Below are 72,089 nucleotides of genomic sequence, written 5' to 3'. Positions count from 1 at the left end.
AGATTAAAGGGGATCGGGAATAAATCCCATCCACAAACGTCTTTTGTCGGGAGACTATAAATACCCACAATATGTTATGTAAAATTTAGATTCGTGGATGAATGTAATTCAGATCTCAAATTGAGACGTTTCCCTTAGAAATCCAAGTATCATATTTTCCATTTCTATGTTTCAAGCAATTCTTGTGGTATAATTGCACCCGAGCCATTCAATCAAGCTTTGATCAAGTTCAATTGTAGAGTGACTCAATTTAGAACAAGGTTTCCAAATCTTGCTTCTAGATCTTCGATCATAAGAGGTAATCTAATTCTAACCTTATCTCTTGGTTGATCCAAATTTTGTATAAGGAGGTGTTAATTACTTTGATTCAAGGGTTCTTGCTTCAACAAAAGCTTGGATCGTTGGGCTGAGGATTAGAGTTGTCTTATCAGTTTGGTATCAGAGCCAGGTTGCATCTTTGTGGCCGACTCTAGAATTGATTTTATCTTTAATCTCCGCTATTGTTTATCGTCTCTTTAAATCTGTCATTTGTTTTCTTACTGCCATTTCCATCGTTCTTCATTATCTTTCTACTTTGTTTTTAGTGTTCTGTTAAAGATCATATTTAGATCTTGAAAGAAAAAAACAAAAAAAAAATCCTTATCATATTGTTCTTAATAAATCCTTATCATTAGACCATTTACACGTTTATTTGAGGATCAAATAAATTTCAATTCTCATTTTTCCCTAAAGCATATAAATGTGGAATATTTGAAGATCAAATAAATTTCAATTCTCATTTTTTCCTAAAGCATATAAATCTGGAATTGTTGTGTTCAATCTTCACGACCATTCTCTTTGGAATTCATTTTTTTTAAGTGTGCAATTATATCCAAAAATATCTTTGTCCCTTGTTTATTTGTTCATTTCTTGTTTTATTTTGTTGTTACTGCATAATTACTTATCTTGATTGTCTTGAATAGCTCGCTACTATCAGAATTGCTTTATCCATATTACCTACATTGATAAGAAATTAGTCACTTTCCCAAATAGCCTACCTTTGTGTGTTATTACTTATCTTGATTGTCTTGAATAGCTCGCTACTATCAGAATTGCTTTATCCATATTACCTACCTTGATAAGAAATTAGTCACTTTCCCAAATAGCCTACCTTTGTGTGTTATTACTTATCTTGATGGTCTTGAATAGCTCGCTACTATCAGAATTGCTTTATCCATATTACCTACCTTGATCAGAAATTAATCACTTTCCCAAATAGCCTACCTTTGTGTGTTAAACACGAGTGTTCCTAAGTGTAAAATCAGTGAGTTGAGTGTGTGAGGTCCTAAGCATATAAAACTACTGTTTTTACAATCATGAACCAAGACGAGAAAAATGGAGGGGAGATCAATGATCTAGTTGAAGAAGTTCATAAGAATGAGGAGAAACTGGAAGATGGTATTCATTTGGCACTTATTACAAGAAGACTTCTTAAAACTCAAGTTACGGAGAATGATGTTGATGATCAAAGAGACAACCTATTTCACACACGGTGTTTAGTCAAGGGGACTGCTTGTAGTCTTTGTTGTTTGCCGAAAGAGAAACAAATGTACTCACAACACCAATGAACGGAATTACACAAAGAGACACCAAGATATTTACGTGGTTCGAAGAGAAGAAGTTCCCCTAAATCCACGGGTAGCAACCAATCACTAATAAACAAAGTGTTGAATACCTCACTATCACACTACAAAGACTCACCAATATGTCACTCAACAAATACGATGTGACACCCAAAACTCTCCCAAATCCCGATATCAAATTTTGATATCAAATCCCGATATATAACTAAACCCTGATATGACTAAATCTAATTCAAATAACCAATCAAATCTAATCCAAATAACCAAATCAAATCTAATCCAAATAACCAAATCAAATCAAAACTTATGACAATTTACAACAGTCTTATCATTGATAGTGGAAGTTGCACCAATGTAGTAAGTACTATGTTGATCAAAAAGTTACAAATTTCAACTCAAGATCATCCTAAACCTTCAAGCTTCAATGGCTCAATGATAGTGGAACAATGAAGGTAATTTCCTAAGCTTTAATATCTTTTACTTTGGGAAAATATAAAGATAAGTTCTTTGTGATGTGTTACCAATGCATGCTGGAGACATATTGCTTGGCCGACCATGGCAATTTGACAGGAGGGTTATGTATGATGGCTATTTGAATAGGTATTCTTTTGTAAAATATGGTAGAAAAACCACTCTTGGAGGTAAGAAAGAAAGAGTTTGAGGGAAAATAGTTAAAAGAAAAACGGAGTTGAGTGAAAAAAATAGGAAAAGATCAAAGAGAAAAAAAGAAAATGAAAAAAGGATGAAATTGAAGAAAAAATGAAGAGAGATAGTTATTTGGCTACAATTGTAGAGGTGAGAAGGTTTTCACAAAAATTGATCTTTGTACTCATGTACAATTGAGGATTTTTGGTCTCTAACTATAACAACTTGACTTTGCCTGTTTTTCAATCTCTTTTACAGGAATTTGAAGACATGTTTCAACATAAATAAATACCTCCCATTAGAGGTACTGAACATAAAATAGACTTCATTCCAAGGACTGTCATTCCTTATAAGCCAGCTTATCTAGTCAATCCAACCGAGACAAAAGAAATTCAAAGGCAAGTGGAGGAGCTCATGGAGAAGGGCTATGTACCAGAAAGTTTGAGTCCATGTTCTATACGAGACTTATTGGTGCCAAAGAAACATGAAACTTGGCGCATATGCATGGATAATAAGTCCTCAACAAAATCACGATAAAGTATCGACATCCTATTCCTAGGCTAGACGATATGCTTGATTTATTGCATGATTCGTGTCTATTTATAAAGATTATTTTAAAATCTGGATATCATCAAATTAGAATGCATGTAGGAGATGAATGGAAAACAACTCTCGAAATTAAGTTTGGAGTGTATGAATGGCTTGTTATGCCTTTTGAGTTAACTAATGCTCCTAGTAAACCTATGCGCTTAATATACAATGTTTTGGAAAAATATCTGAAAAAGCATGTTGTTTATATGGATGATATTATAATTTATTTGAAGATTTTGCTTGAACATGTGAAGCATGTTAAGTTAGTTTTGATTACACATAGAAAAGAGAAATTTAATTTTAATAAGTGTAGCTTTTGCATGGAAAAAGTTGTTGGCTTTATAATCCGTAAAAACAGGGTAGAAGGAGATAAAAAGAAAGTTAAAGTCACTAGAGATTTGCTAACACCCAAAAGTGTAAGTAAAATCAGAAGTTTTAATGGGTTAGCTAGCTTCTATAAAAGATTTATAAACGATTTTAGTACCATAGCTGCACCATTGAATAACTTAATGAAAAATAATGGTGTTTTTAAATGGGGAGAAATGCAAGAGAATGCATCTAATTTTTTTTAGGAAGAAATTAAGCAAACCATTATTTGTTTTGGCTGGCTTTGATAAAACTATTGAAATTGAATGTGATGTATGTGGTTTGGGCATAAGTATTGTTTGAATTCAAGATGGAAAGCACTTAATATATTTTAGTGAAAAACTAAATGAGCCAACATTTTAAAATATTACCTATGATAAAGAATTATTTGCTTTAGTTCATATAATGCATGTGTGGCAACACTACTTATGGCCTAGAGAATTTGTGATCCATTTTGATCATGCAAGCTTGAAGTATGTGAAGGGTCAAAGCAAACTGAATCGTAGACATGCAAAGTGGGTGAAATTTATTGAAATATTTTCGTATGTCATCAAATATAAGCAAGGTAATGATAATATGGTAGCTGATGTGTTATCTAAAAGGTACGATCTCTTTACTTCTCTTAGTGCAAAAATTCTTGGACTTGAGCATATTACCGAATTATATAGAGATGTCCAAGATTTCAGAACTAGTTATCTTGTCTTGCAAAAAAAAGTTATGGATGATTATTATTCGTTTCATAAATTTTTTATGCTTTGTATTCCTAAATGCTCTATCAAAGATTTGCTTTTGAGAGAAGCACATGGTGGTGCCTTAATGGGACATCTCAGGATTAATACAGTTTATAAGATGTTGCATAAACACTTCTTTTGGCCGAAGATAAAGCACGATGTCCATAAGTTTTGTAGCAAATGTTTTAAAGGCAAAGAAACTAAATGTACACTCATTTGAATGTACCTAACAAACCTTGGACTAATATATCTATGAAATTTGTTTTTGGTTGCATGCTGCTGATTCATTTTTTTTAAGTAGTTTATGGATTTAATACACTTTATGAAACAAAATTTTTCTAATATTTTTGTGAGTAAAGTAGACAGATTTAATCAAAACATTGCAAAAGGAGTTTTTTTCGAGTAGTTTATGGATTTAATACACTTTATGAAACAAATTTTTTCTAATATTTTTGTGAGTGAAGCAGACAGATTTGATCAAAACATTGCAAAAGGAGGTGAAGTAAAAAAAAATTGTATAATCCTTCGAATCAGGCAGATTTGATCAGAGAAGTGATGATTTTTTCTGATTCAAGGACGAATTCTTTTGAGGAAGGGAAAGATGATAAGAATCACGTAGATTTGATCAGAGAGGTGATGATTTTTTCTGATTCGAGTACGAATCCTTTTGAAGAGGGGAAAGATGATAAGAATCACGTAGATTTGATCAGAGAGGTGATGATTTTTTCTGATTCGAGGACGAATCCTTTTGAAGAGGGGAAAGATGATAAGAATCACGTATATTTGATCAGAGAGGTGATGATTTTTTCTGATTCGAGGACGAATCCTTTTGAGGGGGGAAAGATGATAAGAATCACGTAGATTTGATTAGAGAGGTGATGATTTTTTCTGATTCGAGGACGAATCCTTTTGAAGAGGGGAAAGATGATAAGAATCACGTAGATTTGATTAGAGAGGTGATGATTTTTTCTGATTCGAGAACGAATCCTTTTGAAGAGGGGAAAGATGATAAGAATCACGTAGATTTGATTAGAGAGGTGATGATTTTTTCTATTCGAGGACGAAGAATCACGTAGATTTGATCAGAGAGGTGATGATTTTTTCTGATTCAAGGACGAATCCTTTTGAAGAGGGGAAAGATGACAAGAATCACGTAGATTTGATCAGAGAGGTGATGATTTTTTCTGATTCGAGGACGAATCCTTTTGAAGAGGGGAAATAAAAAAAATGTCGATTCAAAAATGTCAACAACAGAATTCAAACCTATGCGCAGAGAGCTCAATTAATTTTGAACATATCGCATTAACAACTCAAGCACATCAACATTTGTTAGAAAGAACTAATTAATTTTGAACTCAAACCTACGTGCAGAGAGCTCAATTAATTTTGAACCTGTCGCATTAACAACTCAAGCACATCAACATTTGTTAGAAAGAACTAATTAATTTTGAACCTATCGCATTAACAATGCAAGCACATCAACATTTGTTAGAAAGAACTAATTAATTTTGAACCTATCGCATTAACAATGCAAGTACATCAACATTTGTTAGAAAGAACTATTTGTAAAGAACTATTTGTCAATTTCACTATTAAGGGGATCGAGAATAAATCCCGTCCACAAACGTCTTTTGTCAGGAGACTATAAATACCCACAATATGTTAGGTAAAATTCAGATTCATGGATGAATGTAATTCAGTTCTCAAATTGAGACGTTTCCCTTTGTAACGACCCAGATCCATACCCACAATATTTGAGACGTTTCCCTTTATAACGACCCAGATCCATACCCACAATATGTTAGGTAAAATTGGTATATGAACTATTTGTAAAGAACTATTTGACTATTAAGGGGATCGAGAATAAATCCCGTCCACAAACGTCTTTTGTCGGGAGACTATAAATACCCGCAATATGTTAGGTAAAATTCAGATTCATGGATGAATGTAATTCAGTTCTCAAATTGAGACGTTTCCCTTTGTAACGACCCAGATCCATACCCACAATATGTTAGGTAAAATTCAGATTCGTGGATGAATGTAATTCAGTTCTCAAATTGAGACGTTTCCCTTTGTAAGGACCCAGATCCACCGCTAGCAGATATTGTCCTCTTTGAGCTTTCCCTTTCGGGCTTCCCCTCAAGGCTTTAAAACGCGTCTACTAGTGGAAGGTTTCCACACCCTTATAAAGGGTGGTTTGTTCTCCTCCCCAACCAATGTGGGACATCACAATCCACCCCCCTTCGGGGCCAGCGTTCTCGCTGGCACTCTTTCCTTCCTTCAATCGATGTAGGACCCCCCCTAAATCCACCCCCTTTGGGGCCCAGCGTCCTTACTGGCACACCGCCTCGTGTCTACCCCCCTTCGGGGAACAGTGAGAAGGCTGGCACATCGTCCGATGTCTGACTCTGATACCATTTGTAACAACCTAGATCCACCGCTAGCAGATATTGTCGTCCCACATTGGTTGGGGAGGAGAACAAACCACCCTTTATAATGGTGTGGAAACCTTCCCCTAGCAGACGCGTTTTAAAGCCTTGAGGGGAAGCCCGAAAGGAAAAGCCGAAAAAGGACAATATCTGCTAGCAGTGGATCTCGGTCGTTACACCCTTAGAAATTTGAGCATCATATTTGCCATTTCTATGTTTCAAGCAATTCTTGTGGTAGAATTGCATCCGAGTCATTCAATCAAGCCTTGATCAAGTTCAATTGACTCAACTTAGAACAAGGTTTCTCTTGGTTGATCCACCGAGCCATTCAATCAAGCCTTTACAACAAGGTTTCTCTTGGTTGATCCACCGAGCCATTCAATCAAGCCTTGATCAAGTTCAATTCACTCAATTTAGAACAAGGTTTCTCTTGGTTGATCCAAATTTCATATAAGGAGGAGCCATTCAATCAAAGCCTTGATCAAGTTCGATTGTGGAGTGACTCAATTTAGAACAAGGTTTCCAAATCTTGCTTCTAGATCTTCGATCATAAGAGGTAATCTAATTCTAGCCTTATCTCTTGGTTGATCCAAATTCCAAATTTCATATAAGGAGGAGTCATTCAATCAAGCCTTGATCAAGTTCGATAGTGGAGTGATTCAATTTAGAACAAGGTTTCCAAATCTTGCTTCTAGATCTTCGATCATAAGAGGTAATCTAATTCTAGCCTTATCTTGATCCAAATTTCATATAAGGAGGTGTTAATTACTTTGATTCAAGATTCTAGCCTTATCTCTTGGTTGATCCAAATTTCATATAAGGAGGTGTTAATTACTTTGATTCAAGGGTTCTTGCTTCAACAAAAGCTTGGATCGTTGGGCTGAGGATTAGGGTTGCCTTATCAGATAGTAGAGAGGTTGTTCCCTTGACTATTGATTCTAGGTCTTGGAAAACGGACCCTACCCTCTCATTGGCCTGAGAGGGATTCGGTTTATTGGTTTTTCCACAAACCAGTTGTTCATTAGAGGATCAGTGGAACATAAGGAACAAGAAGTAACTTCAGTGGTAAAACAGTAAATTGACCCAACTCTAATTACGAACAACCTATGAAGGATCAACTTACTAATCATGGTTATATCAAATGGACAAAAATATATCTATAGTGAGGGGAGTGCAACTACTAGGCTACAGTGGAGTGTCCTAGTAGTTAATGAATGTTGGTTAACAAGGTTAATGAGTTTAGCCGGTTAATCTCGGATCGTTGGAGCCCATGATCTATAGGTCCATTAGGTCCCCTTGCTAGCTCATATCAGACTAAACCATATGAGTGAGTTTGAAGTGTTCGAATTCAAATTAGGGAATATGAGCTAAATATATACGATATATTTAACCCCATTTTTGTTTTATTTACGAATTAAACAAAAAGAGAGAATCAGAAATATTTAAATAAGATTAAAATATTTTAATGAATATGTGTCGGAATTGATTGGGATCGACATTTGAATTAATGTTAAATATTAATTAAATGGTTTAATTAATCATATAATATTACTTTAATTTGAAATTAATTATTTAAATTAATGGTTAAATTAAAATGGAGAAAGTCCAAATGTTTGAGTTATTGGAATTTTGAGGGTCAAAATTTTGTTTAACCAAACTTGCATGCTATGCTTGTCAAATAAACTCCACAAATTTGAGTGGAATTTTGAGTTTCAAAATTTGGTTAACAAGCATGCTTGCCACATAATCCCACCACACATTTGAGTGAATTTTGAGTGTAAAAAATTTGGTAATCTCAAAATTGTTGAACATGCAAATATGACTCTATAAATAGAGTGATCAAGGTGCATGGAAAGTCTTCTTTGAAAAACCTTGAGAAAAACCCTCACAAACTCTCTCTTCACGTATACTAAATCCCTTCCAAGTTTAGTCACTCACCAGATTCCACAATTCCGTTCTAAGGCTGGAGAATAGTAGGGAAGACACTAGTGGTGGTTCGAAACCGGTTTGTGAGGAAAAAAGAATTTGAACTACAAAACGTTAGTACTCAAACTCCTTGAGTTTTAATGCTTATGAACATGCTAGCTAGTTTACTATAATTGATGTATTTAGAGTGCTAAGATCCAAATTGCATCCGCATGTGTTATAACAACACCATCAAGCCCCAACTCGATGGTTGGGGGCGAAATTTAACGCATCGGCGCTTTTTTGCTTGCGTTCTAGAGCGGTTCCAAAAAGCCGCCCCCATGGGTGCGTTTTTTTTGCACTCACACAAAAAAAATATTTCTCGGCATTTTGGAGGAGAAGGCCCCAACTTGACGGTTGGGGGTTGAATTTTGCGCATCGGCGCGTTTTCACTTGCGTTCTAGGGCGATTCCAAAAATCCACCCCATGGGTGCATTTTTTTGCACTCACACAAAAAAAATATTTCTTGGCATTTTGGTGGGGAAGGCCCCAACTTGATGGTTGGGGGCTGAATTTCACACATCGGTACGTTTTCGCTTGCATTCTAGGGCGGTTCCAAAAAGCCGCCCCATAGGTGCGTTTTTTCGCACGCACACAAAAAAAATATTTCTTGGCATTTTGGTGGAGAAGGCCTCAACTCGATGGTTGGGGGCTGAATTTCGCGCACCGGTGCGTTTTTGCTAGCGTTCAAGGGCAGTTCCGAAAATCCGCCCCATGGGTGCAATTTTTTCGCGCACACGCAAAAGAATATTTCTCGGCATTTTGGTGGGGAAGGCCCCAACTCAATGGTTCGGGGCTGAATTTTCCTTGCATTCTAGGGCGGTTCCGTAAAGCCACCCCACGGGTGCGTTTTTTTCACACGCACGCAAAAAAATATTTCTCGGCACTTTGGTGGGAAATGCCCCAACTCGATGGTTGGGGGCTGAATTTCGTGCACCGGCGCATTTTCGCTTGCATTCTAGCGAACGGGCCCCACAGGTGTGTTTTTTCTACACGCATGCAAAAAAATATTTCTCGGCATTTTGGTGAGGAAGGCCCTAACTCGATGGTTGGGGGCTGAATTTCGCGCACCGGCGCATTTTCGCTTTCGTTCTAGGGGGCGGGCCCCACGGGTGCATTTTTTTTCGCACGCATGGAAAAAAAATATTTGTAACGACCCGAAATTTTCTACTTAATTTAAGGTCGCCACTGTATACATATCCTAAACATTGGATGCAAAAGACTTCATTTAAATTTCATAAAATATATCATTTATCTTAAAATACAGTCGACCCGAAATAAAATAAATAAGCGTTTAAGTTAAAAACATCCTATTCTATCCTAAGTCTAAGAAAATAAATACCACTATCCTATGCATGTGTCATGGTCTCGAGTTGCGATGTCGTCGTCAATTGTAAAGGAATGTCTTGCCTTAACCTGAAAAAATGTAGTAGCACATGGCTTGAGTATTTAAAGAAATACTCAGTAAGTGGTCTTACTATCGGCATGGTTATATTTGATGTTGACACGTGCCTGTGGTTCTGCACGTGTCATATATACTAATATGTGTGAATTATCTGTGCATCGGTATGCTTATATTATGTTTATGTTGTGTTGTAATATGTGGACTGAATGATAATAATTATGGTACGATGTGTTCAAAGATACGTTTGAGATAGGATATGAGAAGGATGCACAAAACGAAATGTAACGATAAGAGTAAGATATGTTTATGAAACGTTAAGGTTAGGTTACATACCGGAGTGCTATGGATAGGGGAGATTGACGAAAGAATATGGTTAGGATATGGGTAGAAAGGGATAGGTTTGTGATAGATTGATAGAACGATAGCGTTAGGATACGTTGACGTAACGCCTAAAGAGGCCAATATCTGCTAGCAGTGATCTGGACCGTTACAAATGGTATCAGAGCCAGACACCGAACGATGTGTCAGCCTTATCGTTGTTCCCCGAAGGGGGGTAGACACGAGGCGGTGTGCTAGTAAGGACGCTGGGCCCCAAAGGAGGGTGAATTTGGAGGCGGTCCCACATCGATTGGAGGAAGGAAAGAGTGCCAGCGAGGACCCTAGACCCCGAAGGGGGTGGATTCTGATGTCCCACATTGGTTGGGGAGGAGAACAAACCACCATTTATAAAGGTGTGGAAACCTTTCCCTAGCAGACGCGTTTTAAAGCCTTGAGGAGAAGCCCAAAAGGAAAAGCCCAAAGAGGACAATATCTGCTAGCAAGTGGATCTGGGCCGTTACAATATTTCTCGACATTTTGGTGGGGTGGACTTATTTAAAAATTGCCCTAGAACGCAAGCAAGAATGCGCCGGTTTCGCAAAATTCGGCTCCCAACCATCGAGTTGTGGCATTCCCCACCCCAATGCCAAGAAATACTTTTTTGCTACCGAGCGAAAAAACATCCTCATTTCAAAACTCAAAACCACCCTAGAAAACAAGCGAGAACGCGCCGGTTTCGCAAAATTCGGCTCCCAACCATCAAGTTGGGGCATTCCCCACCCCAATGCCAAGAAATAATTTTTTCGTTACCGAGCGAAAAAACAGCCCCATTTCAAAACTCAAAACCGCCCTAGAACGCAAGCGAGAACACGCCTATTTCGCAAAATTCGGCTCCCAACCAATGAGTTGGGGCATTCCCCACCTCAATGCCAAGAAATAATTTTTTCGCTAACAAGCGATAAAACCGCCCCATTTCAAAACTGTCCTAGAATGCAAGCGTGAGCACGCCGGTTTCGCAAAATTCGGCTCCCAACCAACGAGTTGGGGCATTCCCCACCCCAATGCCAAGAAATAATTTTTTCGCTACCGAGCGAAAAAACCACACCATTTCAAAATCGCCCTAGAACGTAAGAGAGAATGCGCCGATTTCGCAAAATTCGGCTCCCAACCATCGAGTTGGGGCATTCCCTACCCCAACGCCATGAAATAATTTTTTTTGCTACCGATCGAAAAAACCAGCCCATTTCAAAACCGCCCTAGAACGCATGCGAGAACGCGCTGGTTTAGCAAAATTCGTCTCCCAACCATCAGGTTGGATCATTCCCCATCCCAATGCAAAGAAATAATTTTTTCGCTACTAAGCGAAAAAATCGCCCCATTTCAAAACCGCCCTAGAACGCGCCGGTTTCGCAAAAGTGGGCTACCAACCATCGAGTTGGGGCATTCCCCACCCCAATGCCAAGAAATAATTTTTTCGCTACCAAGCAAAAAAACCGCCCCATTTCAAAACCACCCTAGAAGGCAAGCGAGAACGCGCCGGTTTCATAAAATTCGACTCCAAACCAACAAGTTGGGGCATTCTCCACCCAATGCCAAGAAATGTTTTTTTTCCTACCGAGTGAAAAAATCGCCGCATTTCAAAACCGCCATAGAACACAAACGGGAACGCACCAGTTTCGCAAAATACGGCTCCCAACCATCGAGTTGAGGCATTGCCCACCCCAATGCCAAGAAATAATTTTTTTGGTACCAAGCGAAAAATCTCCCTCTTTCAAAACTCAAAACCGCCCTAGAACGCAAGCGAGAACGCGCCGGTTTCGCAATATTCGGCTCCCAACCATCAAGTTGGGGCATTCCCCACCTCAATGCCAAGAAATAATTTTTTGCTACTGATCAAAAAAACTGCCTCATTTCAAAACCGCCCTAGAACGCAAGCGAGAACTCGCCGGTTTTGCAAAATTCGTCTCCTAACGATCGAGTTGGGGGATTCCCCACCCCAACGCCAAGAAATAATTTTTTCGTTACCGAGTGAAAAAACCGCCCCATTGCAAAACCGCCCCATTGCAAAACCGCCCCATTGCAAAACCGCCCTAGAATGCAAGCGAGAACACGCCGGTTTCGCAAAATACGGCTCCCAACCATCGAGTTGGGGCATTGCCCACCCTAATGCCAAGAAATAATTTTTTCGCTACCGACTGAAAAATCCGCCCCATTTCAAAACCGCCTTAGAACACAAGTGAGAACGCGCCGGTTTCACAAAATTTGGCTACCAACCATCAAGTGTGGCCATTCCCCACCCCAATGCAAAGAAATGATTTTTTCGCTACCGAGTGAAAAAACTGCTCCATTTCAAAACTTAAAACACTCCTAGAAAGCAAGCGAGAACGCACCGGTTTTGCAAAATTCGGCTCCCAACCATCGACTTGGGGCATTCCCCACCCCAATGCCAAGAAATAATTTTTTCGCTACCGAGCCAAAAAACCGCCCAATTTCAAAATCGCCCAAGAACGGAAGCGAGAATGCGCCGGTTTTGCAAAATTCAGCTCCCAACCATCGAGTTGGGGCATTCCCCACTCCAACGCCAAGAAATAATTTTTTTGCTACCGAGTGAAACAACTGCCCCATTTAAAAACAGCCTTAGAACGCAAGCGAGAACGAGCCGGTTTCGTGAATAAAGTGAATTTGTATACAAAACTCATAGTTTTATGTCCTAAAACTCATAGTTTGTATACAAAAACATATTCTATTTTCAATAAAGTTATTATTGATGTTTATTGAGTAATAATTGTTATTGAATAAAGTGAATTTTACGATCATTAATCTAAATCCAGTCAACTAAGAACACTCTGGCTATAGTAAGATTACTTGAACTATATGTAGAGACATAAGAGTGGATCAAGTTCAAGTATATAGTCAAAATGATCTATACTATAAGGATAAGGTTGAGTACCTTATCCTGAGGACACTATGGATGCAGCCCACTTTGTATATGATATAAACAATGTGATCACTAAATTGTACATGGAGACATTGGGGGCGTCCTATGAATGAGTATTACATAAGATCGGACCATGCAGAAAATCACTCTCACTTTATAATGTCGTTTACTGTTGAGACTGATTTTTTCATTCATGACCTAGGTAACTCGACCTTAATCCTGAGCTAACTATGAACCCCTGTTTATTCGAAATTATTCTTAGGTTTGCATGGGTGAGAGTGACCCGAGTTCGCCGACTCAATAAGCCTCCAATTTCAGGGGTAAGATTCGGTGAATAGCTGGGAACATAGGGTGTAAGATAGAATTCACTCCTACCCGCTTTTAGGGATAGTAGAGAGGTTGTTCCCTTAAGTACTGACTCCAGGTCTTGAACAATGAGCCCCACCCTCTCATTGGCCTGAGAGGGATTCAGTTTGGTGGTTGGACCACAAACCAATTGTTCATTAGAGGATTAGTGGGACTTAAGGAACAAGAAGTAACTTAAAACGGTAAATTGACCCAGCTCTAGTTACGAACAACCTGTGAAGGATCGACTTACTAATCATGGTTATATCAAATGGACAAAAATATATCTATAGTGAGGGGAGTGCAACTACTAGGCTATAGTGGAGTGTCCTAGTAGTTAACGAATGGTGGTTAACAAGGTTAATGAGTTTAGTCGGTTAATCTCGAATTGTTGGAGCTCATGATCTATAGGTCCATTAGGTTCCCCTACTAGCTCATATCAGACTAAACCTTAGAACAGTGTGACGAGTGAGTTCGAAGTGTTCGAATTCAAATTAGGGAATATACACTACATATATACGATATATTTAACCGCATTTTGTTTTAATTACGAATTAAATAAAAAGAGAGAATTTGAGATATTTAAATTTTAATTATGAATAGGGATTCATAATCCATATGTGCCTGTAATTGATTGGGATTGGCATTTGAATTAATGTTAAATATTAATTAAATGGTTTCATTAATCATTTAATATTGTTTTAATTTGAAATTAATTATTTAAATTAATTGTTGAATTAAAATGGAGTGGACTCCACCTAATGAAAAAATTCATGTTTAAGTTAGTGAAATATTGAGTCTCAATATATGGATTAACCAAACTTGCATGTTTACCGCATAATCCCACAAATTTGAGTGGAATTTTGAGGGTCAAAATTGATAATCTCGAATTTGCATGAACATGCAAATATGACTCTATAAATAGATTGATCAACGTACATTTAAATTCTTCTTAAAAAATTTTGAGAAAATCTCCCAAAACTCTCTTTACATATACTAAATTCCTATTAAGTTTAGTCACTCACCGGATTTCACAATCACGTTCTAAGGCCGAAGAATAGTAGGAAAGACACTACTGGTGGTTCGAAATCGATTCGTGAGGAAAAAGAAATTTGAACTATAAAATGTTAGTATTCAAATTCGTTGAGTTTTAATGCTTTTGAACATGCTAGCTAATTTACTATAACTAATGTACTTAGAGTGCCTAAGATCCAAATTGCTTCCGCACGTGTTATAGTAACACCATCATCTCAAACTTAACATAATCCTTAGAATTAATGAAATAAGGCATTTCATACCGTTCCATGACATTTGGAGGTTATTTGGGTCATGAACCGAAGATAAGTTACCTTAGGGGCATTATGATCATTACTTGGTTTAGCTACTTAACCTTGTCTAATGACGACCAAATTTCATATATAATCTTAACATTCTATAATATTCTTAGTATTAAAATTTCATGGGCAGCGGAGTTCATTTAGTAAGTCATTTTAACGTTACTTAAATCTAGAGAAAATTGATCGGTTCAAGATCTTAACTCACGGTTCTTGGTGTTTTTCTTTCATATGTCCTTAATTCATACTTAGTTTAAGGTTCATATTGAAATCTAGGCGATTCTTACAAATATTTCTTAAGAAAAGTCTAAGATGGTACTTACCTCGTCGTCGACGCTCGAGACCTCCATTCTCGAACTTTCGATATCCAAATTACTTCGAATTTTCTTTGAAAGATTCCTTAGAATGTTTGGTTTATGGAACCGTAAGGTTTTTTTTATGAGAACCGATTTGGAAGAGGGTAAAAATTGAAAAAGAACTACAGATGGGTTGAATTTTTGGTTTAACATAGCTGATTCAATTGAAACAAATAGCTATAAATTTATACATCCTTATGATGCGAGTGCATTTATCATGTTAGTGGAGGATAAAACATAAAATCTTCAATCTTCCCGTCTCTACTTCCATATTTCTCTCCTTTACTCTTTTAAAAGCAAAAGTAACTAGCCAGAAGAATGTAGTTTGTTGTAGAGCTTTACGTTCAACACTACGTGTAGTAGTTTGCGCTACAAACAGTTCAGTTGAGTTATATTCAAGAAGACACATATAGAGAAGACCTATTACATGGCGATTAATTGATAAAGAAATATATAGTGTAGAGATCTTAAACCACATTAGAGAAAACTACTCACGCTTCAACATAATTGTTTACGTGTTGTGGCACCCAAAAGAGCACACGGACCGAACGATGAATCAATGAGATTCCATTGTTAGTTGTTACTCATTTACTGGCTAATTGTTGAAAATGACGCCAAAAAGTTGAGCAAACTTTGTTTTCCGAACCTCTTTTCATTATTCTTCAGCTAACTGTGGAAGAAATCTAAAAAGTTCCAAAACTGAACTTAAAATGCGAATTCAAATGACAAAATCAACTTCTCACAAGTACAACAGGCCCTATTTATCATACATTCTTCCTATTTAGGATGAACTTAGTATTCTTGCGTTGCATATAGCTGGGGAAGATGCTCCTTCAAATCAGCTTCATCTCTCTCTCACTTCTGGGTTCCTGAAATTATCAGTTGGCCAAAAAGATGAGATAGAATACAAGCGATGGAAGCAACAACTATTATGTTCATAGAGCTTAGCTGAATCGAGACCTCTGAATGTGATCGAGAATGAGTAGCCTTGGTCCGGGCGGGATTTTGACATCTCTAAGCGCACTGTGGATATACCGAGTCAATAAATACATCATATCTACTAATTATAACACCTTAAGCACAACAACTTTATATCAATTTACATGCCTATCAGTGAGCAGAGGCAAAGTCGAATCGGACAATAAGCCCTTCTTGAAATTCTTCTCATAACCCTGTAGGCCAAGGTTATTCAACATGCTTCTTGTTTTAGCATAGTGCACATCTTCCACTGGTGGTTGAGAGAACCTTTCCCCTACCTGCAAAATAGCGTTAACTCTAACACACAAGTGTCCCGGGATAAAAATCGCGTAAAATCAGTGATTTTCTTTTCTGGTTGCCAAGACGCATGACTTGGGACTAACAGCCAAAGACATTCAAGATGGAAGAGTGGTAGAAATGCTTCAAAAGTATCAGAAGAAAATAAAAGAGTTGGTATTGATGCACACCTTGAAAATTCCACCTTGAACGAGGGCGAAAAAGAAACCAGAGGTAAGAGCGTTGGCAGCCTGATTTGGACCTCCCATTCCACTCACCAATGAAAACAAAGCCCCAGATCCAAAAGCAGCCACCATGCTGTAAAAACAACCAAATATCAGAAAGCCCTTATGATATTTCTAATGGGCCCCTATAAAATGGGGAATATGAGAATGAGTTGATCTACTAGGAGAATTTCCATAGCAACTTTGCTAAGATAGCTTCGTTCTGACGCCTCAAGTTACCCACCGATCCGAAGACCATTGATCGCACCCTTATCCACCCCCTCAAAATCAATTTACTAAAGACATCCACCCCCAAAAGGACTGAAAGGGGAAACGAGATCGCCTTATATAACCGGCCTAATGCAATTTCAAATTGAAGTACGCTGCTTAAAACCAAAACCTTTCTTCCCAAGCGCCTTATCGAAAAATCCCAATCCACATGGTCAAAAGACATGTCAAAATCAGTTTCAGAGTATGATCTCTTTCTTTTTACACCTCATATCTCAAGGATCTCATTAGCAACTAAGACTTCGACTCGAAATTCGACTTCCAATAATAAAGGTCCCTTGAGATTCAGAGATAGTGATTGGAAGAACCTTTCCTTAACCTATTGGCTATGACCTTGGCAACAATTTTGTAAACCATCTTAAGTAACTGATCCAAGGGTTCCAGAATCACGAACAACTTAGGAGGTGTTTGGCCGATCAACTTGGGTTGGGTGGAGTGGATAAATAACTTGACTTCACCAATTTCAACAGTATTCGCTATTTAATTCAACAAATTTATCGAGAAGCACCACTAGCGTTCACGATTGAAGTCTGCACATTATCAAAGAATCCCATCTTCCTCTTTTTCCCTCCCCTCCCATGTTAATAATAAGTATTATTAACATACTTGAAAAGTATAAAATGCTTATTTTTCAATTTTTGTTTTATAATTTTCCATAATTATACATCAATATCAATATTTTATAGATATTTCCATAAAATCGAGACTTTATGCTCAAATCGAGACTTTAGTCTCCTGTGTATAATTTTTCAAACAAGAAACAAAAGTTTTTGTGAAGAAATAGAAAGAGACTAATGCTCAAATATTGAACATCTCCTAAGTGGCCTGTTTCTTGCATCAAAAACCAAAGATTCTTTGGATTAATGAATCCAAGGCAATTTATGGTTTGAAAGAAACCAAGGAATCTTTGAAAGATAAGATCCTCGATAGGAAATATCATTTCAAATTCATCAAGATCAAGCTTCTCGTCGGTGTTCTTTTGTCTTAAGTTACTGAAGGTTATTCATTGATAAGATCTTCGATAAGATCCTCGAGGAGAAGAGGGCATATCATTCAGGACTATTATACTAATACCGAAGTCCCACAAGAAAGTCCCTTTTCTAAATTCATATGTACCCTTATTTTAAGTTTTAGTGATAACAAGAACTTGCACCACATTCAATACATAAATGATGAAATATAAAATTTTAAAGGATTAACGGGGAGATCACACATTGGTTAGGGAGGAGAATGAAATATTCTGGAAAAGTTTCCATAGTAGACGTGTTTTAAAAATCTTGAGAGAGACCGAAAGGAAAAGCCCAAAGAGGACAATATCTGCTAGCGGTGGGATTGGACTGTGAGATCCCACATTGGTTGGGGAGGAGAACGAAACATTCTTTATAAGGGTGTGGAAACCTCTTCCTAGCAGACGCGCTTTAAAAACTTTGAGAGGGAGCCCGAAAGGGAAAGCCCAAAGAGAACAATATCTAGTAGCGGTGGGCTTGGGCCGTTATATATGGTATCAGAGCCAGACATCAGACGATGTGCCAATGAGGAGGCTAAGCCCGAAGGGGGGTGGACACGAGGCGGTGTGCTAGCAAGGACGCTGAGCCGCAAAAGGGGTGGGTTCAGAGGGTCCCACATCGATTGGAGAAGGGAACGAGTGCCAGCGAGAATGCTGGACCCTGAAGGGGGTGGATCGTGAGATCTCACATTAGTTGGGGAGGAGAACAAAACATTCTTTATAAGAGTGTGGAAACCTCTCCCTAACAGACGCGTTTTAAAAACCTTGAGAGGAAACCCGAAAGGGAAAACACAAAGAAGACAATATCGGCTAGCGATGGGCTTGAGCCATTACAAAGGTTGAAACTGAAAAAGTAACACAAACAATAAAAACTAAGTGAAACAAAGGCCTAAGAAATATACAAGGCATCTACATAGCACGCCTCATTAAATCCATAACATTTGAGAAGCATAGTTAACACAATATTGTCAGCATGTTTTTTTTTTTTTACCTATTTTAAAAAAACAGCTCAAATGTCTTTGATATTGGTGCTCTGTTCTCAAACTAAAAGATTTGATCTCCAAAAGGAACATCCTTTGGATGACCTTACTTGAACAGGACCTGTTCAATAGATTGTATAAATGTGTCTTTGAGTTCTAAAAACAAAAGGAACATCCTTTGGTTACAGCTTGTAAGAGACTTCTTTTGGCACTTAATCCTTGAACAAACAATGGAATCTTTCAGATTTTCTCATCTTTGTGGCCTTGAAGCAAGTTTTATGACCATTTTTTAGCTACAACCTCAGTATTCTTTGTGCCAATTGGAAGAGTTTCTTATCCCTCTTCCATAATTTCATTTTCTTCAACCAAACTAGTTTTTCATTAAAAAAGTAAAATGAAATTAACAAAGCCAGGGAATGCGAAGCTTGATGATAGGTCTAATTATGAAGCAGGAAAAGGAACCGTACCTTGACTGGACATCCTCCTTGCCTCTCAATCTCTTCATAACAGAAGATATGCCGGCATTGACACCGGTCATCACGGCAAAGTTGCGAGCCTGTACTAAGGGACCTCCAGCAAGAGCCTACAATTTAGAAAGAAAACCATAAAAATTAGGTACCCAAGATTCCATAGCATCATATTTGTTCATTGAAGAACTGAAATGTGGAAATAAGGTGATTTTCAATTACTCTCCTTAATATTGTAAGAAAACAAAAAATAGGAAGGGACAGAGTAGGACCTGGGCCTGCTTGAAAGAAGCCATGGCTTGAGGGTTGAGGCCGACCTGAGGAGTGGGCAGAGACGAAGAAACGTCGTTGGTGAGAGTGCCCATAAAACCACCAATAGCAGCGCCCTGCACAGCGCTGGTGGCGGTGACAACGGCGGCCTCAACTGGGAGAGACTGCTTGGCTAACCAGGCTTTGAACCCATTTTCCAACTCCTTGAAACGAGCTTGAATCTGCTCCACTGGGTTGTGTGGAGGAGTGAATTCAACCGCCACGCCCTGTTTCCCCTGCTCCATCTACAATACAAATACGACTGGAGCGTTTGATGTTCTTGGCTCCTCCCCAATTCCGGCCGGCGACAGTTAATTTTGCAGAAAAGTTGAGGGTTGAAGCCGGATGAAGAGAGAATGGATAGATAACAATTATATATTTCGTTTACTTATTTAATCCTACCATCCCAACCAAACCCTAATATAAAAAAATGCTAAATTAATACAAAATAATTTTAATTTAAAATTTATTTATATATATATATATCCTTTACTCTAAAAATATATATAATATATATATATTTCAAAAATATATATATTTCAAAAATATATATATTTCAAAAATATATATATTTCAAAAATACTCATAAATTTTCAAAAATCATGTTTATTTATTTTTTTGTTTATAAAATTAATCAGTATTAATGTTACATTTAAAATTTGATGAGTATTTTAAATATAGTACTAATCTTAAAAGTATTTTTGAATTATTTTTAAAAAGTTGAGATGTATTAATGAAATATTTTAAAGTTGTAGAGTATTTTCGAAATATTATTAAAAATTTAAGGGTATTTTTGAAATATTATTAAAAGTTCAAAAATATTTGAAGGGGTATTATTGAAACTTTTAAGAATTTAGGAGTATTTACGGGACAAATCCAAAATTGGAAGGTATTTTTATTAATTTAGCAACAAAAAAAATAAATAAATTAAATTAAATATACTAAAAATAGTGTTAATTTAATCTTAAACGGTTGGATTTTTCACAATTTCCTACAATTTGATGATTGTGTTTTCATTCTCCAAATTAAATTGGCATCAAATTCCAATACAATTTGATTTGTGAAATTAGATTATTATTGTAGTTTTAATTTTTAAATGTTAAATAAAATTATTTTGAAAATAATATTTTTTTTTTTTAAGAAAAAGTTTTTTTTTTTTTTTTTTTCCTTCCCTTGTTAGGAATGTGTCTCTTAGCATTTGCATTTAGTTTTTTTAAATGAAAATATTAAAAAACAAATTAGCTTTTTTAACTTTTTGACTACATGCATTCCACCTTTTTTTTTTTTTTCCTTTCTTTAATTTTATGTTATTTTAATTTGGTAAAAAATTGAGAGATTATCTGTAAATAGAACAAGTTACCTTATTAATAAAATAGTTCCACATTTTAATATTTCGAATTAAAAGGATTTAACTTTTTAAAACTTTAGACGGATTCAAACTTGTTATAACATTTATGCTCAAGTCTAACACCCCAAAGTGAAGAAAATTAACTCAAATAAGAATAAGTCGTCCACGTAGTACTCAAAAGATTCAAGCAAAAGAATTAAATGATTCAAGTAAAAGTGAACAAAGTTCGTCCTTTTCAGGATCTAAAATTTTTTTCAGAAGAATTGGAGAAGAAAAAATTAGAGAAAGGAACAAAAAGGTTTTTTCTTTTTTCAAAATTTTAACGAACTTTCGAAATTTTAATTCCTTATCTACAAGGAATTTCAGGATGGTCCATAAGAAAAAAATGACTAGCAAAAAAGTTTTAGAAAACTTTTGGATTTTTTCTGATAAAAATAAAAATAATATATTCAAAATGGTAAATGATCAAAATACCCTGAACTTCGAGATAATTACAAAAAAAATGCCACGGATCGAAAAATCAGATATGCAACCGTGGACAATCATAGAAAATCCCTTGAACCTCCAAATCCAATAGTTAGAACTTCACCAAATTTGATTATGTTCTAGAGAGCACATAGCTCACCACATCCAATGACTAGAATATAAATTGGAAGTCGGTAGCTTGTTGATTGGAGATTGAGTGAGATGATATTTTTTATGGATAATCCAGGAAACTCAATCTCCAAATCACGATCATTTTAGTGGTTTCAACATCGGTTTAAGGTTCCGTCTGAAGTTGGGTCAGTAGTATGGAACAATAATCAAGTTGAGTCGAACTTCCAATGGCAAGTAATAGTCGTTTAGATTTTGGGTCTCCTACTCTCGGATTTCTTCCAAATTCGAGAGCAATTGTCCATCATTTTCCTTCAAACTCATTTCTACAACTTCTAAAAAAGATTACTCACAAGTTCTATGAAGGAATCGAGCACTGAAAGAGCTTAGAACTTATTCCCCCAAAAGAGGCCACCATTAAAGAACTTCAAGGAAAGCTTGAAAATTCACTCCGAGCATACAAGCTAATTCGTCTAGTGAAATCAATCCCAATGAGTTTATACACCTCTAAAGAGTATTTCCATGGAAGACCACCAAGAGAAATAACTCCAAGAACGTGCCCAATTAAAGAAAATCAATTTTTGGTATAATTTGGGATAAGTATCGAATTCCCTCCTCCGATCCATTTCTCCTCAAATTAAGCATTCCTTAGCTTCAGAGGAACAAGTTTGATGAAGAAACGAGAGCTAAAATGTTGTGGAACGAGCCGTCCAAGAAAAGGAAGTTTTGCATTTTTTGGGAGAGTTGCAGACTGAGGACAATTTCTTAAAATTAAGGTCCCACACTCAAAAGACGTTCCTCCAAATCAATCCTTTAGCTTGAGGAAAGAATAAGGAAGAGGTTCCATGAAGAAATCGGGTCCTTAAAATATTTAAAAACAACTTCCCAATAAGGAATCCTCTATTTTAAACTCCGACGAGAAATCATATTTTTGACAAACTTTGGAGGCAAATATCTTAGGCTACGATCCACGAGAAAGTATGAAATCAATCTCTACCTCTTCCTTGTAACACCATCTTTAAGTTTCATGAAGAAATCAAGGGGAGAAACACTGTGCATATATGTGAAGAAGTATAGTTTTAGAAGACGGCGCACATAAACACCCGCGTCTTTTTCCTGTCCAGAGGAAGAAGACGATGATGTGGTCGGTTCAACTGAACTGGCCATGTTAAACCAAACTGTGATCTTTCCTTGGTTTTTCTTAGTTTTAACCCTCTTCTAGACCGGCTCACATGAAAAATTTTATGGTTCCAAAAACTAGACACAATAAGGAATCTTTGGAAGAAAATTGAGGTAATTCGGATAGCAAAAGCTTGAAAATGGAGGTCTCGAACGTTGATGACTAGGTAAGTAGTGATCTTAGACTTTTCTTAAGAAATACTGGTAGGAATCGCTTGAATTCCAATATGAACCTTAAACCAAGTATGAATTAATGATAAATGAAAGAAAAACACGAAGAACCGAGAGTTAAGGTCTTGAACCGATCAAATTGTTCGAGATTTAAGTAACGTTAAAATAACCCACTAAATAAACTTTGGTGCCTATGAATTTTTAATGCTCGTGTATTTTGGAATATTAATATTATATATGAAATTTGGTGGTTATTGGATAAGGTTAAGTAGTTAAAGTAAGTAATAGTGTAAACTGACCATAATACCCTTAAGGTAATTTACCTTCGGGTTCATGATCTAGTTGGCTTACTAATGCTATGAAATTTTGTATTAGGTCTTATTTTATGGTGATTAATGATGTTGTGATGTTTGAAAGTCATTAGATAAGGTTAAATAGCTAAACCAAGATTTAAGGGTAAAATAACCAAAATGCCCCTAAAACTCTTTATGATATTTTAAGGTTTAGACGTGCTCCAACTTGCTACTTCTTATAAGGCATATTCCTAAGGACATGAAGGTATGTTTAAAATTTCAAGTTGATTAGAGAAAGTTTGGAACCTAAACCAAATTAGGAAGATGTGAAGAAAATGTTGTTCAAACGATCAAAAAATATTTTAATTCATGCCACATTGAAGAAAAATAAAGTTTCATTATTATATATTTCGGGTGGATTACAATTTAGAGTAATTTAGAGTTATTGTATTTCATTAATATATTTTAAGACTTTTTATTTACTTCGTTACATTTACATAATTATGGCCATAAAATATGAATGTTACAACTTTAATAGTTTTATTTTGAGGCTATATAAATTCATGTATGTTGTATGTGTAAATAGACTTGGAAAATGTAGTAAAACAAGCATTTGTGCTTTCCTTTAGCCAATGACTAAGTTTCTTTACAATTCTATGTAGTTTAGTTTGCATAAGAATCATTCAAGCTTATCGTCAATCTTGCTTTGGAGTGATTTGAATTTCAAACAGTGTTCTTGCCTTGAGATATTTGATAACAATAATCAAGCTAGACATGATTGATCTTACTTGTGGAGTGATTCAAATCTAAAACAAGTGTTCTTGACTTAAGATATTCGATCAACAAGGGAATCCGAATCTTATTCCCCTTGTAGTGATTTCATATCATTTGGTATCACAGCTTTCCTTTTGGTTGATTCCTTATCGTTTAGTATTAGAGTTTTCCTTGAGTTGATTCCTTATTAATAACTTTCTATAATAACTCATGCTTATTACTATAATGGGTTCATAAACTAAAAAATGCATGATGCAATTATGCCCGAAGAATAATACGAAATACATAAAATGTTTAGGATTGAGAACCCAAAGAAGGTACTACACAAACTCTACAACTATTAAGATAAGATAATACACTCCATGCCTTAAAAGATTTCATGATACGAAAGAATGCAAGGTAATACTTTAATTATGTCTAAGGTGACCCATGATCTCCTACCACGCAGTGCTTTTAGAGGCCCATATTTTCTTTTTCTAGGTGGGATGCGCTGCACTATGTAGTGCATGTTTTTCTTAACAGGATGTCATGATTGGCCTCATGTTTTCCTCACCTAGAAAAGGAAATCATGGGCCTCCTCAAATAGCACAATAATTGGAATTTCTTATTAAGATAGTCTAAATCAATCTCTTATATTACAATTACGTTCTAAAATAGAAAGAACCGAAAAAAAAAAAAAACTGACCAAAAAATCGAATTCATTCAGAATTTGACGACGATTGAGCGATAGCTACGAATTGGTGATTGAGAGAGTGATCCACGCGAGCTAGTGGCACGCTCACTGTTCATGCATTCTAAACCCTAAACCCTAAACCCTAAACCTACCTTGCGAAAAGGACCGCCAACGTTCATACAACTACGAGAGGTAAGCCTCACATGCTTTAACGCGTTTTACTTCGTTAGATTTCAAATAAGAGTAAAGGGAGGAAAAGGGCCGGAAAACGACATTGGAAATCGACGTACGGAAGAGAGGGAAAACTGTCAGAAATTGTTGCTCGAGTTGGGTGAAGCCAACGAAGTCCATGGACTTCAGGTCGTGTCAGGTCGGAATCCAATTGCCGCCTGCACCAACATAACCCAAACCGTTGCCCTTGGCCCATTAGCGCCTCAGCCCAAACCGCACGCGCATCTGCAGCTCGTGATCACCGAACACCTGCAATCCAATCAGGCTGCAGCAGGCTGTGAACCGCGATCCGAATGCCAATTATCTTAAACCTGCACCGAACACCCTTCGGCTCAGTTGGCTTAGACGGCTCGGCTCGGCGACTTATTTTTCTGACTATTCAGCTAGCTATTCGGATTTTAGCCCAATTTCCACCCTTTCGACCCTCCCGAACATGTTTTCGACCCTAATTAAGGTAATTGAGGTCATTTTAATACCATATTTAACAACTTTTAATTGAAATTATGTTAAAATTGTGAAATACTAACGAAAGACGATAAACGATCTACTGGCGATAGCTTGGAACACTTTCGAGGAGCGGGAGCTAACGTAATTAGGAGAACACAAGCTAAGACTAATCAAGTAAGTGGCCATATCGTCGTTAGGTTATAAATTATATGTTGTATGATGACATGTGCTTGTCGTTTCCCACGTGTCATAGGTCATATATATAGACCGTTATGAAATAATATGTAAATGTTATACGATAGGATTGTTATGCTGTATTTGATGAATGGATATGCTTTAGGATGTGATATGTTATGATATGAGTTGTTGAAGACGTGCTTGAGATATATTATGTGACTGTTATGATATATGATATGATATGTGCACGATATGGATTGTTATGTTTGAAAGCAGGAAAACATTATGATATGACTTATATGTTACATAACGATATGATATGATTGACATGCAAAATGATAACTAACATGAAATACAACCTCGACATATGCATGGAAGTTATGATAAATGATATGATAAACATTATGAGAATGATATGAAGAATACGTTCGGGGTTGTATTAAAGATAATTAAAATAAAAAAATATTGGGACCTTATGTATTATTGTGTGCTCATGCATCGGAGAATATCCTTGTTCCTTCACGATAATATGGATGCATACGTTAATAGGTAGGGGAACGATCATTATGTTTGACATAGTACAGTCATGATGGTCGCTATTCCTAACGGGTGTCCGACATCAACAACTCCTAGTGGGTCCACACTCGCACGTGTAGGCCTTGTGTAGGAAAATTAATTACACATCCAAGTTGTCCCATTAGGATAGCTGCAGTAGGAAAATAGACTGATATGATAGGTCCCATGCATGCAATTGCGTCTTTGCATTTAACCCCAATATGGGGTCGCTTACTGAATATTTAACTACTCAAGCCACGTGCTACTATAATTTTCATGTAAAAGTAAGACGCTCCTGTAAGGTTGACGGTGGCATCACAATCCCAAAATTATGACACATGCTTAAGATAGATTCGTATTTAATTTTAGTAGATTATAGGTTAATATAGGTTAATTGCATTTCCATTTAGTAGTAGACATGTTAGTACCCAACATTTCATTTTGTATTGTTTTTCATTTTATTTCTATTTATATTAGTTTTATTCAAAATTAATAATATGTAATAGTCGAACCTGGTTGCTTCTGATTAAGAATTTCAAGTATCTTTCTTAACCAAATTGCTTGGCACGAGCATGCTGCTGTCAACACAAACTCTGCTTCTATAGTTGAGAGTGTCATAATAGGCTGCTTCTTTGAAGACCAGCATATAGCTCGTGAACTCATCGTGAAAATACTTCTTGAAGTACTTTTGCGATCATCTATATCACCTGCATAGTCGTTTAGCCAACAATCTTCGAATCACTTCCTTTTCTGTAGAATATCCCTTAATCAAAAGTTCCTCTCTCGAAGTATCCTTCTTGTTTCATTGGGATGCTTTTCCATTGGATCCTCCATATAGCGACTTATCATGCTAACAACATGCATGATGTCTGTTCTTCTTGAGATTAAGTACGTCAAGCTTCCCACAATTTGCTTGAAGTACTTTTTATCAACCTCTCGCCTTTCAATATTCTTGTGCAACTTCAAACCCAATTTTGATGGAGTACCAAATGTACGTTCATCCATTTTAAATCTTTAAGCAGCTCTTGAGCATATTTCTTCTAATAGATAAAGTTACGGTAGTTTGAGTAACTTCTACTTCAAGAAAATATCTCATCAAACTAATATCTCCCTTGTAAGTTTTCACTTACAACGTATGTTCATATGGGCATTTAATGAATCCCATCTTTTCAAAATGAGAATTAATGCGACTATATCATGCCCTCGAAGCTTGCTTTAAACCATATAAAGCTTTCTTCAATCTATACACTTTTTTTTCTTTACCTTTTTGTCCATCTGATTGCTCCATATATACATCTTCTTGAAGCTCTCCATGTAAGAAAGTCAACTTCACATTAAGGTGAAAAATAGACTATGATTTATATGCTGCAATTGAAATAATAAGTCCATAGTATGTTGGTGTGCTACTTGAGAAAGGAAGATGGACATGAGGATGTCCTATTTTTTCTTTTTAAAATCGAACTTTTTAGAATTTTATTGAGAGCTTAAAAAAAAAAAAAAAAAAAATAGTCAAAGTCAACTTAGAGGGTATTTTAGTCCTTTCAACTCCTCACTAATCCTACACGCTTGAAATAATCTTATGTATTTAGGAAAAATAATCTTATGTATTTAGGAAAAAGAAAAAATAAAAAAGAAAGAGAGAGAGAAAGAACCCTAGAGAGAGAAGGAGGGGAGTAGCCACCAGAAGCCTTATGGTTGAATATGTTCAACTTAATATTTTGTTATCGCACTTGGCAGTGGACTTGTGACTGTGCGGTACTCACTTTCCAGTAACAAGTGGGTTAAGCTAATTCGTTCTTGCATCGCTTACGGCCAAGCGACGTATGTTCGAGCCTGTAGTCCCAGCTCAAGAAGAAAGTTTTAGAAAACGGGGCAGAGAGATTTCGAAAGAGAGTTTTGAAAGTAAAATTTGAAAGATTGAAATTGATATTATATGTGATACAAGCAAAAAGACGACAACAACTTACAGCATATAACTATCGGGTAGGGAGAAGCGAATAGAAATTATATTTAAAAACTAAAAATTAACTATTAAAAAATTATTTGAAACATTTTTTTTTTAAGAAAATATATTTAAAATGAGAAAAGATTCTCCTAGTCCCAAACCCCGAAAAAAAAAAAAGTAAACTAAAATTTGGGTGGAAATAAGAAATAAAATAAAAGGTGGGGGACAAGATATGTCGAGTTTAATGAGTTAGATCATGCGAGGTTTCTTAACCACTACCAAAATTCTCTCCTACTTTTTCTTATAAAATAATATAAATCGAACATTATAAAATAGTATAAATTTCGAACCAATAAAAACATTTTCAACTTTAAAAGCACAACCATGGTCTTATGTGTTTTAACACAACATTGAAAACAATTGAAAACAAATACAAAATAAATGAAATGAAATAGAAGTAACTGAAATGCAAGACAATTTATACTAACCTAGACTAGGAATTTAAACATGCAACTACCCTATGTATGTTATAGTCTCTGTCTGCGATGCCGCTGTCACATGTACATGGCCGCCTTGCCTTTACTTGAAAAATGATGTGGCACATGGCCTGAGCATTTCGAAGAATACTCAATAAGTGACCCCACTACAGGGGCCATGCTAAATGCAATCACATGCAAACATGCTATACGGATGTATCTCTATCTCATCTCATACTAGGGGTGGCCTCCAGTCCGGACTACTATAGATGTGTAGTACTTCCCTACACATGACCCACATGTGTGAGTGTGGATCTCCAGACGGCTCGCACACCCCTTGGACTCTCTCTGGTCAAGCTAACTGTCTGTAGCGACGTCTAGAAGCTAGCGGAACCCCTGATGTCATGCTACCCACGAATACCTACATCATCATACTGTGCGTGCCTGCACTCATCATTTCTGGGGGAAGTATCCCAACGCTTATCAACACACAACATGCATGAGGTCTCTCTAGTTCTCATCTTATTATCTGTTCTGACACAACCTTAGTCTCATCTCTTTCTTACATTAAGTAACATAGGCTCGCTAGATATTATTTTAATATCATTTTCATGCTCTTAGGGTTATTTCCTAGGTCGATCTATCGACATGATGCAATATGACACTCATCATCATATAACATACTTAATATGGAAATCATCAACATATTAAAATAAACGTCATGCAATCATCATACTCATCATAACGCCACTAAGAGCTTAAGAGAAAAAGGATGCCGAAGAAAATTTAGGCAGAAGCCATGCAATGCACCTTCTACGTACAGAATCGATATCCACATGCGAAGTTAGATGATCAAATGTTGACTTTTGGCAATTGAGAGAAAAACGTCGACGGAGTAAAAAACTGGTCGAAGAAAACTTCTCGAAAAAAAAAATAATGGAAAAGAAAAGGCGAGAGAAATATTTGCTGAAGACTCGATGGTTGTTATTTGATTCAGCTTCACATATTTAAATAACTACCTATCCTAAATTTAGCTAGTGGCACAAAAGTTGGCCAAAATGGCCAGCAAAAAATACGCTCTTCCATTAGACGGAGAGCGTTATTCTGATGTTCAAAAGTCAAAAAATAACTAACTAAATTTGAGGAAACGTGTGAATAAAACCCTTAGCTTTTATCTAATAATCTCCTCCTAAAAGTTGTGGTATATCTACCTTATTATTTGAAATTTGATCTTTTAGCGTAGTTCTTCAAATTTTACCTGCGCCAGGGACTTGGTAAAAATGTCAACAAGCTAATCCTCTGTTCGAATGAAATCAATCTTGATGAGCCCTCGATTTGCACATTCTTGGATGTAGTGGAATCTGATTTCTATGTGCTTGCTCCGGTCGTGCAAAACTGGATTTTTTATCAGGGAGATCGTAGCTTCGTTGTCCACATATAACATTGGTGGATCGCTTTCTCTTCCGATGAGTTCTTCCAACAGTCGCTCACGCCAGACCCCCTGTGTTGCCGCCGTCGAAGCGGCAATGTATTCTGCTTCGCAAGAAGACAAAGCAACTACCTTTTGTTTTGTTGATTGCCAGCAGATCGAGCTGCCTGAGAGGAAGTAAATCATCCCGCTGGTGCTCTTACGATCATCAACGTCACCAGCCATGTCACTAACACTGTAGCCGACCAAATCAAGCTTCTTCTTTCCTCTCCCTGCGCAATATCTCACACCCCAGCCTCTGGTTCCAGCCACATAGCGCAGGATGCGCTTGACAGCCACAAGATGCTCCTCCCTAGGTGCTTCCATGAATCTACTCACGTATCCAACAGAGTAAGCAAGGTAGGGTTTGTGCTTACCAGATAGCGCAAGCTCCCGACAATGCTGTGGTAATTGGTGGCATTGACTGTCTGCCTGATGGTGTTAATATAACACATGCGGAAGCAATTTGGAACTTAGGCACTTTTAGAACATCAATTATAGTAATTAACTAGCATGTTAATAAGTATTAAAACTTAATGAGTTTGAATACTAACCTTTTGTAGTTCAAATTCCTTTTAACTCACGAACCGGTTTTGAATCACCACTAGTGTCTTCTCCACTATCCTCCAGCCTTAGAACGGGATTGTGGAATCCGGTGAGTGACTTAACTTGGGAGGTATTTTGTATATATGAAGAGAGTGTTTGTGAGAGGTTTTTCTCAAGATTTTTCACCAAGAAGACCTTTCATGTACTATGATCACTCTATTTATAGAGTCATGTTTGCATGTTCATGCAAAATTGAGATCACCAAATTTTGACACTCAAAATTCCACTCAAATGTTTGGGATTATGTGGCAAGTATGCATGTTTGAGTTAACCAAATTTTGACACTCAAAATTCCACTCAAACTTGTAGGGTTTATTTGGCAAGCATGTAAGTTTGGTTAAACCAAATTTTGACGCCTCAAAATTCCACTAACATGGATTTTTCTATTAAATGAAGTCAACATTTTGACTTTCTTCATTTTAATTCAACAATTAATTTGAATAATTAATTTCAAATTAAAGTAATATTAAATGATTAATTAAACTATTTAATTAATATTTAATATTAACTCAAAAGCCAATCCCAATCAATTCCGACACATATTTGATTAAAATATTTAAAACTTATTTAAATATCTAAAATTCTCTCTTTTTGTTTAATTCGTAAATAAAACAAAAATGCGATTAAATATATCGTATATATGTAGCGCATATTCCCTAATTTGAATTCGAACACTTCGAACTCACTCGTCACACTGTTCTATTGTTTAGTCCGATATGAGCTAGCAGAGGGGCCTAATGGACCTATAGATCATGGACACCAACGATCCAAGATTAACCGGTTAAACACATTAACCTTGTTAATCAACAATACTCGTTAACTACTAGGACACTCCACTATAGCCTAGTAGTTGCACTCCCCTCACTATAGATATATTTCTGTCCATTTGATATAACCATGATTAGTAAGTCGAACGCTCACAGGTTGTTCGTAGCTAAAGCTGGGTCAATTAGCCGTTTTACCCCTGAAGTTGCTTCTTGTTTCTTATGTCCCACTTATCCTCTTATGAACAATTGGTTTGTGGTCCAACCAGTAAACCGAATCCCTCTCAGGCCAATGAGTGGGTGGGGTCCCTTGTTCAAGACCTGGAGTTAGTACTTAAGGGAACTACCTCTCTTCTATCTCTAAAAGTGGTTAGGAGCGAATTCCATCTTGCACCCCACGTCCCCAACTATTCACCCTGTCTTACCCCTGAAATGGGAGGCTTATTGAGTCGGCAAACTCGAGCCACCTCACCCATGCAAATCTAAGGATAATTCCGAATAAACAGGAGTTCATGGTTAGCTCAGGATTAAGATCGAGTTACCTAGGTCATCGAATGAAAAGAAAATCAGTCTCAACAGTAAACGACATTATAAAGTGAGAGTGGTTTTCTTCATGGTCCGATCTTATGCAATACTCATTGCATAGGACGCCCCCACTCACATGTCTCCACACGTACAATTTAGTGATCACATTGTTTATATCATATACAAAAATGGGCCGCATCCATAGTGCCCCTAGAATAAGGTACTCAGCCTTATCCTTATACTATAGATCATTTTGACTATATACTTGAACTTGATTCACTCTTATGTCTCTACATATAGTTCAAGTAATCATACTATAGCCAGAGTGTTCTTAGTTTATTGGATTTAGATTAATGATCGTAAAGTTTACTTTATTCAATAACAATCTTTACTAAATAAACAACAATAATAACTTTATTGAAAATAGAATATGTTTTGTTTATAAACTATGAGTTTTAGGACATAAAACCCAACACTGCCAGCAGATCGCGCCGCCTGAGAGAAAGTAAATCATTTCGCTGGTTAGGACATAAAACCCAACACTGCCAGTAGATCGCGCCGCCTGAGAGGAAGTAAATCATTCCGCTGGTGCTCTTACGATCATCAACGTCACCGACCATGTCACTATCACTGTAGCCGACCAACTCAAGCTTCTTCTTTCCTCTCTCGCTGGTGCTCTTACGATCATCAACGTCACCGGCCATGTCACTATCACTGTAGTCGACCAACTCAAGCTTCTTGTTTCCTCTCCCTGCGCTGTATCGCAGTATCTCACACCCCAGCTTCTGGTTCCATTCGCAAGTGCATCCTGCTTGGGTGCTTCCATGAATCTACTCACGTATCCAATAGAGTAAGCAAGGTCAGGGTGTGTGTTTACCAGATAGTGCAGGCTCTCGACCATGATGCGGTAATTGGTGGGTTGACTTTCATCGTAGTGCCGGCCTTCCTTAGCTGGACTGGGCCTCCATTGGCGTTCTTGTAGGGTTACTGTCCGCAAGCCCAATTGTGTCCAGTAGCTTCTTCACGTACGCACTTTGGCAGATGGTGATGCTGGTAGTACTCTGTTGCACTTCAATGCCGAGGTAGTAGCTGAGTGTCACGGTCATGCTTGTCCAGGGCGTGTTGCACATGGTCGCATGCCCATGACAAGCCAAACCCTTGTCATGTCTTTTCATTCTAGTGTTTTTACTTTTGTAGTTCTAGGGCGTATGACGCCTCAAAAATATCATGTCTAGGCTTGCCAGACATGAAATGCCTCAGAATGTACTATAGGGGGATATGACTAGTTGTTAACTTCTCCCTACCCAAGATTATATATGCTAAGCCGTTGTTATCTCTTTCTTGCTTGCTTATATAACGTCTCTTTCAAAAATCTCTCTCTACCCTCGTTTTCTAAAACCTTCTTTTAAAACCGAGGCTAGAGGCTCGATCATACGTTGCTTGGCCGTAGGCGACGCAAGAACAAATTGGCTTAGCTCACTTGTCGTTGGAAAGTGAGTGCCGCACAATCGCTAGTCCGCTGCCTTCAAAAGTGCGATTGTGTCAAGTGGTATTAGAGCTTTGTTAGCTCTGTGACATAGTAAAGACCGAAACCATGTCGGCGACAAAGTCGACACCCAAAGCACAAGCTGACCGGCTTACGCTAATAGAGGAGGAAATGTTGTTCCTCAAAGAAGTCCCTGACACCCTCCGCTTCTTAGAAGCACGGGTGACCGAATTGACTGGGAAAGTCGTAGAAATCGACGCAATGGGCAACCGCCTGGATGGGTTGCCAATCGCAGAACTGATGTTTTGAGTGACCTCGCTCGAAGAAAGAGTTGCTCCTACTAGCAGTCCAAAACCGTCTGGTAGTCCGGATAGCTCTGTCGCACACAAAGAGGGACGTGGCGAAGAGTTCAACATGCTACAAAATACAATGATGAGCTTGTTCAATGGATTAGCTGATGAATTCAGAACAACAATCGATAACATCCAAGAAAGGATGGCCTCCATGAGCACTCGAATTGAAGTGACCATGAAAGCCATGGAGAACGTCACAGCTGGGCAAACTAATGCAGAATCCAACAAACTGAGATTCCTAGACCTTAGAGCCTTCAAAGGGAATCAGGACGCCAAGGAGTTGGAAAACTTCATCTTTGATGTCGAACAGTACTTCAAAGCCACAACAGCTTGTACCGACGACAAGAAGGTGACCGTAGCCTCGATGTATCTCATAGACGACGCCAAACTGTGGTGGAGTATGAAGGTGCAAGACATCGAGGATGGATTGTGCACCATCGACTCGTGGGAGGACCTCAAGAAAGAGTTGAGGGATCAATTCCTCCCCGAAAACGCAGGACATATAGCAATGGAGAAACTAGTAGCCCTGAAACATACTGGAGGCATACGAGACTATGTCAGACAGTTCTCAACCCTGATGCTAGATATCAGGGGCACATCAGAGAAGGACAAGGTGTTCTTCTTTATAAATGGGTTACAGCCGTGGGCCAAAACAAAGCTACATGAGAACAAGGTCCAAACCCTAACTGCCGCAATGGCCTGCACCGAGAGACTCCTACACTATGGGAACGAAGCAGGATCCCAAAGAAGAACGACACCGGCCCCAAACACTGGGTGCAAAACATACAAGCCACCAGGTCATCGAAATGGAAGCCCCAACAGACCGAACGGAGGTAACGACATACCAAGCGGATGGACGGATAGACCTCCTCAGAACAACCAAGCAGGGACATCTCGAGGACCTTACCATCAAAGGAACCACCCGACGACACCTTTACAATGCATGCTGTGTAAAGATCCCCACAAAGTATCCTACTGTCCTCATCGGGCCTCTCTCACTGCGCTCCAAGTGTCCATTCAAGAGAGCAATGACGCAAGGGTCGAGACTATGCTAGACAAGAAGGAAGTAAAGACAATCCTCGAATGGGCGCGCTTAAATTCTTGTCAGCCCTCCAACGGAAGGTCGAACCGAAGGAGATAATAGAGAAAGGGCTCATGTTCGTAGATGCGACAATAAATTCGCGACCGAGCAAGAGCACTCTAATAGATTCAGGAGCGACCCACAACAAGAAGCCCGAAGATTGGGACTCACCATAGGAAAGGACCCGGGGAAAATGAAAGCTGACAACTCTGAGGCCTTGCCTATTGTGGGAGTTTCCAAAAGGATCCCCTTCAAAATAGGGGATTGGACAAGAGAGCTAGACCTTGTCGTAGTTCGCATGGACGACTTTGACGTGGTACTTGGGATGGAGTTCCTCCTAGAACACAAAGTTATCCCAATGCCACTGGCGAAATGCTTGGTGATCACCGATCGCAACCCCACGGTAATACCTGCAAGCATCAAGCAACCAGGTAATCTTCGAATGATCTCGGCCATACAATTGAAAAGGGGACTCGAACGAGAGGAACCTACATTTATGGCCATACGACTGATGGAAGAAGCGACCACCGAAGAAACTGTCCTAAATGAAATCAAGGAGGTACTAAACAGCTATGCTGACATAATGCCAGAGAGCTTACTCCAAACATTAGCACCTCGTCGAGGCATTGATCACGAAATTGAACTCCTCCCTGGAGTTAAACCGCCAGCGAAGAACGCATACTGGATGGCTCCACCCGAGCTAGCCGAATTGAGGAAACAACTGGATGAGTTGTTGACGGCGGGATTCATCCGCCCAGCAAAGGCACCTTACGGAGCCCCCGTACTGTTCCAGAAGAAGAAGGATGGGATGTTGCGTCTGTGCATAAACTATAGAGCCTTAAACAAGGTGACGGCACGCAACAAATATCCACTGCCGATAATATCCGACTTGTTCGACCAACTTCACGGGGCCAAATACTTCACGAAGTTGGACTTGCGATCATGGTATTACCAAGTACGTATTGCCGAGGGGGGCGAGCCCAAGACGAGATGTGTAACAAGATATGGGGCCTTCGAATTCCTAGTAATGCCCTTTGGCTTGACAAACGCCCCAGCTACTTTCTGCACGTTGATGAACCAAGTTTTCTACGAATACTTGGATCAGTTCGTCATAGTATACCTCGATGACATAGTTGTTTACAGCACAACCGTAGAGGAACACAAAGTGCACTTGAAACTGGTGTTTGACAAGCTGCGGCAGAACCAACTGTATGTCAAGAAAGAAAAATGTGCCTTCGCACAAACATGCATCAACTTCCTTGGACATGTCGTCAAATGTGGACAGATTAGTATGGATAGCGATAAGAAAGCTATTCAAGAATGGAAAGTTCCTACTTCCGTATCCGATGTGCGGTTCTTCTTAGGATTAGCCAACTACTATAGGCGGTTCGTCGAAGGGTTTTCACGACGAGCCGCCCCATTGACAGAGCTGTTGAAGAAAGACCACCCTTGGTCGTGGTCAAATAGTTGTCAAATGGCCTTTGAAGATCTGAAAACAACCATGACGAGGGGTCTTGTCCTCGGGTTGGTAGATGTTACAAAGCCATTTGAAATAGAAATAGATGCTTCCGACTTTGCCCTAGGTGGGGTTCTTATTCAGGAAGGTCACCCCATTTCTTACGAAAGTCGAACGCTCAACGATGCCGAACGGAGATACACTGTCTCCGAGAAAGAAATGCTGGTTGTAGTCCATTGCCTATGAGTCTGGAGAAAGTATCTCTTGGGATCACAGTTCGTAGTGAAGACGGATAACAACGCCATTTGCCACTTCTTCGATCAACCAAAATTGACGGCAAAAGAAGCCCGGTGGCAGGAGGCGTTGGCCGAATTCGACTTCAAGTTCGAACACAAAGCAGGAAAAAGTAATCAAGCAGCTGACACACTGAGTCGGAAGGGCGAACATGCGGCCCTGTGCATGTTAGCCCATATTCACTCAAGTAAGATTGATGGATCGATGCGCGACATCATCAAAGAACATCTGCATAAAGACCCATCGGCCAAAGCCGTCGTCGAACTAGCTAAAGCTGGGAAAACACGACAGTTTTGGGTTGAGGGAGACCTTCTGATGACAAAAGGAAACAGATTGTATGTCCCAAGAATAGGAGAACTGAGGAAGAAGCTCATACAGAAATGTCATGATACCTTATGGGTCGGACACCCTGGGTGGCAAAGAACATACGCCCTAATAAAAAAGGGGTACTTCTGGCCAAACATGCGAGACGACATCATGCAATACACCAAGACGTGCCTCATCTGTCAACAAGACAAAGTCGAGAAAGCCAAAGACTCAAGACTCTTGGAACCTCTGCCTGTGCCAACAAGACTCTGGGAAAGTGTGTCTCTAGACTTCATAACACACCTCCCAAAAGTCGGAGAATATGACGCCATCTTGGTTATCGTAGACCGATTCTCAAAATATGTGACGTTCGTCCCCACTCCCAAATTATGTTCGACTGAACTCACAACCCAACTATTTTTCAAACACGTTGTAAAGTTATGGGACATTCCGTCGAGCATCAGTAGCGATAGGGATGGCAGATTCATTGGGACATTCTGGACTGATTTATTCGCCTTCTTGGGAACAACCTTAATCATCTCCTCGAGTTATCACCCTCAAATCGATGGACAGACAGAATGGTTCAATTGCTTGCTCGAAGAATACTTACGTCACTTCGTCGACGCTCGCCAGAAGAACTGGATACAACTATTAGATGACGCCCAATTTTGCTTCAATTGTCAGACAAGCTCGTCTACGGGAAAGAGTCCCTTCGAAATTGTAAGTGGACGACAACCGACCTTACCCCATATTATTGATCATCCTTATGCAGGAAAAAACCCTCAAGCTCAAAACTTCACAAGAGAATGGAAGCAGACAACAGATATAGCCCAGACATATTTAGAGAAGACTTCCAAGCATATGAAAAAGTGGGCGGACAAGAAGCGTCACCCCCTTCAATTCCGAGCAGGAGATCAAGTTCTCATCAAGCTGAAACCAGAACAGATCAGATTTCGCAGTCGAAAGGACCAGAGACTAGTTCGAAAATATGAAGGCCCGGTTGAAGTCCTTAAAAAGATCGGGGCTACCTCCTACCGAGTTGCACTACCCGTATGGATGAAAATCCACCCAGTAATTCATGTGAGCAACTTGAAGCCCTACCACCCTCACCTAGACGACGACCAACGAAATGCAATCACAAGACCGAGCATCGATCTGAAACAAAAAGAAACCAAAGAAGTAGAGGAGATCCTAGCCGACAGGGTTAGGAAGATAGGAAGACCTGTACGGACGATTCGTGAATTCCTTGTCAAATGGAAGAATCTCCCTATAGAGGAAACCAGCTGGGAATGCGCCGAAGATCTGAACTCCTCCGCCACCCACATCGCAAGGTTTGAAAGTAGTCAGTTGACAGGGACGTCAACCAACTAGGTGGGGGAGGATGTCACGGTCATGCTCGTCCAAGGCGTGTTGCCCATGGCCGCATGCCCATGACAAGCCAAACCCTTGTCATGTCTTTTCATTCTAGTGTTTTTACTTTTGTAGTTCTAGGGCGTATGACGCCTCAAAAATATCATGTCTAGGCCTGCCAGACATGAAATGCCTCAGAAATGTTATAGTGGGATATGACTGGTTTTCTCAGTATAGGGGTCGGGGCTAACGGTTTCGAGGCTAGCTGGAGGTTGAATTTCTTTCTCTCTTTCTCTCAGTTTTCCTTTCCTTTCCTTTCTTTTTTTTTTTTTTTTGCAGGTGTATTCGGTCGTGCAGAGTGTCACGGTCCTACATCTTTTACCGTGCGGTGTTGTGATCTTGACACGCTCACGACTAGCCTTGAAGGAAATTAAGTCCCATATATATTTTTCACCCCGACTTTGTGGCTTCGTCGGACCTTAGGCGAGGTTTGTCTTCGCCCATCGAACATTGCTTGTGCGGAATCCAAGCTTGTTCGACCACACACGCCACCTGCGCGTGCATGTTCAATCGTCTGCGACACATCCGACTTGCCTCTACGCTAGGCCAAGTCATTCGCTCGACCTTGGCTCTGCTTGGGCCAAGATCTCTCAATACAACGTCGCATCTCGTCTTGCCATCTCGATTTCCATCGATGGGGTCCATATGTCTTGACGCCATCCCAAATCTCGGGATGTCGTCGGCCATCATAACTCCTTCGGCCATGCCATCGAGAATGGGTCCGCGTGTCGTTCATCTCATCGGGACTTCTCGAACATCCATCCATCCGGGTTCTATCGAGGGATAGGCCCTCCCGTGCCCATGTCGAGTCATTTACGGATCCTGTACCAGATAGCGGGTGTATGTAGCAACCTCCAACATGCGGGCTAGGGCGCAATACCGGCACACCGTGTCGTCCGGTACTATCCTTCAAAAACTCATTTCAAAGAAAGTCGCCTGAGAAACTCGTCTCGACACGCTCACCCACACTGTGACACACGTATGTGCCACAGGGTAGCTCACTTAGGCCACAAGGCCCAGGGGTGGTGTAGACATGATTTTGGTGAGGTGTCATACGGTGTCGTGCATTGTCCGTCCGGTGTCCGATTGACACCAAACTTGGCGAGCATTCATATTTCATATGGACGGACTTAACTCCTGAACCGCATGCCCAAATTCCTTCCGAAACCTCAACTTTTGAGGTTAAGGCCCGGGGCCCTACCCGGCCCTTCAACAAGCCTATCTTGTCCTTCATGTCTATTCTGATATCTCTATCTTGCTTATGTCTCAACATGTCTTCAATGCCCACTTTGCATGGTGGTGTGTTGGATGATGCATCGTCCTCCTCGTTCGCATCATGGCACTCTTCTATATTGGCCCGCATATGGCCGGATGGGCGTCTCTTGAGGGACACCACTTTGCTTGTCATGGCGTGAGGGTCACAACCTACTCTCTTCATAGTATGGTTGTGACATTCTCCCCCACTTAACTTAGTCATCGTCCTCGATGACTTACTCGGGTCACAATCATATTGCAGATTGTGACATGGAGCGTGGCTGAAGGGTTGGGGAGCGTCCTGACAATCCACAGAATACGTGGTCGTGTGGAGTACGAAAATTTCGACGGTCACTAAAATTTTTGCGACTTCGCCTGCGACCTTATTTATTTATTTTTTTCTTCAATCATTTGGTATGGAAATAGTAGATCAAAGAGTAGATTGAGATGGACAAAGTTGTGTAATCAATCTATTTATTCCATTCAAATAATTGACATCGAAGTTTTTTTTTTTTTTTTTTTTCCCACAAATTTAGACTTTTTTTCATATGCATATTATATTTTTCTTTATTGTTCCATAGATGTGAACATAAGAAAGGGTTACTTCTAGCTTAAATAAACCTCCCGTTCGAATAAAATGAGATGTGCAATATTTTACTATACATGACCTATACGTGCAAGCGTGAATCTCCAGACAGTTCACATCCTCCGTGGACCATGAGTCTACCTAATATTATAATTTTGCATATGTTAGGATGTTTAACTTTTTTTTTATTTTATTTTATTTATTTATTTATTTATTATATTGAAAAAAAATTATCCATTATTTGAAACCAACTTTAGTGTGATATTTTAATTGCCAAACCTCTTAAAATGTAATAATATTTGTATTAGAGAGCTTTTAGGGGTTATAAATTTCTAAAATTTATGTTGAAATATTGTAAATAGAAATCAAAAGCATCCATTTTTAAAATCAAAAGACTAAAATAGTAAATCTAAGAAATAAATTAACTAAAATAAACCAAATATCGGATAGCTCTTTATCGGGTGAGCATGCTCTAATAGCTCTTTATGTCGGACACTCGTGATGGCAGCATTATGTAAAAAGTAATGATAGTTCTCCTACCTATTGGTGTTCGCGTCTATACTCTCGTGATGGAATAGGGGTATCCTCCAATGCATGAACACACATGATGCATGAGATCTCAATATTTTCCCATTTTCAACGTTATTAAATACAATCTCATCTCTCATTTTTCATTCATATCATATCATTTCTCGTTTTTTTCATTCTCATATCATATGCATACTTCTAACTGGGTTATATTTCATTCTATTTATTGTGCTTTCATGTCATTCATATTATGTTATGTACATACAATTTAGGAGACATAACATAACATTTCATGACGTGCGATTCATACAGTAATTACCTCAACGATCACCTAAAACAATCGAAATGGAATCGAGTCAATTTAGTAAAAATAACTAAATCCCTATAATTCGAGTTGGGTTGGTCCAAATTGTCAGGTTGGATGTACACCTCCCATTTACCAAATAAATAAATAAACAAACAAATAATATATAAATAAGCAAATATATACCATAAATAAACAAACAAATAAATAATCAGGTCAACGAGTCTGTAAGTCAGCCTTTACCTCCTAACATACGATACAAACGCCCACCACCTACACGTGCCTTTCACGCACCAATTTCAAAAGATAATAATACCCACCACGTGGCTCTCACGCGCCAATTCCAAAAGTAATAACCTTTTTTAATTTAATAAGAAGAATAAAAGAATTTAAAATGTGTCGGTCCGTGATTTAATAAAAACATTAGTTTTTTTATAAATAAATGATTAATTCATTAAATAATGTCGGGTTCCCCGTAATATGTTTGTGTGATTAGGGCCCACAACTATCATCCACGTTCTCAAATCAAGTTGTCCTTTATTTAACTTCTAAAATTCAAAATATTCTCAAATAAATATTACCTCGACCAATTCTCTCTCCTCTCCACTAAATTACGTACAAGTCTTAATGAGATAAAAACTGGAACAAAACCGCATAGACTTAAAATTAAGATCAAGTTGCATATGATCATCATTTTTTGAAATATTAACTTATTTAAAATTTTATGATCTAGCATTATTTGTATATAATACTTCTACTCATATGAACAATTTTGATCAAATCAAAAAAAATATAATAATAATTAAATGTAATAAGCATAGTGATCCGTGATTTAATCCAAAAAATTGGAATGAATTATTTTATCATGATTAGGTAACGTTAAGAAGAGAAAAGGGCGGTGATTTCATTACTTTTCCTCTAATTCATACTTTCCTATATGTTTCCTTTCACACTTCCCACTCTTATTTTACTACCTCTCTTCCTCTCCATTCTTCCCGCTCCTTCGGATGTTCGTATCATTAATTCAATACGTTTACTAATTTGAAAACTTAAATCAAATGGGTAGCTAAGAAATTACTTTCACGAGATACAACTCAACTTAAAGTGATATTGAAATTGGTGAATTTTCTAAGATCCCACATTGGATTGAAAGAAAAACGAAACATTCTAGCTCACCAACCCTTGCTTCTTCAACATTAGCAGCGGCATTCAACGCCTCAAAATCCCTGTCCATGGGCATGCCAATTGGAACCCTTAACCTATGGGATGGATTATATAGCTGAGAGGGTGAGGGAGGACAATCACTCTCTCTTCTCCTCTTCAATCATCAAACAGAGTTTATGAGACTTTCCCTCTGCTGCCCTTATTTTCTTTGTTTCATTATTTTATTGCAAATTCAACCAATAACTTTCCAACATGTTTTCAAAGTGTAGTTTAATTTGGATATGACCCACGCATAGGAATGTTTTCAAACTATATGACATGGGAGGATGTTTTTGTATAATTACTCGGTTCTTGAATAACACTATAAGCAACTAAAATGATATTAGAATTTAGAAGGTCGATTCTTGTGATCAAACTGACTTCTAAATAGCATGAAATTTGATGGAGAGTATTATGTCATGGTTTAAAAGAATTATATAAAGTTATAAGCCAATTAGTATGTTGAAGTTTTAAACCGAGATTTGAGGTAGTAGTAAATGATCTGTAAAAATTCTAAAATGTTTTCAAGATTCTAAAGAACTCCACGTGTGAAGAAACATTTTATGACCTTAAAAGTATGTATGTGAGATCTCACAAAGGGATTAGAACATGTTCGAGGTATGAACTATGAGATCTCTCAAGAATATCTATTATGCTTTTGCAACATCAATCCTAGAGTAGAGTTTTGTCGGAAAGGAAATGGTCAGTATAGCTCAATTAGTAGAGCAGAGGATTGAAAATCCTCGTATAAGTCTCTTCTTATTGTTACATGCACTACGATTGTAAGAGGAAATATTTAGAGGAAGCTTTAAGGTTGCATGGGCAAAGTGACCAATAGTTGGATATGTTGGGATTTATGCCCTAAAGCCTAGTAATTAATTATTTAGTTTTTTAACAATAATTTTCATTATTTTATTTGTAATTTAATTGTTATCCATCGTATGAAAATTCAAGGTTATTAATGTAATCTTGAACAGTATATGGTTGACATAGAAGAGGATCGTGTTCAAGTAATAACCTAAAGAGTCTATAGTATATGGATAAGGTTGGGTGCCTTATCCTAGTAACACTATTGATACGGCCCACTTTGTAATCGTTACAAATGATTTGATCCAAATCATTCATGTGGAGACATGTAAGTGGGGGTATTCTATACAATGAGTTTGTATGAGACTGAACCAAGAAATATTGAATCTCTCTTTATAAATCCGTTAATTGAGAAGATTAATATTTCACATGATGATCATATGTGACTCGATCTTAATCCTGAGTGAGTTATGAACTCCTGGGCTTGTCCTTTGATTTACATGGGTGAGAATGACTCTTTTAGCCGATTCAATATGCCTACTATTTTGGGGACTTACCAAACAGGGAGTTGGGAACATAATATCATGAGATGGAATTCACTCATTTCCATATAAGGAAAATAGATGAGTTGTTAAGTAATGATTTCGAAACTTGAACAATGGGCCCCACCCTCTTATTGGCCCGAGAGGGACTTGGTTTATGATTGGATCATAGACAAATTGTTCATTAGAGAATCAGTGGTACTTAAGGTGAAAGATGTAATTACAAGGGTAAAACAGACTTTTGACCCAGCTGTAATTATGAACAACTCGTGAAGGATCAACTTGCTTGTAATGATTATATCGATAGACATAACATGTCCTACAATGCATAAGAGTGCAACTCTAGGTCTATAGTGGAGTGACCTATAGTTAATGAATGGAAATTGATTAATTAAAGAGTTTAATTAATTAATTTTGTATGATTGGAGCTTATAATTTGTAGGTCCATAAGGTCCAATCTCATAGTATCGCTAAAAGGTTAAATTTATTTGAAAGAAAATTTGAAGTGTTTAAATTGATATTCAATATATTAGATATATTAAATATAAAGAAGAAAATAAATTTAATTTAAAATGTCAAATTAATATAATAAATAGATAAAATAGATTTAATTTGAAGTATTCAAATTAATATTTAATATATTAGATAGGTTAAATATAAATCGAGAAAAACAAGGGTTCAAATTAATATTTAATATTTAATATATTAAAAGAAAATATATATTTATTGTATTTAATACAATTAAATATTAAATTAATTTATTTATTTTGATACATTAAATAAAAATATATTTGAAATTTGAATGAGATTCAAATTAATTAAATAATGTAAATATATTATTTGGCAAATATTTCCCGAGAGTTCCTATAAATAGGACCCTCGGGTTGAGCTAAAGACACATCAATCCCTCCTACTTTCTCTGGAGAATGAAATAACATCTCCAGAGAATTGTCGAAACTCTTTCTCCAATCACTTTGGGATTTTCTTTCAAGAGGCTCCCCCAAGCCTTGACCCCTTGTGTTCGAGTCATAGTAAGAAAGATCTTGTGGAATGTTCAAAAACTTCTGCATGGTTAGATTATTCCGAGGAGTCTTGAAAGCTAGGGTTTCTACAAAGGTAGAGTTCTTACTCTTCTATTTATTTCTTTGTTTTAATTCTTAATAAAAATCAAAACGGTTCCGAATGCTTCCGCTACGTGAATGGAGAGTTCATTCCTTTCAATTAGTATCAAGACCTGTTGATTTTTATTTTGAATTAATAGTATGGTGGGTGTTTGATTTCAAACCATATGTGATGTGTAATATTCTTTTGTAAAATTGATTGTTTTTTGGCATATCGATGTGGTATTAGATTTACCAATTTGTTAGACAAATGTATACAGTTAGGTTTACCAATTTGTTAGACAAATGTATACAGTTAGGTTTACCAATTTGTTAGACAAATGTATACAGTTAGGTTTATTCTAAATTGAAAAGAGACGGCAGCGGCGGCGATGACGACTTTCATCAATTCGCTGTACAGTTTAGGGTTTTTTGAAACCTTAATTTTATTACATTTGAAATTGTTCCATGAGTAAAATATCTACCTTTAAAATTTTTTTTAGAAGGAAAATATGTATATTCGAAATTGTCCCGAAAGTTTTAGATTTGAAATTGTTCAGAGAATAAGAAAAAATATATATTAAATTTGGAATGGTTTCAATATAAAGATCTCTAATCTTAATTATTATTACATTTGGAATGGTTCCAAAAGGAGAGATGCTAAAATTTAATTTTAATTTGAAATTGTTTCAAAAGAAAAATAATTTATTACATTTGGAAGGGTTGATAAAATTTTAATACTATTAAATTTAGAATTGTTCCAAAAGGAAAACATTAAAGACGATATATGAATTGAATTTAAATTATTGTAATTTAATCCAATTTCAATTTCTAGGATATGTCAAATATGCTGGTGAATTTTGTTTTTTTTAAATTTAATTATGCATATGATGTGTTTTTTTAAATTAATTGATTGAATGCCTAAGGTATATCATTTAAAATAAAATTCCGTATGGTTAAGCATAATTATGCATTTGATTTATTTTTTTAATACAAATGTTAATTTGGAAGATTTTGATTAGGTTGCTTCCCATTAAGATGATTTCTTAACAAGCATATATTTTCTATATAAATTTTAATATAATTGTTACTTGGAAATAAATTGAAAAATTAAATTAGGATATTTATTTCTTAAATTGAATGCATAATATTTACGTAATAGATGAGAGCATGTTCTAATATGATTAGAATTTTTTTTTAGTAATCTATTAAATTTAATTTTAAAGGTTTAAAAGGTTAGAATTTTAAGATTATTACATAAGTGAATTAGTTTTTAATATGATTAAAAGCGGTTTAATTCGTGTGTTCATTGATCTAATAATTAATAGTTAATTAAAGATTAATGAATTTTTAAATAAAAATTGACTATAAGAGAACTCTGTTCAAGGAAGGTTCTGGCTTGAAGTCAGAAATGGAACACCTGGGAAACTGATGACCTCGGAGTTGAATTAGTCAAATTTTATTTAATTTCATTAACCAAGCTCCTAATGTGATTATTTTTTAATAGTTTAAAATTTTGATAATTCACATTAAAAACAATCCAACCAACATAAGGGTTATGAAAGGGTAGATTAGAAACTTAGATAAATGAGATTAGCCTAATTTGTCCGAGTAATAGAACCCTATTTCAAAATACTTAGTGGGAGAAAGACGTTTGTCAAGATATCAAGATATTAAGAACACATGTTAGGATATCCTACGTTCTCTATTAGTGATTCACACCGTGAGATTCATGTGAGGCCTCGTGGCGGCTTTTGGACCGTTCCCCTACGGAAGGTGTTTGCATGAGTCAAATATCAAGGTGAATCTTGAGAAATTATTTATAGTAAATAGGGGAAGGAAATGTGTCAACATATCCTATGGTCTCCATCATTGGTTCATAATGTGAGATCCATGCGGGGCCTCGTGGCGGCTTTTGGACCGTCCCCCTACGGAAGGTGTTTGCATGGGTCAATATCAGGGTGAACTCTTGAAAAGGATAAGATAATAATTTTATTTCCAATACTTGACCTACCCTACGGCGGCACTTATTTGGATAAAATTACAAGATCTAAAATGATGGGTAACATTTACGAAGAGATCATTATGGTTGTTAATGATGTTCTTGACCGAACTAATGATAGTTAAATATTATAAGAATAAGAGTTATTCTGGTATAATGTTTGGTTGAGATTGTCTCAGTTTAGTGAAGGAACACTTGACCTACCCTACGGCGCACTTGTTCTAAATCACTAAAGTACCATAGCATTAGAAATGGTTTATAGGGTTCACTTTAAAAATTATTTGTTCTTATGCTGAAATTGAATGGATAGTTGATTGTTTGTAATTAAATAATATTTTACATATTTCAAATATTATGTTCTCGATGGTTTAATTTTCATTACAGATAAGTCATTCAGAATATTTTAATACTTAGAAAAATAATGTTAGCAATATGTGATGGTAAGATATATATATATATATATATATTTATCTGTATTGAGAAATGTTCTCAAGACCTATTGTCAATTTGAATCGAATTGTTCGAAGAGCATATGATTGGTGAATCAAAGGTGATGAGAAAGCTTTGTTCATGTCTTATGGTTGACATGTTGAATGTCATACTAAAAGATAAGAAAATGACAAAAACATGTTGGATGTTTAAGTCAATAAAAACTAAATTTAGATAGTTATCTAAATGATCTCCAAATTAAGTATTACAAAAATTCAATAAAAATCTTATGACTAAAGCTATGATAGGAAATAGTTCCTAATTAGGGAGGACAGTCATAGTGGGAAATTTCCCTATGTAAAAAAAATCTAAATAAGAGTAAATTTGATTTGCTAGATTTTTGGTGGAGACTAAGTGACACCACCGGAATAGTTGATATAAGATCTACTATCAAGATTTGTTCTTCATTACATTTATATGTAATTCTTGAAAAATACTTGATGAGGTAGAATAGATTCTACCGGTTGACACTAGGAAATCAGTCTCAATTGGTGTAGTGGGAGACATTAAGATGTTAAGTCAAAATTGTTACTAAATGCTGAACATGGTGTTTTTAGTAACCACGAGGGAAATTCAATTTCTCAAAGTTTATTATTAAGTAGTTCTTTCAAAATTGTTTGAAAATATGTTCAGCTCAAATTAAATACAATTAGTATGTGTTAAAATGTTAACACTTACTATGCTACGAAACATTGAGATATTCATAATTAGAGAATCAAGAATAAAAAAACAAATTGTTTTCTCTATAAGATGATACTTGTTTTTTGCCTGTTCATTTGATTAATGTCAAATTGAATACAATGAAAAGACTAGTAAAAGTTAATTCTCTAAACGTTGGAGTTAATTACTTTACATGTCTATAGATCTCGCTTTTCATGCAAGATAATCATTGGGTTTTTATTGAAAAAAGCTGGAAGACCAAACAGCATCTTTGACCCAAGTGGTCTGATGCATGCAAAAGTCAAAGAATATGGTTAATATTTTATCAATTTGATTGATGATTATTTAATATATAAGTATCCTTATAAAATGTAACTTACTATATATATATATTTGAAAAGTTCAAGAAAAATGAGACTAAAGTTAAATTCATTTTGGTAAATCTATCAAGACATTATGATCGGATCATAATACGAGGACATTGTGTACTAAATTTAGTTGATAGAAAGTGTAATTGATTTCCAACTCTAAACAAAATACAATTTTGTAAAATTGTGATGTAAGGGGAGAAAACAAAACTATATTAGATATAGTCACGTATTAAAAAAAGAAATTATAAGTCATTACCAAACTCTAGTTAGGATATGCAATACGGATTGCATGGTGAACATGATTGCCTTCAAAATTGTCTATGAGACAATTATGAAAATGTAGTAAACTTAGTTTACAACACGTGTAGGCTACTCCTAAAGAGAAACAAAATAGTCTTTTATTTAATTCTAAATAGAAAAACATATTTGTATGACAAATGTAATTTTCTAAAGAAGTTCAAATAGAAGGACACACACCCTTAATAAGTGAGGTAGTGTTAATTAAATAGTTCCAAGTGAAGCCGCTAATAATGAACGAAAGTTGTTAACAATTTAATTTGGCTTGAGAGTCAAGTGGATCGTGGTCATTAATTGGATAAGCCTCATCCTAGTGGGAGAATTATGAGATGATTCAATCCTACTAAAATTCAAATTGTCAGGTTCGATGACCCATTTGAAGGCTTATTACCCAATAATTATGAGGGATGATGAGGAAGGATAAATATTTTAAAGTCATAAAATCGAGGGAGTTGTAGATATTGTTGATGAGGTTAAACTCATAGAATATGAATGGATACGTAGACTTCTCTCATGTTGTCATTTAGAGTCTATTATTATTCTCTAATTCATTTTTACGTGAGATACGATTAAATGAATATTTAGAATTCTTTTGTGAAAAGAAATCTAAAAAGAATGCATTGACCCATATTATTATATGGATTTATTATTAAAGATCAAAATCAAAAGATTTGCTAAAAGGAGTAAAAGTTCATTTTTGAAATGAATTTAACGTATACATTTTTCAATGGAAGGTTTGATAAGCTATGACTTTAAATAAATTGTAATGAACTTGTGAAAACAAGAAAATTATTGATTACTGGATTTTCTCAAATTTTATGTTGATGACACATTACTATGATGTAATCTGTCCATCTAACATAAATAGACTATCTAACCAATTACAAATAAATGATTTGGGATAATTCTGTATCTCCTAAAAATAAAGATTTAAGGATAAACGTTAATATTGTCTCATGTATATTATATTGACAAAATTTTTGTCAAATATTTGATCCAAGACTTCAAAGAATGATAATGATCATTGAAATATGAAGTCGGATGAATAGTATCATAAGTAACCTCAAATGTTGAGGGTATGATTAATTATCTTTCTTGAGTGGGAGATAATTAATGCGTATATGAGAATTAACGTTAAATATATAGTTAGTTAGATTATATTAGTTAAACTAATGGTATGACCATTAAGTGAAAAATTAAAGTTTTCTCGAGTATTGATGGATAATGAGATTTTTTTTTTTTTTTTTTTTTGTGTATGGAGTTAAAGATTTGATCTTTAAGTGATACACTAGTTACATCTCTAAATTTATGTTAAGATCAATTCTACCATAGATGGTGAAGTATGATATACAAGTGAAATATTTTTTTGCTTTTAAAGCAACAAAATGACTTGTATGACTATAATAATTTCTTAAACATATGAAAGGTGTTTCTTATGATAGTGATACAAAAACTAATATTAAGGAAATTATAAAAGATCAATCTATAAAGAATGATATTGAGAGAGAAAGCATCGTGTAGTGACCAAGATGACTTTTAATCATAATTATTTTGATTTATATAAAATGATTCTCTAGGCTAAAGTGTTTGAGGGTCATCTAGAATGTCTAGGATTACGAGACATGTCTCATCCAAATCGTTCATGTGGAGACATGTAAGTAGAGGTATCCTATACAATGAGTTTGTATAAGACTGGACAAAAAAATATTTAACCTCTCTTTGTAAATCCGTTAATTGAGATGATTAATATTTCACATGATGATCATATGCGACTCGATCTTAATCCTGAATGAGTTATGAACTCCTGCTTGTGAGGGTTTGTCCTTTTATTTACATGGCTGAGAATGACTCTCTTAGCCGATTCAATATGCCCACTATTTTGGGAACTTGATCACATAGGGAGTTGGGAACATAATATCATGAGATGAATTCACTACTTTCCATATAAGGAAAGTAGATGAGTTGTTCTCTTAAGTACTGATTTCGAGACTTGAACAATGGGCCCCACCCTCTCATTGGCCCGAGAGGGACTTGGTTTATGATTGGATCATAGACAAATTGTTCGTTAGAGAATAGTGGTACTTAAGGTGAAATATGTAATTACAGGGATAAAACAGACTTTTGACCCAGCTGTAATTATGAACAACTCGTGAAGGATCGACTTGCTTGTAATGATTATATCGATGGACATAACTTGTCCCACAATGCACAAGAGTGCAACTCTAGGTCTATAATGGAGTGACCTATAGTTAATGAATGGAAAATGATTAATTAAAGAGTTTAATTAATTAATTAATTTTGTATTATTGGAGCTTATAATCGGTAGGTCCGTCTCTTGCTAGCTCATAGTAAAGCTAAAAGATTCAATTTATTTGAAATAAAATTTGAAGGGTTCAAATTGATATTTAATATATTAGATATATTAAATATAATGAGCTTATAATCTGTAAGTCCATAAAGTCTCTTGCTAGCTCATAGTAACGCTAAAAGGTTCAATTTATTTGAAATAAAATTTGAAGTGTTCAAATTGATATTTAACATATCTGATTAAATTTCAAATTAATATTTAATAAATAGATCAAATAGATTTAATTTGAAGTGTTCAAATTAATATTTAATAATCAAATATGTTAAATATAAATAAAGAAAAACATATTAATTTAAAGGGTTAAATTAATATTTAATATATTAAATATATTAAAAAGAAAAAATATATTTATTGTGTTTGATACAATTAAATATTAAATCAATTAATTTATTTTGAAAAAATATATATTTGAAATTTGAAAAAAATATATTTGAAATTTGAATGAAATTCAAATTAATTAAATATATATTAAGATATCTTATAATATTTAAATATGATTTATTTATTTTGAAAAAATATATATTTGAAATTTGAAAAAAATATATTTGAAATTTGAATGAAATTCAAATTAATTAAATATATATTAAGATATCTTATAATATTTAAATATGATTTATATAAGGTATAATATCCTAATATATTAAATATGCAAATATATTATTTGGCAAATATTTCTCGAGAGTCCCTATAAATACGACTTTCAGGTTGAGCAAAAGTACTCCACATAAAATGATACCCAGTAGGAAAAGAAACCTTTCTCAGACATATTTTCACACAAAAAAACTCAAACATACACATCACATAAAATATACACTTCTCTAAACACCAACTGAAACATTAATCAGAACCACCTTTTTTTCAAAGACACATCAAGCTCTCCCACTTTCTTTGGAGAATGAAATTACATCTACATAGAATTCTTGAAACTCTTTCTCCAATACTTTTGGGATTTTCTATCAAGAGGCTCCCACAAGCCTTGCCCTGTGTTCCAGTCATAGCAAGCAAGATCTTGTGGAATGTTCAAGAACATTTGCATGGTTGAAATACTCCGAGGAGTCTTGCAGGCTAGGGTTTCTACAAAAGTAGAGTTCTTACTCTTCTATTTATTGCTTTGTTTTAATTCTTAATAAAAATCAAAACGGTTCCGAATGCTTCCGCTACGTGGATAAAGAGTTCATTCCTTTCAGGATACTTTAGCAAGGTTTGGAGTGTGTGACTTGAAGGATAAAATAATACATGAAAACTAATCCAGTCATGATCCAGTTAAAGGAAGAAAACAAGTCGGTTTGAATTATGGCTAAATGTTATATCTAAGTTATTCCAACATTAATATCAACACGAGATGTTGATTTCAATAAGGAGTCTAAGCCTTGAATCTACTTATATAATTCTTAAGATTATGGACAGGACAATTTAGCAGAGTTGAAGTAGACCTAGCCATAGGCACGTGAGCTACTAAGCCACGACATCAAGAACTGATCCAAATGGTGAATAAAAAGAAAAAAAACAAACATACATTCATGTAAAAACAAGGGTTTCCTCAAACATAAAAACCGAGAAGAGCAAAATTAAAAGATTTTCTCTAAATTTGACATAGTTGTGAGGGTTTTAGAGGGATATCGTTGGGCTCACTAATTCCCCAGTGCTCATGTAATTTCTACGAGGCAGATATTCAAGATCTCTAGTATGGGTGTACATCCAACCCGACAACTTGGATCAATCCAACCTGAATTATAGGGGTTGAGCTTGGATTGAATTAGTATTTTGGCTTGGGTTGGGTTGTTTTTTCTGAACCCGAAGTGACTCGGTTTGGTTTTGGGTTCATAAGATAAAAAACTCGGGTTGATCCGAAAAAGAACAAAACTTATAAATTACATTGAGACTTTTGATGTACGTAAAGGCCTGTCAAAATGGCAATCTCGGTTTTCTAAAATATTTTATTTGCGAGTTCGACTCATGCCTAATTTAATTTTTATTTTTGTTATGTTCCTTAAACTCATCATTTTTATTTTTTATTATTTTTTAATTTCATAATCTATCTTTATATTTTCTATAAAAAAAAAATACATAATTCTATCTTTAATCTATGCTTTATATTTTCTATAAAAAAATACAGTAATTTAATTTTTATTTTTGCTATGTTTCTTAAATTAATCATTTTTATATCTTTAATCTATCTTTATATTTTAAAAAAAAAAAACGGTAATTTAATTTTTATTTTTGTTAGGTTCTTTAAACTCATCATTTTTATTTTTTTTTTATTTTTTAATTTCATAATCTATCTTTATATTTTTTTTTAAATTTCTATAAAAAAAAAAAAAAAATACAGTAATTTAATTTTTATTTGTAATTTTTATTTTTGTTAGGTCATCATTTTTATTTTTTATTATCTTTTAATTTCATAATCTCTTTATATTTTTTTAAAAAAATACCACAATTTAATTTCTATTTTTTTTAAGATATAATTTCTTTAAACTAATCATTTTTATTATTTTTTAATTTCAGAATCTATCCTTATATTTTATTTAATTTTAGAGTAACTATGGAATAATGTTGAGATGTTACAACTTTTTTTATGGTTGTCAATGAATTTGTGTTTTTTTTTTAATAATTATAGATTGATTTGTGTTTTTTTTTTTTTTTTTTGAACTTTTAATATTTTTTTTTATCAAAGATTATATTAAATAATTATTAATTGTGAATAAATAAATAAATAATAAAAAATTTAAAACAAATTAACAACCTCAACCCAACCTTAAAATAGAGGGTTTGGTTGGGTTACGGATCCAACTAACTCGAATTTTTAGGTTAGGTCAAAAAAATCTTTCAACCCGGACCATACACCCCTGGTTTTTGGACCTATTTTATAATAGTGTTCAAATCAATTATATGAGACTAATCAGGGACAAAATGGACAACAAGATGAGCCCTTAAGCCAACTTGATACCTCTATGTAGTGAGTGTTACATCAAATTCTCGGATTATGAATCTTGGTTGAGCAAAAATATTTTCCTTGGACATTGAATGTGGTCTAGTGAACCATTTTAAGTGAGGAACATATGTAGTTGGTCTATACTTATTCGAAAATAAAAAGTTGTAAGTTCCCTTACTTTGAAAGTGTAGAAAGTTTGTTCAAATATTTCAGAGTTTGACTTAGTCAACCAATGCGAGTACAGAACAGATAAAGTCTCAACCGGATAGGCAATAGGCAGCCTATGGGATGGATAATTGAGTTTCCCATTAATTTTTTTTTTTTTTTTAAATATCTACGTATTTTTATTCTAAAATACTAAAATCATTTTACTAAAAATAAATATACAATGTGCTGATTGAACTCAACGGTATTGGGCTTGTGATTGCATTTATTGTTTCGACTTGTTATTGCTTTTGTAGTTGTCTTTATTGTTTCGAGTCCTTTCCTCCTTCACATGGAGCTAAAGACAAGGGTCGAGTAGCGGGTAGAACAATCTTATAGTTTTGTTTTAATCGAATGGTTCTGTTCCATCTCATGCGTAATCGATTCCCTTCCTATTTTCGAATTCTTCTTTATTGTTTCGAGTCCTTTCCTCCTTCACATGGAGCTAAAGACAAGGGTCGAGTAGCGGGTAGAACAATCTTATAGTTTTGTTTTAATCGAATGGTTATGTTCCATCTCATGCGTAATCGATTCCCTTCCTATTTTCGAATTCTAATTGATCCCGTGCTTTTCCAATGTCAACTGCTACAAACCCTTATTGCCACTCTCTCTCCTTTCACCCTGCTCCTCTAATTCTAGGTTTTCGATTAGGTTTCACTTGAAGCCTCTGCTCCTTGTTTTTGTTTTTTGTTTTTTTTTTTAGCAGAAGCTGAAGTGGAAGCAAAATTGATCGCACTCACACACCCACAAACAAAAATTAAACAAAGAGACAAAATTTACGTGGTTCGGAGAGAGAAAATTTCCCTACATTCACGGGTAGCAACCAATCTTAATAATTAAAGTGTTTACAAAGTATATATCTCACACTTTCACACAAAAAATTCACTCAACAAAGTTCTTTCCAAATATCACTCAACAACTACAAAATGACACTCAAACTCAATCAAAATCAATCAAACTCAAAACATCTAAACCATCCTAGATAATCCTTTATGAAGGCATAAATGATTCATGTATCAAAATAAGAATAATCAAAATGATTATGAACTAAACGAAGGTTATAACCCAAAATAAATGAGAATACGAACCAAAATAAATGAGAATACGAACCAAAATAAATGAGTATATTAACCAAAAAAAAGTTGTGAACTAAACCAAAATAAATGAGAATATGAACCAAAAGAGTTATGAACTTATGACAGTACATTTTCATGAAAACTTACAACAATTTTCGCCGTCAGAAGATCTCCAAGTAGATAACTGGTTTGGTTGCCACCAAATCAACAGGCTACTTCTCCCGTTCAACATTGACAGATCCAAGCAATTCCAAAATTTTTGACAAGCAATCACTTTTGTCAACATATCCGCACGATTATCAACAGTTTCAATTTTCAATACACGAATGTCCCTTTCATTGATAATTTCTCGAATAAAATAAAATCCGACATCAATATGCATGCTAAATGTATAATGGATTTAGTTCTTCAACAAACAAATAACAGCTATCACAAAACACATCTAAGTGTTTTTAAGCAATACCCAAGTTAGTAACTAAACTATGCATCCAAATAGCTCTTTAAAAACTTCAGTGACGGCCATATACTCTGGTTCGGTGGTAACAATGCAATAGTAGACTACAATGTTGAACGCCAACAAACAAGTTCACCAGCCATAGTGAATAAATAAGAATTAGTGGATTGTCATCTCTTGTTTTTTAAACTTATTTATCCCATTTGACAGCCTCCCAAATGTTAATGTTCAAACTGGACCTATTACATGATCCAATGCCAAAAATATTCAACAAGCATTCATTGTTCATCTAAATTAGATAGGCTCGTTTCAACCATTATTTCATGTGTTACAAGCTGTTTCGATTGAGGAAAGACCATTTGGACCTTAGAAGTGAATATTTGCACGGATGGAGTTGCAAGCATCATTTCATGAGTTGTTAGAAAACTTTATTTATTATTTTTAATTTTATAAAGTTTGTAAGGGTCAAATAGACTTAGTCATTTATGGAGATTTTGTGAGGATCAAGATTAAATCATGGCGAGGGAAACTATAAATACCCAAATTATTAGGTAAAAATCAGATTGTGAAGGAATGACATTCAGATTTCAAATTGAGCTTTTACCCTTGGAAATCGGAGCATCATCTTTGTCATTTCTAAGTTTCATGCAATTCTTGTGTAAGTTGCATCCGAAACATTCAATCAAGCCTTAATCAAGTTTGATTGTGGAGCGAACTCAATTTAGAACAGGTTTCAAATCTTGCTTCTAGATCTTTGATCGTAACAGGTAATCTAATTCTAGTCTTATTTCTTAGTTGATCCGAATTTTGTAATAGGAGGTGTTAATTTCTTTGTTTCAAGGGTTCTTGCTCTATAACAAAAGTTTGGATCCTTGGACTGAGTATTAGGGTTGCCTAGTAAAGATTAGGGTTGTTCTATCCGAACCAATAAGAGTACCTCATAGATTTAGGATTTACACAACCATGACATAGTTAGTTCGCTCAAGAATTTCAATGGGTTGTTCGTGAGATCGCGTTGCATCAACTCATGTGAACCACTCAAGACCTAAATAAAGTCCGTAAGCCAACCAGAACTTTGCGTTACGAATTTCAAGGACTACCAAAAATGTTTTGTTAAGTAACCGGCCTTACTTTTGAGAGCTTAGAGCCTATATCCATGGTAAATTAAATCTAGTTAAATTCGCATCAAGCATGTGAAATTTTGATCGAGTTCTTGAAATTTAAGACTTTTTTCTCTTTGAATGCTACAAAGCTACGCCTCATAGAACTTGACATATGTTATGAAACTACGTAGAATTCGTCAACTAATTCTTCGGAGATGATTTGTCAACTAATTCTTCGGAGATGGTTCGTCAACTAATTCTTCGGAGATGATAATCAATTTATTTTATAATGTCCCATAACAAGCTATTCAATATCAGAATTAATAGAGGTTGCACCTCACATATTATAGGATATACACAATCTGGATATAAGCATGAGTAAGATGGCTAGTTAGATATTCAAACATTTCTAAGTGGATCACTAGACAGACGCACAACTGGTAATTTTTTCATAAAAAATGTGACTATGGTAGTAATTGTGAAATATCCCACATGTATATTACCAGTAGATATGTACCAAGGTTACCATGACCGTCATTACAAAATAACCAACATGCAATCATCGCCAAATATTTATACTTGAAGTAACCATTGTAGTAAGTACGAAATAACCAACATGTAATTATCACCAAATAGTTATCATCATATACCAATAACCAAGTCAGGAATAAAACATGTCCTAAATAATTTTATATAATGTTCTATTAGACATCGTGATTAAACCTTACAAAACCATACAAGTGCGTGCATACCCAATAGTTTAAACAAAAATAATTAGATCCAACAAAAAGGTCTCTTCTTACCTTATTGATGTTATTTCCAACCCAAGGTATTGTCTCGATTTCAATTCCTTGAGATTAAATACTACTATTATATTTCAATTATGCCCACTAAACAAGATATGAATGAGATTAAATACTACTATTATATTTCAATTATGCCCACTAAACAAGATATGAAACTCAACTGCACTCACCTCACTCAACGACACTTTGGTCTCAATACTAACTTTGAGAACAAAGCGTGCTGGGCAACATACCACATTGGTACGAGTTATACGTTTTTTAGGTTAGTTCGATCGTCTCGACTGACCTACCTAGAATTAATGACGGTTTGTCATTTTGTGTAATGACAAATATGTTTGTCTAGGTTAGCTCAATTAAGGACTAACCTAGACGAACATGTAATGTTTAGATTAGACGTGCAAAAACAACCCTTAGATTAGGAAAGAAAAGGAAGAAAGGCACAAAGTTTGGCAAAGGGGTCGTGGCAAAAAGAATATAACACAAAATATGTGGTCCGTATTCCATATAAAGAGGACTGCATCCGCTCCCCACTCATCCTGTACAAGTTCGTCATCGCCGTCGTCGTTGCCGTCGCCGTCGCCGTCGTCTTCCGTCTCTGTTTCTTCTGGGTATTGTCGAATGGAGCTGCGTATCCATTTCAAAGCTCATCGCCGCCTTCAAAGTAGGTATGATCGTCGTTGAGATATGCCATCAGCCCCACCGCCAGTTCCGCCCCCACAGCCCATCTCCGATCTTCCTCACCTCACCAGATCTCCGCCTCTTCCTGACTTTTTCCTCGCCGCTCTCTCACTTTTCGTTTTCCTCTCTTCTTCCTCCTCCAGATCCTTCAAGTTTCCTCTTCTCTGTATTCAATCAAACCCTCGCCGGTTTCTCAAGACGCCGTCCATGTCCTTCTCACATCCCAACTCCGGCAGAACACCCCACGACTCTCATCGCCTCCACCCCTTCACCTCCCCTCAATCCCTCTCCGATTGGCTTAAACCTCGCTTGCCCTCCGATTCCTTTGCTTCTTGGGGCGTTAAGCCTGGCACCAAGAACGTCCACAACCTCTGGCTTGAACTCTCCGAAGGGGAAACTTCCCTTGCCGACTCCAACCCTCCTATCCGCACCGTTCAGGTCCTTTCTCTTCGAATTATTGATAACCACCGCCGAATTCTCCTCGAATCCCACCAGCAACTCTCCGATGGTACCCTACGGAATCGAAATCGACCCTTGTCGGAGAAAATGAAGCCCAATGAGACCCCTGAATCTGCCGTCTACCGGGCTGTCAAAGAAGAACTCGGTTCGATTCTTGGCGATTCCGATTGTTCTGAAGTTGTCAAGATTGTTCCAGATTCATATAAAATGAAGATCGAGGAGAGAAACTCGGCTTCATACCCTGGTTTGCCGGCTTGTTACGTTTTGCATTCCATGGATGTAGTGGTGGAAGGCTTACCCAAGGAAGACTTCTGCACTGTGGAGGAGGAGGAATACGTGAATTCTGAGGAGACGAGCATTGCGGACGAGGCTGTGTCCGTGAAGAAGCATTTCTGGAAATGGGTTAGTCTTGATTCTCTGGATTTTTGAGTTCTTACATGTTATATCATCATTTCCATCCCCCCTTTGATCCCTAATTATGAGTGTAGCAAAAAGATGAATAATATAATACTGCAAGGAACAGCCTCTTGTAGCGCTTGTGAATGTTCTTGTATAATCAACTCATTATTCATACACCCATCATAAACTCAGTTCAATTCCAAGAACAATGTGTATCCAAACAGACCAAAAAGATAAACAAAATTAATATACATATGTGGGAATGAAGATGTGTATCTACATGTTAAATAAAAAGAATATCCCTCATGAAATTTCTAAAAACTACACGCTCTTATGCTTCCTGTAGTTTCCAAATCCAGTTTCTATGAGTATTAAGTGGGGGGGAAGGCAGCAATAAGGGGGGGTTTAACGCTTATTCAAGGACTTTACAGGCGCTGCTACCAACTGCTAAGCGTTGTATGTATTGGTGTTGGGTTCTGCATCAGTGTATACTCTACGAACAAATTGTCCCTTCACTCTAGGACGCTGCTCAGCCAGCTTTTTCCTGCTCTCATAACGCACCTGAGATGAAATGCCCCCATAAGAAAACAGCACGGTTGTATAACCAAATAAAGCAGCGAATTAGACGTGTAAAACTACCTTTTTCTCGTAACATCTATTTTTTCGTTTGAGTCGGAACTTCGATAGAGCTGCTTCTCTTTGACCGAATCGGTGAGAATCTCCTCCTCCTTGAGAAAACAAAGCTTCTTCATTTCTGCTCTCGGATGTAACCGTTGCAATGCCGATGCAATCGACATTGCTGTTGTTTCCACAGCTGCTAGGATATCCCATGCTTCTAACATGAGCAGTACTACCACCATATAGGCTACCGTTTGCACTGTGATCGGTGGTAGGCGATATATGGCCTTGATTTTCTGTAGACTGCCCTGAGTTTTCTATCTTTCTGCTTGTTGTACTGCTTACGTTGTGATACTGGTTCAGAAATTGCTCCAAATTATGAATCTCAAGGTTTAAGGGATAAACCGTTTGTTTTCCAAGTTCTGGATGAGTGACTGAAGTTGGGCATGGAAACGATGGGGTACCCCCTTGTGTGCCGAACTTGGGAGAAGGTAAAGAGCTATAGCCCGAGTTTTTGACTGAAACTTGAAGAGGGATTACGGTGTGTGAAGTACTTGATCTTGGCGTAGGATTAATTGTATCAGAGGTAGAAGTAGCAGCAATACTTCCAATATGCTCGGGATTGCTTCCAGATTCCTTTTGTTCGTCATAGATACTGCTTGATTTTGCTTCTAATGTTTGCTGCAATGGCCTGAAAGTGTATCTGCATAATCACCACACAAAGATCAGCAAATAGAAAGAAAACAAACATTTTAGTACTGATAATGAAACACCAAAAGATGATTTCGGTAAATATCCCTCGTTGGTTGGGGAAGAGAATAAAATACCCTTTATAAAGGGTGTGGAAACATTTCCCTAACAGAGGGTATGCCTGAAAGGGAAAGCCTAAAGGGTGGGCTTGGGCCGTTACAATTTCATAACATCCTCTTCTCCCATAACTAAACTAACTAAACCATTCAACTCATCACTATCAAAAGTAACAAACCAAGTCCATTGCTAGTAGATATTGTCTCCTTTGGGACTCTCTTTCGGGCTTTCCCTCAAGACTTTTAAAATGCATATGCTAGGGAGAGATTCTCACACCCTTATAAATTATGCTTCGTTCTCTTTCCCAACCGATGTGGAATCTCACACTTTCAATCTTATTCTAGCCAAAGACTTATGTTTTAAATCAAAATCCACACACAAATGAGAGGCCAAGGATCAGAAACACACCTCGTAAAAGCTGAAGCACTAGAATGTTTGAGGGTAGCCCGTCCTTCTGCAACACGTTCCTCAAAATCATTAGGTTGACATCTTCTCAGGGAAAGATCCAAATGAAGAGCAGAGCCGAAATTGTTGGAAGGAGAACTTTGTTGGTAGTTATGATGATTCAAGGCAGTGGCATCTCTGGATGGGTTGCCAAGCAAATCCTTATTCTCACCTGCTTCACTGCCAATATTAGGACTTCTCCCATCATTGATTGGCTCAATACCCATGCTTAGTGTAATTGGTGCCAATCCTCCTAGCACAGTACAAACATTTATAAAAGTTAGATGTTGTTGAAACAAAAAGAACGTCCATATGAAACAACCAGAGCAGTTGAACAAATTAATAAGTGCTACCTCCAGCTTCATTTTCGTGCATAACCAATCTTTGACTCAAATTTATGTGATGTTCATCTTTCTGTAGCTTTAAATTCTTGGGAGATGCTTTTCCCTGCCTACACTCTGAATTTTCCTGCATCTTACTTCCAGCCTCGAAGTCTAGCTTCGTACAAGAGCTCTGCAAGGAACACTAAAACATTAGTCTTTGGCTGGAATAAGACACTTATCCTACAACAGTTGGAGAGAAGAACGAAACATTCTTTATAAGAGTGTGGAAACCTCTCCCTGACAGACAAGTTTTAAAACCTTTGAGGGGAAGCCTGAAAGGAAAAGCCAAAAGAGGACGACATTCTTTACAAGGGCGTGGAAACTTCTCCCTACTAGACACGTTTTAAAAACTTTGGGCGGACAACATTCTTTATAAGGGTCCGAAAGGGGAAGCCCAAAGAGGATATCGTTCTTTATAAAATTCATAAGCACATGTAAGCAAATTAAAAGATTTGAATTACCCATTCTAACCTGAGTATCACTCCCTTTCTCAATGTTTTTGTTATACCCAGTTGAGTGATTGCTTGCAGTCTCATTTTCTGAAGTGACTTCAACCTTTTCTTGAATGGATGACTGAAATAAACAAACGTTGATGATATGCAGTTTAGAAATTTGTGTTTGTAAAAGGAATTAAGTTCATATTTATGGTGAGAGGATGAGTAGGATTAGTAGCATACTGCCTGTCTTCTCCAAACATGTTGCCACAGATTCCTCAGCTCATTTCTCCTCAAGGGCTTCACAAGATAATCTGCTGCACCTTTCATCATGGATGTATAAACAGTGCTGATAGAATCTTCAGATGACATCACTGCAGGAGGAAGTAAAATGGGTTAGATCTGAACATTCCTATGCAACAGTGTTTTGAGGAACAATAACATACTTATAACAGGAATGTTCTTGCAAATCTCGTGCTCCATGATCAAAGTGAGCAGAGAAAAGCCAGAGATGGATGGCAGTTCAATTTCCGCCAAAATAAGATCTACACTACGAGGCCTTTCTTTGAGAATCTCCCAAGCTTTTAATCCATCAGGAACAGCAGCCACTGATGAAACAAGAAAAACCCCCCCAAAATACGTTGAGTTGAAAGAGGTAATCGGAGGGGGAGAAGGAGAAAGAGAAGGAGAATCAGACCTCGGTAGCAGCACTTGCGGAGAAGGGCGGTGATAATGTGTCGAGTGGAATCGTCGGCTTCGACGAGCAAGACCCTGAGCATGATGTTGGGCAGAAATCGGTCCCACTTAAACACTCCAGTTGAGGTGGTGGCATCTGTGAGGGGTTTATGAGTGCCCATACTCTGTGCAGAGCTGACAATCACGGCCTCGCCCATGTCAGTCACAACAAGAAGAAAGCGAAGGAGAAGGAGAAGGAGAAGGGTTTTGGTTCTTCAGCAAACAAAAGAAAGGGAAGAGAAAATATCTGGAAAAATATCAGGTGCAAATGGGGGAGAGGATCCAACGGCGGAGAGAGATGGAGAAAAGGGAAGATATGTGAAATATAATTTAAAAAGAGACACGTCAGCGGGTGAGCTGGAGGAGAGGCAAAGTCGTATTGGGGTTGTGTGGCGATGGTTGGTTGGGCGTAATTAAAAAAAAAAAAGAAATTAAAAAGAAAAAAGAAAGAAAGAGGGTGGGGACCACTTGGAAGATATTTGGGATGAGAAATTGAGATCTTTTTGGGATTTAGATTTTGGTGTTAATGAAAGGGAATTAGTGGTGGAGAATCCACAACGCTTCCGATCAAATATCCGCCTTTGCTTTTTTCTTTTTTTTTTATTACTTCTATATAATCTAATCGCCTCTTCCTTAATTAACACCTCTTTCTACAAAATTTTGGATCGACCCAAGGATAAGATCAAAAATATCCATAAGCAAGATTGGATCCATGAGTTCTATTCAAGGAGTTTATGTACGTGCGGATGATTTAACCGATTCTGCTCCTGCCACCACATTTGCACATTTGGATGCTACTATCGTACTATCAAGAGGATTAGTTGCCAAAGGTATATATCCAGTAGTAGATCCTTTAGATTCAACGTCAACTATGCTACAACGTTGGATGGTTGGTGAAGAACATTATGAAACTAAGCAAAGAGTTAAACAAACCATTATAGCTATCCTTGGGTTGGATGAATTATCCGAAGAGGATCGCTTAGCCGTAGTACACGAGCACGAAAAATCGTCACAACCTTTTTTCGTACCAAAAGTATTTACAGGTTCCCCGGGGAAATACGCTGGCCTAGTAGAAACAATTAGAGGGTTTAAATTAATCCTTTCTGGAGAATTAGATGGTCTTCCCGAACAAGTCTTTTATTTGGTAGGTAACATCGATGAAGCTACTGCGAAGGCTACGAACTTAGAAATGGAGAGCAAAGTGAAGTAATGACCTTAAATCTTAGTGTCCCGACTTCGATCGAATTATTTGGGCTTCAAAAGTGAAAGAAATGATTTTAGTTACGAATAGTGGACAAGTTGGTATATTACAAAATTACGCACCTATTGCCATAGGTGTAGATATAGGTATTTTGAGAATATGCCTTATAGCTAATGACGGATGGTTAGCGGTGGCTATGATGGGTGGTTTTGCTAGAATGGGCAATAATGACATCACTATTTTAGTAAATGATGTCATTGCTCCACAAAGAAGCTCACAAACTCTTGAAATAGCATAAGCTAACTTGAGGATAGCTTAAGGCAGGCAAGAGACAAACAATGGAGGCAAATTTAGCTCTTAGATGAACTAAAACTTCTTAAGATCAAAGATTTAAAAGCAAGATTTGGAACCTTATTCTAAATTAAATCATTGAACTTGATTAAGACTTGATTGAATGACTCGGATGCAATTACATAATAATGTGAACTAAATTTCATTATGAAAATCTATCATTTACATAATAATGTGAAGAAGTGGGAGAAGGATAAAAGTATTAAAATAACTTTTGGAATAAAAAAAAAAATGTAAAAAAAGTAAACATTAGGCATAAAGGATGTTGGGCATTTTTGCAATCAAGCTTATCCCTTCAAATTAATAGGAAACTCCATTCTACTCTTGAAATTTAAACTCGGAGGAACAAAAACTCATAGAAACCCCACATTTAATTAAAAGGAGGATGTTTTTAGAGCTTCACTTCTTCATTAGAAGAATTTGGGTGGAGGTATGTTTTGTGGGTGTGTTCTTTGGGTTTAGCTCAAACTTTAGTTCAATGTTTAAGTTTTCGTCAATAACATAAAAAGTTTGGAATGACGAATTTATGGAGAAAGTTTTATATCGTTCAAACACGACTTGCCGACTATGATTTTAATTATTAATAAAATTAAATTAAAATCTAATACTTATTGTGTGAATGAATAATTCATTCCATTATGTTCCTTTCCCTACGAACAACTGAATAATATATAGTAATTATCATAATCTTTACTATATAAAAATGATGTATTGTAATTATCATAATCTTTACTATATAAAAATGTGTCTGGATATTTATCAAATTCCGAACAAGGTAGATTTTAGAAATTCTCACGCCATAGGGGTTCTATTATGACAGAATTTGCGTTCATGAACAACAGTAGAGAAGGATGTTAAAGTTAAGCAATAAAAAGCCCTTTCCCAGAACACGTTTTTCGGATGTAACAGAAAAAAAAAGAAAAAAAAAAAGAAAAAAACAAGAAGAAAGATATCATAGAATTGGTGTATTTCAATTCAAAAGGATAAAAAGTTTGTATGCCATTAACAAACACACACGAATTCATCTCCAATAAATCCTACTCTATCAAAGCTAAATGTAGTTTGAGAAGGAAAAATTGGCCAAATGAGTGAAAGGAAGGAAAAGTAGTAAATCTCATCAAACAAGCCGAACAAGCAATCAAGTTATGCTCTCGCTAAAAACGAAACTCAATTGCTTGCGTAAATATGTATTGAATTCATTATCCTGAAAGCCTGAAAAACCGCATACCTTCATCTCGAGAGGTGCATGCATTGGAGAGTGGGAGCAGCAGCAGATCCGACATCGAGAAAGAGATCGTCGATGTTCGTTCCTCTTGGAGGCGAAATTAGGTGAAAATTGTGTCCCCCTAAGATCGAGAGAAGAGGTGGAAATGGACGGAGGAAATACAGAAGTAGAAAAGGAGAGAAAGAGGAAGAAGGAGAGTGATAGAGTGAGGGAGATGGCGTCGCCATGGAGAATCAAGGCGGTGCAGGTAGAGATAGATTGTAGGAAGTGTGGAAGAGAATGAGACGAAGAGGAAAGCGCATAGAACGAGAATTTAGGTACAAAGAAACTTAGGCAAAAAAAAAAGAACTCAGCAATTGCAAGATTTTAAAATGAGAAAGTGTGCAAAAGTTAAGACATCCAGATACCTTAAAAAAAAAAAAAAAAAAAAAAAAAAGTCTCCAAACAAAATGATAGTAAGGTCGATATGTGGGCAGGATTTAAAAAAATATCCATACAACTCATGCCGTTTTCAAGCTTTAAATCAACTCCATCATTTAACCAGTCAGTCTGCATAGGTTCCCTTAACTAAAATGAATTTCAACGCAATTCATACAATCATATAAGCTCTGCGTCATTCGCTTCCTTCTCGTGCCTGAAAATGAGATTTCAGCTTCTGTTACTTACTGCTCTACTCATATGGCCCTACTCAAATCATCTTTCTAATTTAATACTATAAGTTTAACTTAAAGTGGAATCGAGATTCAAACCACTCGAAGTAGAGACCAAACTAAAACTCAAGTCGCCAAAAACTGAAGTTAACCATGACATTACTACATTTAGTTATCTAGAACCATCACGACAGAAGCTCGAGCTAGATGGTTAGTTGTATTAAGATTAATTTTCAAGTTCATTTGGAGTGAAACACCATCACATTAGCAAAGAGATACCCATGCTACATATAACAAACCTAGCAGTGTCCAGAAGATAATCATCGTACCCATTCCCTACACCCATAAAACAGACACGCTCATTCTACATTTTTATCCAAAGGTTTTCTTTTCTAATACCACTACCAATTTAAGCAGATTGTGCAATCAGATCACTTTATAAACCATGAGTATAAAAGTAAGCATATGAAAAGTTCACAGTTTCTAACCATTAAAACTGGAAGTTGCATACCTGACATGGTGACCAGATCTTGATTACGAAAGTGGCCTGCGTATTTTACAGAAAAGTTTGTCAAGCAAATCCAAACGTGGGGGAAAACACACACACACACACACACACACACACAAGCCACAGGTACCTAAGATTTAACAGGGGATGGAGATCTTGATCTTGAAACTGATCTAGAAACAGATCTTTCTGCTGATTTGCTGCATGGTACAAGAAAACATTATAATGTAAAATATAAGGCCAAGAGAGTGATAACAGTAAAACAGAAAAGCTGGAACCTCCTATTTGGTCTAGCACTTCGGCTTCGGCTTCGGCTTTGGTTTCGGCTTTGACTTCGGTTTCGGCTCCGACTTCGACTTCGGCTACGATCCCGATCCCGATCCCGATCCCGACCCCGACTTCTACTGCGGCTTCTGCTTCTGCTTCTGCTTCTGCTCCTGCTCCTGCTCCTGCTCCTGCTCCTGCTCCTGCTCCTGCTCCTGCTCCTGCTCCTAGTGGGACTTCCATCATACTTCTTCACCTGCAACCATATGTCATCCACAAACAAGGGGCACAAAAACTGAATTCAGTTTCTTAAAATTCTCATAGAAAGAGAGTAGGCTTTAGATGGAAAAACATCACAACCGTCGGCTAATTCAAAATAACTGAGAAAGATAAGGTACCCGAATGTATCCTCTAGCCCAAGGATTTCTGAATTCAGTATCATCAAGTTTTCGAATCTAAATAACAGAAGAAAAACATTAGTGTCAAATTGGAATAATGCAGAACTTCTAATAAAATATGCTTTTAGAAAAAAATATGCTTTTAGAAAACTTACAGCATATTTCATGTCGTCATAGTTAGTATAATCAACAACCCCAAATGTCCCTGGACATGTAGACTTCAAATAGTAAATATTTATCTAATTATCATCAATTTGAAGTAATTTCAGTTTCTGACATCTGTTAGAACTTGTAAGGATAATGAAATAGACAACTTTTAGTAGTTACAGTGTAAATGATTGGCATCAGTGGTATGTCACATGCTAAACATTATAAAAAATAAAATTTATTCATAATACAGCCCCTGGATTATAAATTAATGAAAAATACTGCCTCTTCAAATATCAAAGTGGCACAAGATAACACATTGTTATCACCAAAATACCATTAAAAACAAAATATAAGGATGATACGAAGTTGCAAGAGAATGTGTTAGCAATTCATGATGGAATGAAAACTGGGAATGAGACATCAATAACATAACGTTTCTTTATTTGGTTGGTCACTCTCCCTCCGAGGTTCGAGTATATGTCGCCCATGCCTACGGCAGCATAAATTTGAGTTGGTTAACTAACTCATTAGCATGGACATAGGCATGGACGACCTAGACTCAAACCTCAGCCCTTGCTTTGAGGAAAAAAATTTATAAAACGAGAATAGAGAGATTCTGGAAATGTTTTGAAAGAAATTTTAGAAAGCAATATTACAAGCTAGCAAGCAAATAAGGGATAACCACAGCTTTGATAGCATATAATTCCGAATTAGAGGAATTGATAACTAGTCGCATCCCTCTATAGTACATTTTTAAGGTATTTCATGTCCGGCAAGAGTAGACATGATTTTGCTAAAATGTCACACACTAAAAGCAGATAAAAGAGTTTGACATGTCATGAGCATGCGGCCACATGCAACACGCCCTGGACAAGCATGATTGTGACACCTTGTTTATTAAGCCAGCAAAAGCTCCCATGTTTAAAAAGAAGATGGATGGGAGTCTACACCTATGTATCGACTATCGCACCCTAAATAAAATTAACGTTCATAACAAGTCTAATGGATGGAAAAACTTGAAGATTTCTTCCAACAATCATAATCATCCCAAACAAATGGACAAACTCAAAGGTTTAACAATATGCTCAAAGAATTTTAGCGTCAATTCATTGATGCGCAACAAAAAAATCGGACACAAATGCTTGATAACGCCTAGTTTAGCTTCAACTACCAAGAAAGTTCCTCGACAGAAAGAAAGGTGGAGACAAACCTCTGAGATAGCACACGCTTACTTAGAGAAAATATATCAACGAATGAAGAAATGGACAGATCTAAAACGCATGCCACTAGAATTTGAAGTTAGGACCAGAAAAATTATAATTATGAGGTAATAGGGATCAACGACGGGTGCAAAAATATGAGAGACTAGTCAAAGTCATTGAGAAAGTCAAAAGACCTCCTATAGGCTTCAGTTACCCTCCTGGATGTTTTCCATGTAAGTAATCTGAAACCATATCATCCCCAAGCCAATAACTTCACCAAAGTGTAGAGACAAACCTCTAAGGTAGTTCATGCTTACTAAGGAAAATCATCCGAACTAAAAAAGAAATGGGTCAATCAAAAACACAAACCACGAGAATTTCAAATCGAAGGAAAAGTTCTATCAAGCTATGACCAGAATAATTTCAATTCCAAAGCAACAAGAATTAGCAACTGATGCAAAAATTGAAGGATCAGTGGAAGTCACTCAAAAAGTTGGGAAGGCGTCATACAACGCTCAATTGCTTTCATGGATAAAGACTATCCTCGTTGTCCATGCAAGTAACTTGAAACCTTACAATCCCAATCAAGAAGACACCAAGCATGATGAGGAGACACGACCTCTAGCCACAATGAAAAATATTACTAAGAAGAAAGAAGAAAAGATCATGCTAAATAGATGCGAGTCGAAAAATGAAGAAGAGATGTACAAAAGTTTTTTGTAAACCGAAAGAGACTCCCTAATGCTAAGAACAGTTAGAAACACGTCCTCCACAGTTCTAAATTCGTGCAGAGTCGATTGACAGGGACGTCAACCAATTAAGTGGGAAACGAAGCCACCATCATGCGTGTCCAAAGTGTGTTGCATGTGGCCGCATGCCCATTCCAAATTCTTTTACCTAGCTTTAATGTTAGCTAGTTATTTATGTGTGTCTCCTCGCCACTTAGGATGCCTACACATGCAAAAGACAATTCGCCTCAAAACCTACAATTAAAGGGATGTGACTAGTTATCAATTCTTTCTACCTGAATTACATGCTATTAATGTCGCCATTGTTCCTTATTGTTGGCTAGCTTAAATATTGCTTTCTTAAATTGCTTTTCAAACACTTTCCAAAACTCTCTAACCCCATTTTCTAAAACTGTTTTTTTTTTTTTTTTTTTAAGTAGGGCTGATGATTTGAGTATAAGTCGTTTGTGCCAATGACCCAAGTTCTAGTTGGTTGACTTACTCGAAGACGAGAGTAAATGCCACACAATCATGTTTCGAGACTCAAAAGAGTGCATTTGTGACAGATGGCACATCGTAGTGGATCCTTCACCACCAAATAATTATAAGTTATCGTGGGGAATACAGCACAACTCTTGGATCAGACAATGGCTAATGGAATCTGGAGGGTACTTACCCCAGAAGATCAAACTTTTTCTCTAAATATATCCCAGTGGGTTATTAGCACCGGTGATATCTCTGTCCAAAGGTATGTGTCATGGCCATTTCTCCAAGAGTGCTCTCTTTGCAAAAGAGAAGATGAACCTCTAAACCATATTTTCTTCCATTCCATTGCTCCAAGATGGTGCTCTCTTTGCAAAAGAGAAACCTTTGCTTGTAAATATTGGGACAAAATTCTCAACACTTTTAGCCAGCTATTAACTCTCCCCAAAGATGTGAAGGACATTCTCGCTTGTCATAACATGCCACCCCTTCAAAGATGTCAAAACTTTACTATGCGTCCAAGTCATTAGTGTTCTTTTGGGTCGTTAAGAAAAAAATGTTGTTATCTACTATGTTATCCCTTGGTGTAAACCGTTAAGCATTATTGCTTCATATTGGTATGCTTCGCTTTTATCCAATTAGGAGAATCTTTTGTAATCATCATGAACTATCTATCCATCCCTACTTTGAATTTTAAACATGAATGAAATTGCTTCTTATCATATATATATATATATATAAGCTCAATACAGAGACACTAAATAGAAAGTAAACCACTTTTCAGAGATAAAAACACTACAAAAGCCTACCCATCAAATTGTGTTCTGAGGTCAAGAGAGGAACTAATGCATAAATTAAATATTTGCAGTAAGAATTATGGATGATGCCCATCTTACATTCTAAATAATATCATGTGTATTATAATTGCTCTAGGAACATGATCAGAAATTTACACAAGAGTTGAATTCAAAAAACAAAACAAATGAGCAACATTGGCTTAAGAAATCATTCCTATACAGTAAAACAATTTCGCACAAACAAAAAACAATAGCAGCTGTTTTACCTTCACTGTCACGAGAAACTTCAGCAAAACACACATCACCAGCCTTGCGCATATGATCCTGAAAGCATTATACCAGTTAAGTCATCAACATGATCTAATAAATGAAAACCTTTATCTTTTGTTGAGCAATAAAGATTCTAGCACCTTCAAATCCTGCCAAGAAGCAGAAGATGGGAGTCCACGTACAATAACTGTGAGAGAATTTAGACATTCATTAGCACATTGAATTAATGTGAACCTAATATGATATTATACATGGAAAATTTTAATTGCATCATTGTTCCTTATATAGCAACATCTTATATATTCTCATACCCCGATATTCTGATCGTTTTGAAACACCAAAACGTCCCCCTCCTCCTCCTCCACCTCCACCGCCACCACCACCACCATAACTGCTACGACGATCACTGGATGAAGGGCCTCTACCACCATGTGCAAGCTCAACCTATTAGAAAAACTTAAAATGTGAATATAAATACAACACGAATTAAGAAATAAAGGAAAAGGAAAGGAAAACTCAGTCGATACCCTTAGACGGCAACCATCAAAATTATATCCATCACGAGCTCGGATTGCATCTTCTGCATCCCTAACATTCTCAAACTAACAGCAGAAAGAACATAATATCACGAAAAAACAACTTTGCAAATGCAGCTAAAAGTAGATAAAAACTAAAGATCAAAAGCAATACCTCCACAAAACAATAACACGGAGGGCGTGGCGGAATCTTCAATTCAATATCCAAAATTCGTCCATACTGGCAAGGAAATATCAATCATGTAGAAATAGAATTCGTAAGTTCACACAGATTAAGCCTTAGATATGCAGGAGACAGAAAATAAATGCAGTAAGTTTACTTATCAAAACTAAAATGAAAATAAATTTGAATGGCTGTAAATCACCATTGTAACGTACCTTCATATATTTAAATAAGAAAAGAGAAAATAACAATTTGCAGAAACCATACAAGAAATAGCTAAGGACATATACCTTGTGGAACAAATCTTCAATTTCATACTCTTTTATGTCTGAGGGCAAGTTTCCAACATATATTGTGCGAGAAAAACGACTACTCATCTTCAAGGCAACAAACTATTCCGAGCAAGTTTGAAAATTAGTCCTGCACATGTATGTCATAACATCATACATCTGTTCAACGAATCATCAAAAGGAAAGAAACACCATCTTCCACCATAGCCAATTGCCATCTGCATCAACAACTTTGCTCTCCAAATAAGGCAGAACCAAAAACAATGAAGCAAACCAAGAGAGCAATCCTCAATGTGAGCCGTGCTCCACAATTCCATTTGCTCATTTGCTCCAAGATGCTCCAAAGGTGTAATAAAATTGAAATAAATTTTGTATCACCCCATCCTCTCCAGAATTTTTAGCACTGCATAGCTCTTCTGAGAGTGAGCAAGTAGCTCCATTTAAAAAAATAATACCCATAACTCCAAAATGATTCTCCCATTCCCTCCCTATATCCCTATGTATGATTGCAATGCTCATATTTGTCCAAGCGCTTGCCATCTATCATAAAGAAAGCATCTGTGTCATGAGATGAGGTAAGAGTGACATACATGATTAATTTTACCTTACTCGGCTCTCTTAACAGCATTGAGAAAACAATCCTGA

General features: G+C 36.6%; 5 protein-coding genes across 11 annotated transcripts in view; 1 reads left to right on the top strand and 4 right to left on the bottom strand.

The window, feature by feature from the left end:
• Positions 1 to 15,667: 15,667 nt before the first annotated feature.
• Positions 15,668 to 19,955, bottom strand: LOC111808056 (chloroplastic import inner membrane translocase subunit HP30-2). Its single transcript, XM_023693835.2, has 6 exons — positions 19,537 to 19,955; positions 19,265 to 19,380; positions 16,491 to 16,617; positions 16,153 to 16,301; positions 16,006 to 16,068; positions 15,668 to 15,914 (listed from the first exon to the last, which is right to left on the bottom strand). Exons 1-6 carry the CDS (start codon positions 19,816 to 19,818, stop codon positions 15,890 to 15,892), a joined length of 762 nt encoding a protein of 253 aa, XP_023549603.2. The 5' UTR covers positions 19,819 to 19,955; the 3' UTR covers positions 15,668 to 15,889.
• A 9,566-nt stretch (positions 19,956 to 29,521) lies between these two features.
• Positions 29,522 to 32,929, bottom strand: LOC147789704 (uncharacterized). The gene is made up of 4 exons (XM_087116946.1): positions 32,788 to 32,929; positions 32,417 to 32,607; positions 29,879 to 30,336; positions 29,522 to 29,540 (listed from the first exon to the last, which is right to left on the bottom strand). Exons 1-4 carry the CDS (start codon positions 32,927 to 32,929, stop codon positions 29,522 to 29,524), a joined length of 810 nt encoding a protein of 269 aa, XP_086973072.1.
• A 24,791-nt stretch (positions 32,930 to 57,720) lies between these two features.
• Positions 57,721 to 58,951, top strand: LOC111808831 (RING-H2 zinc finger protein). The gene has a single exon (XM_023695031.2). It carries the CDS (start codon positions 57,956 to 57,958, stop codon positions 58,835 to 58,837), a length of 882 nt encoding a protein of 293 aa, XP_023550799.2. The 5' UTR covers positions 57,721 to 57,955; the 3' UTR covers positions 58,838 to 58,951.
• A 69-nt stretch (positions 58,952 to 59,020) lies between these two features.
• LOC111808830 (two-component response regulator-like APRR5) lies at positions 59,021 to 62,451 on the bottom strand. Of its 2 annotated transcripts, XM_023695030.2 has the most exons (8): positions 62,191 to 62,450; positions 61,940 to 62,101; positions 61,737 to 61,867; positions 61,531 to 61,632; positions 61,030 to 61,189; positions 60,641 to 60,929; positions 59,447 to 60,128; positions 59,021 to 59,368 (listed from the first exon to the last, which is right to left on the bottom strand). In XM_023695030.2, the coding sequence occupies exons 1-8, from the start codon at positions 62,384 to 62,386 to the stop codon at positions 59,255 to 59,257; spliced, it is 1,836 nt and encodes a 611-aa protein (XP_023550798.2). In that variant the 5' UTR covers positions 62,387 to 62,450; the 3' UTR covers positions 59,021 to 59,254. The 2 variants fall into 2 exon arrangements, with proteins under 2 accessions (XP_023550798.2, XP_086973158.1); XM_087117032.1 differs by lacking the exon at positions 61,940 to 62,101 and having other exon boundaries at positions 62,191 to 62,451.
• A 3,004-nt stretch (positions 62,452 to 65,455) lies between these two features.
• Positions 65,456 to 72,089, bottom strand: part of LOC111808790 (serine/arginine-rich splicing factor SR34A) — a 7,514-nt gene continuing 880 nt past the window's right edge. Inside the window, exons 2-14 of one of the 6 annotated variants that reach the window (XM_023694973.2) lie at positions 72,035 to 72,085; positions 71,445 to 71,574; positions 71,146 to 71,211; positions 70,983 to 71,057; positions 70,767 to 70,899; positions 70,596 to 70,642; positions 70,452 to 70,509; positions 66,981 to 67,030; positions 66,826 to 66,882; positions 66,442 to 66,683; positions 66,294 to 66,363; positions 66,167 to 66,202; positions 65,456 to 65,639 (exon numbers count right to left, since the gene is read on the bottom strand). In XM_023694973.2, coding sequence (XP_023550741.2) covers positions 66,294 to 66,363; positions 66,442 to 66,683; positions 66,826 to 66,882; positions 66,981 to 67,030; positions 70,452 to 70,509; positions 70,596 to 70,642; positions 70,767 to 70,899; positions 70,983 to 71,057; positions 71,146 to 71,211; positions 71,445 to 71,531 — 885 coding nt within the window. In that variant the 5' untranslated portion in view covers positions 71,532 to 71,574; positions 72,035 to 72,085 and the 3' untranslated portion in view covers positions 65,456 to 65,639; positions 66,167 to 66,202. Of the gene's footprint in view, positions 65,640 to 66,166; positions 66,203 to 66,293; positions 66,364 to 66,441; positions 66,684 to 66,825; positions 66,883 to 66,980; positions 67,031 to 70,451; positions 70,510 to 70,595; positions 70,643 to 70,766; positions 70,900 to 70,982; positions 71,058 to 71,145; positions 71,212 to 71,444; positions 72,003 to 72,034; positions 72,086 to 72,089 lie in introns of all 6 variants that reach the window. The other 5 variants (XM_023694966.2, XM_023694971.2, XM_087116895.1 and 2 more) reach the window with 5 other exon arrangements.

The sequence above is a fragment of the Cucurbita pepo genome, chromosome 13, assembly GCF_057944985.1.
Source record: "Cucurbita pepo subsp. pepo isolate OVF chromosome 13, ASM5794498v1, whole genome shotgun sequence".
NCBI lineage: Eukaryota > Viridiplantae > Streptophyta > Magnoliopsida > Cucurbitales > Cucurbitaceae > Cucurbita > Cucurbita pepo.
Note: the sequence above shows the minus strand (reverse complement) of the source record. Positions and strands in the feature narration are given on the sequence as shown.

Coding starts and splice junctions, on each gene's coding strand:
- LOC111808056 (XM_023693835.2), bottom strand. CDS start 19,818: ATGGAGCAGGGGAAACAGGGCGTGGCGGTTGAATTCACTCCTCCACAC. Junction 16,618..19,264: donor AAGGAGGATGTCCAGTCAAG/GTACGGTTCCTT, acceptor TTGTTTTTACAG/CATGGTGGCTGCTTTTGGAT. Junction 15,915..16,005: donor ATTCTCGATCACATTCAGAG/GTCTCGATTCAG, acceptor TGATAATTTCAG/GAACCCAGAAGTGAGAGAGA.
- LOC147789704 (XM_087116946.1), bottom strand. CDS start 32,929: ATGTGCAACACGCCCTGGACAAGCATGACCGTGACACTCAGCTACTAC. Junction 32,608..32,787: donor CACAATTGGGCTTGCGGACA/GTAACCCTACAA, acceptor GCACCCAAGCAG/GATGCACTTGCGAATGGAAC. Junction 30,337..32,416: donor GCTACAGTGATAGTGACATG/GTCGGTGACGTT, acceptor TAACACCATCAG/GCAGACAGTCAATGCCACCA.
- LOC111808831 (XM_023695031.2), top strand. CDS start 57,956: ATGCCATCAGCCCCACCGCCAGTTCCGCCCCCACAGCCCATCTCCGAT.
- LOC111808830 (XM_023695030.2), bottom strand. CDS start 62,386: ATGGGCGAGGCCGTGATTGTCAGCTCTGCACAGAGTATGGGCACTCAT. Junction 60,930..61,029: donor GCACGAAAATGAAGCTGGAG/GTAGCACTTATT, acceptor GTACTGTGCTAG/GAGGATTGGCACCAATTACA. Junction 60,129..60,640: donor AGTGCTTCAGCTTTTACGAG/GTGTGTTTCTGA, acceptor GTGATTATGCAG/ATACACTTTCAGGCCATTGC.